At 36.9% G+C, this 72089-nt stretch overlaps 3 protein-coding genes across 4 annotated transcripts; 2 read left to right on the forward strand and 1 right to left on the reverse strand.

Annotated features, from left to right (window-relative positions):
* Window positions 1–1546: 1546 nt before the first annotated feature.
* Window positions 1547–32026, reverse strand: LOC113712682 (protein PIR-like). Of its 2 annotated transcripts, none has more exons than XM_072068332.1 (30): window positions 31551–32026; window positions 31365–31437; window positions 31112–31176; window positions 30919–30996; window positions 30395–30514; window positions 30240–30310; window positions 29194–29286; window positions 25624–25693; window positions 25228–25292; window positions 24303–24498; window positions 23995–24146; window positions 22913–23006; window positions 22432–22647; window positions 21236–21447; window positions 19868–20015; window positions 19287–19455; window positions 17124–17200; window positions 15990–16160; window positions 15377–15453; window positions 15191–15293; window positions 14048–14167; window positions 13814–13957; window positions 11020–11169; window positions 9606–9749; window positions 7839–7926; window positions 7175–7305; window positions 5802–6009; window positions 4438–4610; window positions 3822–4022; window positions 1547–1960 (listed from the first exon to the last, which is right to left on the reverse strand). In XM_072068332.1, exons 1-30 carry the CDS (start codon window positions 31602–31604, stop codon window positions 1766–1768), a joined length of 3858 nt encoding a protein of 1285 aa, XP_071924433.1. In that variant the 5' UTR covers window positions 31605–32026; the 3' UTR covers window positions 1547–1765. The 2 variants fall into 2 exon arrangements, with proteins under 2 accessions (XP_071924433.1, XP_071924434.1); XM_072068333.1 differs by lacking the exon at window positions 1547–1960 and adding an exon at window positions 2366–3099.
* Window positions 32027–41473: 9447 nt separating this feature from the next.
* Window positions 41474–42118, forward strand: LOC140015947 (uncharacterized). The gene has a single exon (XM_072068780.1). The coding sequence runs from the start codon at window positions 41474–41476 to the stop codon at window positions 42116–42118; it is 645 nt and encodes a 214-aa protein (XP_071924881.1).
* A 90-nt stretch (window positions 42119–42208) lies between these two features.
* On the forward strand, window positions 42209–57275 carry LOC140015948 (uncharacterized). Its single transcript, XM_072068781.1, has 5 exons — window positions 42209–42799; window positions 55319–55660; window positions 56108–56437; window positions 56485–56826; window positions 56910–57275. The coding sequence occupies exons 1-5, from the start codon at window positions 42209–42211 to the stop codon at window positions 57273–57275; spliced, it is 1971 nt and encodes a 656-aa protein (XP_071924882.1).
* The last annotated feature ends 14814 nt before the right edge of the window (window positions 57276–72089 follow it).

Raw genomic sequence — 72089 nt, forward strand, 5'->3', positions numbered from 1 at the left:
AAACATTGCCTACAAGAAGCTACCTGTTGCAATGGTGTCCTAATATCCATCAATTTGCAACTTGCCAAAATAATATCCATCTCTAGGCCCCCCAATCCATATCGATACAGTCACAATTGCCCAGACTACAACAACAAAAACAATGAACAATTTTTTCCTCGGTTTACTCCCAAGCTTCTCTTTCAACTTTCTAACTTGGATCTCCATATTTTCAGCTTTGTTTGCCATCTTCGAGCATCTTCTCGCAATGCTTCATTCTCCGATTCTAGCCTATATGCTTTCCTTAGAATACTAGGTATTACTTGCTTCGAACAAGCACACATTTCATCATCATTCAACTCCTAATAGCCACATCCATCAACCTAACCAAAATTATTTGTCCCATCAAATTGTAAAACACACCCTTTAATTTCCCAACTTTAATCTCCAAAAAAAAAAAATTACTTGATCACGAGCACATTCAAGGTATCTCCTTGTTGGGTTTCCATTAGTCCATTAAGCCATTAAAATGGTTTTTGTTTTGCATTGACAAATCAAAGTTGCTTCCTTGCGTCTTGACATCGTGGAGCTTCCTTGCAAAGCAGAGATTCCAAAATAGTTGCTAAATTCACCTAATATCTGGCCACAAAATCTCAAGAAAATGATGGGTTCAAGAAAGTTGGGACAAGCTACTGTGATTCGGTCATTTATAAAAATAAAAGTTAGCCAAAGAGGTGAACCGACAATTTTACCCCTCCAAAATCAAGCCTCCAAGTGGAGATAAAGGATTTCCATTTGTCTTAACGGTAAAATTGCATGGAATGCTACAAAACATGCACTTTGGTTAGTTCAGAGACAATTTTGGCTATCAAATTAGTTTAGTGACCTGAACAAGCACTAGTGTATAGTATAGTGACATTTTTGGCGATTTGCTTTTTTTTTTTTTTTTTTTTTTTTGTCAATTCACCTATTAAACTTCTTAAAGTGCACTCTTTTGACAATTCAGTTTGTTTTCACAATTATTTTAGACAAGAATTAGAAGGACATGTCATGCACACTTTATCCTTTAAGGATATTCTTATCATGACCAAAATAGCATGGTTTCATAAATTTAATGAGTCCATTACGTAGAAAATATGTATAGAAAATTTCAAATCACCCACCGTTTCCCTTTTTTTTTTTTGGGGCATCTATTCTGTTATGGAACTTTTAAAGAGTGTAATACTTTGACAACTTCGTAACAAGACTAAATGCCCCAAGAGGATGAGGTTTGCATGCCACATGCTTATGCTTCCATTTGAGGTTACTGTGGAAACTAGCGGAGTAACCACGATCGTACAGTTTCGGAAGTTTAATTGGCAAATTGACGCAAAAAAGTTTCGTGGGGCAATCAAAAAATTCTTGAATGTTATTGACTGCTGATGCACTCTACCTCCTCCAGAAAGGAAGAAGGAAAACTACACGGCCAAGGTTAAGCAATGCCTCTCCGTTTTAGAATTGAGAATACGTAGATGCATTTTTTCAGACTTTTACTTCCATATTTTTGTCTTTAAGAACAAAGAAAACAAGAAGAAAAAAGCCATAAAAAATATTATCTTAGAACATGATCCATACAAGGCAATACATGTTTTATATTTTCCACAACAACAATGCAATCCTAAACTAATTACTTAAACTGCACTCATCCTTGGGAACCTAGGGTGGAGTTTGATCTAGTTCAGTTCAGAAGGGTCATATACATTAACTTGAAACAAGAGGAAATAATGTGACACTTTACCAAAGCATGTTAGGAACTTCTTTGTGGTAACGTTTCAAAAGCAGAAACAGTGTTCTCGAATTTAATGCGATGTAATGGTGCCCCACTTTGCTTGATAGCACAAGCCTGTTTATCTTCCAGTGGGCAGCGAGCCTTCAACATTGAAAAGACATGGCTATTCAAACGCCTTGCCTTCTTCATAGCCTCCAATAGGCCCTCCAACGCCTAGTTAAGACAGAATTTTGGTGAGTAAAGAAGAAATAATTTTTAAAAAAAAGGAAGTACGTGAATGGCCATTTTCAATCTAGAAAGTGAAATTAAGAGTAGACTGTATAAAAGGCTTCTGTATTTGCGTCAGGACTGAAAGTTATCATCATTTAAAATGGCGAAACCACGATCCTCACTGTAGCAGAAACGTTAAGTGCAAGAAATTAGCTGGCTCATGCGAAAGTATTGGTTCCTTAAAAACAGACTAGGCATATTAACCCATATAAAGATTAGTTGTGAACAGGGAGTCGTCCAAAATGTGAACCATCAGGTAAAACACACACACACACACACACACAGACACACACACACACACACACACACACATATATATATAATAGACCATCTAAATTAACATCGAAGTTGTAACACAAATAAAATTAACTTTGCATACAAGTATACTCCAGCTGTTGTACAGGGGTCCTAAATAGTAATCCAAGTTCTTAGTACAGACAACATTTATGAGAATAAGAGCATTAAGCTAATTCCACAGAATGGTTGAATTTTTTTACATTACAGCTGCTTCTATATCAAATTATCCATGGCTATTAGTGGCATTCTGTTCTATGACAATGTTAGTACTAAAAGTTTTTACAGTAATACTACAAATGCTCAAATATAGGCACATGAAGTCGTTTTCGGTAGTTTCAGATATGAGGATTCTAGGAGGTAAACTTGGATCCCTAAGATCCTAAGCCTTTATGGTGCTGAATTGATTAAGTACGTTATCAAGATTACTTCACCAAAAGAAGTCTTGGCATCCAACTCTTGCTGTCAATGTGACTGCTGCAAGTGCATCATATATGTTTGAATTCAATACAATTATGTTAATTGAGTTGCATCTCAAATATATTCCTGGAATAATGTTGCTTTTACTTTCTTGCTTTCTTCATCCAAAATCTTGACATTGCCCTTTTGTGCATTAATTCTTATTAGCTCTACAAAAATCCAAGTCCATCTTCTAAACAATTTCCTTTTTGGTGGTGCATCTGCTTTTGCCTGATCAATTTAAGTAATGCTTCAATAACATTGAGGAAATATCCAACTCCCTAAGGAGTTTTATCCAATGCATCCATTGTTGCAACTGATTTCTCCTTCTGTCCAAACAATTGACAGTTAAAAGGGCAAGTATACAGATAAAGTTCAGGAACATACATTTCTTTATGTTGTACAGCACAGAGGTTTCCATATGACTAGCTGACATTTTGTAGGACTGAGAGAATACAAAACATACGAGGTACTTCTGACAAGAAAATCAATGAAATATAACACTGAGAAACAGTGGCTGGGCTTGACTTGATATCTTTTGAACTACTTTTAAGTAAATCAATTCCTATATGTACTCCTCAAGGATAAACGCAACATAACTGTTTTAGCACAAACTTTGTTCTTTAGGAGTCTTCAGCCAGGTTTGATCCTTCTGAACGTCTAAGCTGTTCATTCTTCCCTCTTTGTAGATACTTATTTGATGGAGAGGTGTCCTAGTGGTTTAGAGGCATTTCATAATTTTAACAAATAAGTTTACCAAATTCATCTCCCAAACCTCTTGCCAACACAACTGTATATTTCTAAGCAAAATTAGCCTACAACAAAACCGTTGCTTTAGAATCAGTGTGGGAAATGAATGTCCTATTCAAAGAAGCTCGTAAGCTTATCCATCTAATGCAGCATACATAGAAAAACCAATCAAACTATCACCAATTTATATAAAACACAACAGAATATAAGGCAGAGGGAAAAAAATCACCAACATACCTAAATAATTGATCATTAGATTTATCAAACTTTTGAAATAAAAAGAGGATTAAAAGATGTATACCTGGACAGAATGAGCATTCTTGTGGGTTGGGGTGACTGCTTCCACCTCTGCCACGTTGAGGACTTGGTGGGAAAAATCAAAAAGCTCAAAATGTAATTGTTGGCCGAGTAAGTAGATGATAGTACAGCCACCCCAAGCAACTGAATCACCCAACATTTCTTGATTGTTTGGCTGCATCTGAACAGAATCCTCCAAGTATTCCTGTATAGATGAAAATAATCAATGATCAAATAAATATCTTGTAAAGGATAGTATACAAGAAAACAAGCGTGATCAATTATTTTGCTCTCAGAAGCTAAGGTGGAAAAAGAACAAGCAAACAAGACACTAATACTTTGAAAAAAGAACATATCAACTACAACTTTAGAATATCAAAGTTTCTCCATGGCACTCATAGAAAAAGAAAGTAAGTGCTATCAGTATTGCAACTAAGTATTTGGTCTGGGTAATATCTATAGTTCTACATATTGTTTTATCAGTGTACAGATTCGTAGAAGTATCATCCATTACCACAGCCAGTAAGCCTAGTACAGCAATGTTGAACTAATCCAAGACAAATGGACTATATTCATTTCTTCAACTGAAATATCATAATGGCATTTACAATTACACTTACAATTTGGAGGCCACTGAATAAACGATAGAAGTCCTTCGAAGTTGTAATGTCGACAAACCCCGTCTTTGGAGCTGCACTCCATTTGCTACAGTATTTATCTAGAGCTGCGCTTGTGAAAGCAAGTGCATATTCCAGAACACTTCCAGTATTTATATTGGCCTTGTACAAAAGATCTGTAACAAATCTCTCCAATAGTTATTTCCGAAGTGAGGAAATCCAAACTCAAATGACTAAACAAAAACATTGATATGGCATATTAGAAGCAATCCATGACGAAGCACATCCTAACAACTATGATCTATTTATATATACTAGTTCTGCCCTTAGGCAGGAAGCAAGGAGGAAATGTTGCAGGAAGGGGAATACAGCTGTGAGTGTATAATTGTTAATTGCTGTTAGACAACCAGCAGATAACAGCTGCTACTTTAAAGAAAACCAACAGTAGAAAGACCACCTAATTTTCTCAGCCAGCATCTTCCATACTGGGTGCAACATTCTGTATGGGACCTTACTCAAAAACACGGGCCAACTACGAAATCATCTCTATCTAAGACTGATATAATCCAGCAAGAAACTAATTCCACCATTAAGTACTTTAAAAATCATCATTTACCAAGGACTCAAAGTAGGAAACGAATTCCATTACTAAGTACTTTAAACATCATCATTTGATTCATATACCTAGGACTTAAAGTAACTAACAAAGAAAAAATTATAAGAAACTTAAAGAATTTAATGGCATTTAGACAAATGAAAAACGCTGAAATGCATGATAGCAAGGTATTCATGGAAATGCTTTCTGTGATTAAGAAAATTAAACAACGAGCACCAAATAAAATAATCAAATATATTACTGAAAGAATATTAATGCAAAGTGATATGTCTTCAGTCACTTCTAATCATTAAATTTCCATTAAATGTAACCTACATACAGCCTACTTTTGGTCTCTTTGCCGCAATCTAGATCAAAAAGAACTTGTAATCCTCTGCCCCTTCATTGTATTTATACGACACAGTGACATCATGTCTCAATCTCTTAACCTTTTTCCTTGTGAATTCAAATAATGGCTGTCCCACAACCTAAAACAGGAACCACGGATGCTCCAAAAAAACTTATATGATGCTGTAATGTTAGTCTGACTTAACTTTGACCAAAATCATTTATTATGGTATTATGCTAATAAGCTACATTGGCAGGGTAAGAGGAGATGATAGATAAATATGCAAGTAGTTCTCCACAAACACAGTAAGTTTGTTTGCCTTGAAGCAGGAATTTGCTGCTTAGAACTTTGCAGGTCTGCTGACTTTAAGTATGTTATAAAGTGACATTACAAGATGAAGATTGGAGGATGGAAATCATGTACCAGCAGCTTCTGCTTGTCTGGATATGGTTTGAAATGATTTTGGATTTAAGCAGCCAGGGTCTGACAAAACAGCAGCACTTGTTGATTTAAAGAGAGTGACAATAGGGCTTTCTCCTGCTTCCTCAGACTGCAAGATCTGTCCATCAGTACCAGGTATCAAGCCCAGCCAAGGGGCTGTCTGCATGAAATTGATAGTATCCACTTCCCTCTGTTGAACATGACAAACTAGAGAAGTTAGATGTATTCAATGTTTGTTTGATACCTCAATTTGGATTTCACATGCTTGATCATCAAATGAAATAGTAGAAGAAGCATAATTTGTGATTTGATAAAGAATTTGAGTAAGATAAGAGTGAATGAAGTAGCTAAATAATCTTAATGTTTATCAAATTGTTAAGAAGCAAATAAGCAAAATTAGGTGCACAGTGCACATAGCTCTTCGAGCATAATTTCCAAATATGTCCAGTATTCACTTTTTTATGGAGACAGGCATATTCTAGTCTGAATTCAGCTGTCCTGAAAAGGTAAAGGAGTAAAACTTCTGGTGTGAGCTATCCTTTCAATATTGATGAAGCTACGTGCAAACAGGTACTATGTGGATCCACATGTATGGTAAGGAGAAACTAGTGCACTAGCAATGCTATTCTATACTAAAATAGGGGATGGCAGGTTTATAGAAGACTACATACCTCTGACAGCGTTAGTACCAATTTTCAATAAAATAATCTTATGGTTTCTAATAAGACAGATCATTTGAATAATCTCAGTAACTTCAGAGCAGATGATGCGTTCTCTACAAGAGCTTCTAGTGCTTGGAAGTATCACCTGATCATATATTACTATCCAAGGGCAAGGATTAAAACTGCTCCTACTAAAGGTTGCACAAAACAAAGTGCAGAAGGCCAACTCTATGTTGGATCTGCAGTTTTGCAGTTTATGGATAATGTTTTTTCTTCAGCAAGATATCCTAATGGTGCAAAACATTTGAAAAGTATGATGGCTGAGAGACCTGGCCAACTTGTATCTCAAGCCCTCTATGAACCACTGATATGGAGTTGGTGCCATTTAGTTATCCATGAAGTAAAAAAAAAAAAGAACAGAATGGAAGGTAATGGAAAGAAGAGTTTGATGAATTCTACTCCTTATGGTGGCATATAACATTTTCCAGAAAATATGGTGACGAAAACCTCAAATGAAACATCAGAAGTCACATTACCAGAGAGAGGTTTTACTTCTGTTCCTAAAAATTTCACCAGTTTTAAGTGAATGACTCAACAGCCCAAAATCTGAATCTAAGAATCCAATACCTATTCCAAAAAAATTTCTTCATCTTGATTCACTTCCCAACATTATTGTACAACTTAAGAACTCACCAGAACAATGTCAAGAAGCCCCATCCAGTACAACACACTTCCAACCTCCTTGATTCCGTGAAAAACCTCTGCTTTGATTTCTGTCTTTGACTGCCAGCAGTTAAGATGTTCTTTAATGATCCTCATACAACCTAAGCAATATGACAAGAAGTATGACATTATGGTCCGCCTTGATTGATAGTAATTAGAAACTCAAATGTAAATTTGTCTGAAAGACAAAAAGAGGCAGCACAATGTTGTTCTCCTTCATACCACACAATTAAAACATGAAGATCCAATACCAGTCTTCCGTGCAACAAATCATCTCTAAGAACTAGAAAAATTCAGCTCAAAGTGTGGTTATATTGAATACCACCTAAGACCATATCTTAAGGAAACGTACTCGTAACTCTTTCCAAATTGAAGCTATTAGGGTAAGCCTTGGGTAGACACAAGAAACACAACTTATGATCTGCATCATAACTGAAGAGCTTTGAAGAAGCATAATCTCATAGATTCACATTCATTTTCTGACACCTAGAATATAGTCTGAACTTCTATTTTCAGCATTTAACTGCCCAGTAAAAACACCAGAGATATATGCAAAAGTAATGCCAAAACTTTAAGAAGAACATTCCTGATAAAGCAATTGTACTGTAAAAGTAAATTATCACACACAATATACCAGTCACACCACCATCAAAAGAAAGGAGTCCGATAGACTTGGGTAAAGCTTCTTGCAAACCTGTAACCATTGGCTCAAGCGACGTTATCTGAAATAAGATGAGATAAGCTTTAAAAGATAACAACATGTATCATGAAATAGTTCCATGTGTTACTGAAGATCCAAAAGCGAAGCATAAATGGATACACATGTTTAGGCTAGGTTGTTCATTTGAAGACAACAATGATTACAACGTATGCAACATCAATAGAAGACATGAAAAGTTGGATTGTACAGGTCTCTTGCAACAAGAATTGCAAGCAGAGCTAGTTGCAAAATCAAAACAAAAAGATCAATGATAAACAAGGAAAATGCTACATGGAAATTGAAACTCAAATAACCAGAAAAGAAGATAGGCAAAAGCTTCAAAAATTAAACGTAATTTGCAATTGAATTATACAAAATCAGCTAATAAATCCCAAACCCTAGAAAACCTGGAGATTCTGTATCCCAAACTATAGATCCCTTAAACCTAAACCTAAAATGATTCCTATACATCACACGCAAAACTACCATAACAGATTTATAAGAATCGCAAAGATATATATGTAAAACCAAACTTATTATCCTCCCTTTCCCTCAGTGGAGGTCAAATTCTTACAACTGTGCTGAACTAGATCTACATCACAGACTTGGAGACTGCCTAAAATAGATCTATATGCTTTTGATGTTCTCAAGGCATGTTTAAATGCACCTACATTATCTAATGACACAGTCAGTTTTTTCCTTAGGAAATTATGACCTCCATAGGTGCGCAACAGTTTGCAACTATTTGGGTTCCAGCTTATATATTCTATCAATTTGATCAACCAAAATGGGGTACTTTAAAATCCGACTCCTAATAAGAAGCCGAGCATCTGCAAGTTTTCTGATGCGTGTGCTTCTCCAAATTCTGATTTTTTCAGAATAAAAAACTTGGAATGCTTTGCAAAAAGTAATTTACATACAAATAAACCATCTAGCAACCAACTTATAGCAAGCCTTCAGCACCATGTGGAAAAGGGAGGACTGCACAATTTTTTATGTGACAATACATCAGCAAGTATCCTAAGCTATATAAAGGCCATAAAAAAATAAAAAATGCTTCTGATTTCCATAAGCACTTGCTCAGGTTCCTAAGATGCATTTTATCGAGAAAGAAACAGAAAAACTGAAGACTGCTACACCAGATATCATTTTCTTCTCAAACATGTTCAAAGCAAATCCACATTTGCATGATCTAGCCATCACTAAAGCAAGCAACAAAAGGACAATACACTGAGCTGTCAGACAAGGGGGATAACACTACAACAGGAATTACAATGCACTCCAAACTTGGGAAACTTTGGCACAGGCACTTATAGCTGGAAAGAGAAGTGCAGCTTTTAGGTTCTTCTGACTGGCATTTTGTGGAAGATACTCTGATAATTAGTAGATGGCTATTCAGTTGAGTTATCAAACTTACCATCTAACCAAGTAGCCAGAGTATAAGAACATAGAAAATTACATGTATTTCCAAAGTAAGATGCACAGGTAATGATGCACTAAATAATAACCAGGAAGTCGGAAAAAAAAAAAGAAAAAAAAGGAAGTTGAATTAAAGAGTTCCTGGCATACGCAGGAATGCAAAAAGCAACAAAAACAAGATGAACATAAAGAAAGATATAAATGCATCAGCAATCTGAAAAGCGTTAAATTTATCAACCACAAAAAGAACTATAATTTAGCTATCTGTCAGGTAACATGTACCTTATTTGATAAATGATCTAATAGAGCTCGGATAAGCCAAGGCAGTGACCTAGAACCCAGCAGCCTAACAATGGAGTACATGTGAGGTATCCCAAAAAATCCACTATGTAATCGAGCAAAACTCTGGTATGCTGAATTCAGATCCTACAAAAAGGGAAAAAAACAAGGACAAGTTGATAAATGTTTTTGAGAAGGTTTGGTTATCAAGTACTACTACTCAAACAAAAACAAGCAGTTGAAGACCAACAGCAAGAAAATGAGGTATGAAGAACTAATGAACAAAGCTTCTAGAGAAAGACAGCAACTTGCATAATCGTTGAATCCTATACTTTGGACATCATCTTCAATTAACTCTTTTCAATGTTTTCCCAGTACTGAAAAAATGACAAGGCATCCTATCTTTGTAGTGTTTTACCAGATTTCAGCACCTTAGTAGCAAATATAGCAAGCAAATTTTGTGACACTGAATTCAAAACTGAAGTTTCCAGTTTGACTTCATGTAAGTTTTAGGAGGAAGTGTAAAAATGGTGACATTCAAACACACAGCCAAAACAATGTAGAAAAGAAGAGGGTAACATCTGACCCCTCAACATATTTCTTAAACCATTCAGAGAGACTCACACACTCCAATAAGCTATTTATGATTTAGAAGGTACCAAATCCCAATATTAGAAGTTTTAATCATTATTGTAATCAAAGAAGGAAACATGTCAGGCATTCAATTTTTGTAAAGTGGAGCATATACTTGATCTTTCTGTTTCAGATATCTCCAACTTGTAGACATGAGGAAATAGGATAGTCTACCAACTAAAATAGAAAAATTACAAGAACCAATCCTACTTGAGCAACCATTTCCTACCATCCGTTAATTAGACTTATGTTACCCTTCACAGTCCATTCCTCCATTGGGCAGTCAGTTAGGGTTATCAAATATTTTCTCCATGGCTCCAACTCACCCACATTAATTAATTTTTCATGTACTTACCCAGCCAAACTTGTTATGGTAATATGTCAACAATAGTAATATCGAATAATGAAGTAAAACGTCCAAAGCCTAACTTTTCCCATTTTAAGCCTCTAACCAAATGTTTGTGCAAATCACAATGCAGACCATTATTAGCGCCATTTAAGCTCGACTTAGGAGACAAAAGCACGAGTAGGTTTTTGATTTGTTGGTATTTTAGCAAAAGAGCTATTACTAAAATCATATGAGATTAAAAAAAGGACAGGTACTTGGAAGAGGACATAGCAAGGAAAGCAAGCCACACAGCCATTTGCAGGTGTTTGACTCAAAGCAATTTATTTACCATGTGTAACCCATTGAAATATTTTCATAAAACAGAATGTTGACCTTGCAATAAAGCTAAACTGGATGAATCAACTTTGAACTATTGATTTAGTGATATTTTCTTACCTGAGTACCACAGTAGAAATTAGGCTTTGCATAGGGGACCGATGGCTTCTGAACAGGAACAAGAGGAACTCTTGATGATCGAACAAAACGCTGAGTTGTGTTGCATAGGATGAAGTTTGGCAGGAAGTCATTTTGCATCTCTGTCCATATCTGGAAATATATCCAAACTGTCGTAAGCAACTAAATTTGTTGAGAGAGAGAGAGAGAGAAACGAAAGGTACAGGCATTCCTGAAATCAAGAAAAGTTGTAAAAGTCCAGCAACATTCATTCTCAGTGTATACTTTAGATTAAACTTTTTTTTTTTGGCTTTACCATTGTGCATGAACTAGAATTGCTCAATCTTCTACTATGTGTTTAATACTATTTGACTCCAAGAAACTCCAATTTCGATCAATTTCGACCACTAGACACCATTTCCAAATCAAATCTCTTAGAATTTTAAATGAGGATAACTGTACATATCCTAACATGAAAGAAAACATACAAGGCCTTAACTATATGTGACTACATAGGCCATTTTCTTCTTCCAAAGCAAACTTCATGCTATATTTTCTTTTAGTACAAATCATGCCCTTAATTGGAGCCTTCAGAGTTTAACACATTCAATAGTTACTCGTTGTGTATAACAACAAAGAACTTCTGAAAAGTGCAAGGCAATTCGTACACCACAGTCAGCTGATGACTGAAATCAGGTTCACAAACTATACATCATTTTCATCATATCATGCAACCATGGACATGTGCAATCGGCTAAAACTTACAGGGCTTACCATGATTAATATTTCTCACTATACATTTTATACTAACATATAGAAGTCAAGTCATCATGGTTATGTGTCCTTAATTAAAAGAAATCAGCAAATGAACCATGAATCCACCATCGCTCTATGCTATGTACTTTAACAATCTATGAAGAAACTAAAATAAAAAGGTTGAACTTAGTGCAACTTCTTCTGAACTGTATGCCCTTTTCACTTGAAATGTTTACTTTACTGTGCTTAATATAAAGTTGCTCCACTTCACATGTCAATAGCCACAACCTATGTGCTATACTGGGATCTGCACTTAAGCACACACTTTACACTTTTGACTGCTATTCACCAGAGATTTAGCATAAGAAACAAATACAAGAAAAAAGAAAAATAAAACATTACAGATGCCAAATTTTGCTCACTCAAATGACTAATAATTCGAAAAAAAAAAAAACCTCTCCTCAATGTATGCTCTTCATAGCTTCGTTTATTCAGCAACAAAGAGATTTTGGTCTTTTAACTTTCCAAAAAAAAAAAAAGAAGAATTGGCAAAATGCGAGGTAAACAGAATCTGAAGTGATGGAGGGGACTAAACCTTCAGAATAATGGTATCTGAAGTGAGAGAAAATTGAGGACCAGGAGGTGATAGAGTCGTGCAAAACCATAATTGCTTATTTAAATGGGCAAGTAATAGTTTAGTTTATCAACCAACATTCACTATTGTGTTGTCACTATAAAAGTACGTACTTATCGTCAAAATTGCCCTATTACTTCTAGTAGAGAGAACAAATTCAAATATTTTTTTTCAAATTGAATCAAAGTCTTGAAAACAACTGATCATCAAATTCAATCAAATGACTTTATCTATTGCTCATTGACTCCTATATGTACTGTTTCTCTCCTTTCCAGTTTAACCATCATGAATTTCAGTACAGATGCCAATGATCATCAAATTGCCTTGAACAAAATATTCATCATTATGAGTTTAGACCATCAATTTGTGGTGCTTCCGAAAATCAATTAACACATGAACTAGCTTCAATAAATAAGCGAAAGAAAAATGTTAGTCACCCATTTCCTGTGCATTAGACTGGTCATTAGTCTACAGTCCTTGACAATTTGAAGAAAAATATAGGGTAAATTACTTATTACCCCCTGTGATTTTACATAATGCCAGATAACCCCCCCCCCAGGGTTTTAATAGCCACATAACCCACCCTGGTTTTATGTAAAGTGGAAAATGAACGGAATGCACAATCAGTTACGGTGTTTATACCAAACGCACTTTAAAAGTGCCTGTGATAAAATCTTAATATCCATGTAACCCCCTTCTGGTTTGTATAAATATCCACTTTAGCCCTCACGGTTTTTGCATTTATCCACGTAATCCCCTATGCTTTTATTTTTAGCATTTAAGTAAGGGCACTATTAGTATTTCAACTAACAACGTTACATAGGTTATTTTCTGTCGAGTTTCCACTTTACATAAAACCATTGGGGAGGAAGTGGAAATTTTGAAATGTTAGGGGGTCATGTGACAATAGGTGAAACCACAGGGGGGTTATACGTAATTTACCCAAAAATATATGGTCTCCCATTTAAATTAAGGTTTTTTACTATTTTAAACATTTTCTCCTTAACATTTTAAAAGAGTTGTTACAGGTTGAAACTGTTAGCTGAACAAAGTCTAAATTTTTTTTTTTGGCATTGTCCATCTATAAGTAGCATAATACCTCAAATAGCCACCATTTCCCATCAACATTAGCTACAAGACACACATAAGAATTTCCCTACCAGAAGCAGACCACTAACATACACAAATATAACACCTCATGGAGCTGTGCAGACTTCTTCTTTTTGTATTTAAAAACAGGTGTATCGATCAGTCATCTGAAGCTCCTTGAGTTGAAGCATGACCTATTAGCATTTATCCAATCCTCTCTGAAGAACTGGCTGGAATCCCAGATCTGAGTGTTTGTCCATGAAAGGAAGGGGGAGGGGGGGGCAACAGAAATTTTGCAACAGAAATAATAATTCTAACCTGAGAAGCAAGCCGACTGGAGTAGGAAACGAGGGACACATTCTCTTGCATTTCATTGAGCATAAGATTAAATGAATCTATTGTAAGATCTTTCGACAGTAATTCATGAGCAAGTTGTAAGGCGCTGAGAAGTTTTTCCAATTCCTGAAACCACAGTAACAAATCTGCGAAGATGAGCACCAAGATACTCAAGAACCAATATACTGGAGAAAATGGTACTCAAGGATTACTCACAACAATAGCACATAAATCCTGAGACTCAAAGCGGTCAAATAAAAATTCAATGTTGTCTCTGAATACTTTGTTCATTCTTGCAGCAATCAAGCTTCTCAGGTCAATTGTCCGTCCAAGCAACTGTATTCAATCACCGAAGGGAAAAAAAATCATACAAGACAGAATAAATGCATATGAACAACTGAAACTAATTCCAATCATAGTCAGTCTACCTACATGTGTACCAGTAAAATATGAAGCAGTACAGTAATATTTATGATACACTTGTTAACGAGTCATGACAAATTAATATGATCAAGGGGAAATAATGATCAAAATTCCCTCTTGAAGATAAATGAGACAACACTCCAAACATACAGCCACGAGTCTTATGAGTTTAGACCTCATCCATCAGCTATGAAAGCAATACATAACCAGCTATAGATCCTTCAGCTATGAAAGCTATGCTTCAAGGCTCATGAAATATCACCAAGTTTAAATCTTTTTCCTCCAAGAAAAGCCACCCTGCAGTGGCAGGACATTTGCCTAAAGCTTATCATTATATATATCAATTCTTTTACATTTCAGTCATCATACCATCATTAATTGAATAACCTCTTTGCCACATAGTTTATTAAATTATTACTAAAAATAGCCAGCTTAAACTTTGTTTTCTTTAGAAACCTGTTGCTTCTACCATTAAAACATCCCATTTTTTTCTGCAGAATGCAGTCAAGCTTTTTCCTGGACAACTAGGTATGAATGTAGCAAAGCATTTTTGTCTGTATCATTATTGTCGATATTCAAGAAATTGTTTATAGAAGGTCAAATGTAATTATTCTATTTTCTCATTTTGGACAGCAGAAGTAGATATAAACCTAAATTTTCACAATTTATGCTGTATGACATTCCAAGGCAGAAAATACTGCAGAAAAAGATGTCCAGCATATGACAATCCTGTAGGATAAGATCCCAAATGAATATATGCTTTGATTGAACCATCATAATCTCCAACTTAACAAACATCATGAGAAAATTTGGAGGAATTGAAACCAAGACTCATTCAATCACCAGGCACGTTTAGTAACAAATCAAAACAAAGCCTAAGCCATGGGATAACAGAAAAAAGAATTCTTTATTGGTATGACATCAAGATTTTCGCACCTTCACTCTAGTCATTTTCAGAAGCGCAGTATATCTCATTGGTTGGAGTGAAAACTTTTCACCAATATCCAGTGCAAAGAGGAAAGAAGGATCAAGTAATTCACTGCAGAATTTGACAACAGATGAGAGTTGTTTCACATAAAATAATTTCTGGTAGGCAAAAAACTTAAATGCAGAACTACATACCTAGCTGCCCAGCTCTTATAGTAAGTAAAAATAGAGTCACACAACTTTGAAACAAATATATCAAAGCAATTGTCCACCTGATGGAAAGAAAAAGATAATTATGCATGGTTTTCTGTGGTGGGAAAGTATTTCAGGAAGAAATCCCTCGTAAAAGTTAAGAAGCTAAAGAAACCCACTATAAGAATAAAAAATAAAAAGAAAAATAAAAAAGAAAAGACAAACAGTATTTATACTTCTAGAATATTAAATCCCAGGTATGACAGTCACAAATATTCAACATTGAGTTAATATTCTTGGTACTCACTAGTCATGAATCAATCTACAACACTGGCATGAGAGGTTCTCCGTTACAAAAATTCAAAGAGATAAATATGGGAAAAACTACTATTCATTGGACGAGTTGTGATAGCTATTACCACATTATTGACCTACTCATAAAGTTAACAGCAAAATTTCCTAGTTTCATGTCCTGATTATCTAATTAAATATTATACGATCCAGATTCCTCTAGCAAACTCAACTGAAGTGTTTATCAACTATAAACGCTTCATCTATCAACAGCTTCTTTTGTTTTAAGTTTCTGATGAGCAATCAGCACTAGTAAGTAAAATACCTCCGCTTCAATTTCATCATAGAGGAAACGCTGCTTGAGGACAACCAAAGCTTGATGGGCAGCATCATTATAGATGTCAAATGGCATTAAGATACTCTCAAGAAGACCCATGGTTTGAGACTCCATAACATGATCCACAAGCATCCAAGGAAGAGAGCATTCGATTGGAAACTGCAAGCAAAATACAAGTCCTTTAAACACAAGGAAACTACAATTGGAGATAGAAGAACCTCAATTAAGATGCAGGAGAAACCCTAAAGGATACGGCAGTTCCTATACTGTAAAAATTGGATGCTGAAATTTTGACAAGTTCACTATTTCATTTTCAGATCTGGAAGTTAGGCCTTGTTTGATAATCCAATTCAGCACTTAACTTAATAGATTCAGATCTTAACATATTCATACCGTTTGATAACCAAAAACTGAACATCTGAATTAATTAAGTGGCACTAAATTTTCTAGGCAAAACTTGACATTAAATTCCTGAGATGCAGCAGTACTATGCATGCAAGTTGATATCCATACTAAGTTAGACACCAAATCATCAAAAATTAATCTGAGAAAAGATTAAGAGCGAAAAGTACTTATTTTCAAAAAAACAAAAAAAAAAAAGAAAAAAGAAAAATGAGTTACTGCTGCAGATCAATCTGCATTACGAAGAGAGGAGCTAGTAAAATATATCTTAGAAATGTATTTAAATGTACATCTACCTGAATAACACGAGCTCCCAAAATTAAGTGATAAACTATTCACCACTGAATGTGATATGCACTCAAATGTATTAGATTTAATACTTAACAATTCAATAACTTAATGGATTCAGACTTCAGATTTCAGATTTCAGACGTCAATTTTATCAAACGCACCCTTAGTCTTATAAGTCTCAATGTTAAGTGACATTAAATTCTTGAGATGCAGCAGTCCTATGCATGCAATTTGATATCCATACTAAGTTAGACACCAAATTATCAAAAGTTAATCTAAGAAAAGATGAAGTAAGAGTGAAAAGTACTTATTTTAAAAAAAAAACAAAAAAAAAAAAAGAAAAATGAGTTACTGCAGCAGATCAATCTGCATTACGAAGAGAGGAGCTAGTAAAATATATCTTAGAAATGTATTTAGATGTTCATCTACCTGAATAACACGAGAAGATTCCACATAAAATTCCCTAAACCATAAGAAACCAAGATCTGTGATTGTGGCAACTGTTGCTGCATTAAGGAAAAGCTCACAGTTATTTAACTCGAAATCTACTAAGAAAGATAATTGCTATCAGCATTTCAAGTACTTGACTACTTACTGATATTTATTAAGATGTACATATACAGAAAGGTTAGAAGAATAGGAATGGACAAGTTAGCCAATGAACAGTATCACTGAGATTTAAGTGCTTCTCCAGCAAAGATTGATCATCATGCTATAGCAACACTGCTGTTTTTAAACACAGAATTGGACAAGCAAATTCAAACTAAGCATAAATATGCCTAGATACACCAGAAAGAGCAAAAAGATTCTAAGAATCCACATATTTTGAGAATTGAAAAATGCCAGAGTTAATAGAACAAAACACAATTACTTTTTGCATTATATGCCTTCCATACAAGTGTGTCATGCACTGGCCTCCAAACCCATATCAAGAAGAATAATTTTGAAATTTACATCACCTTGTAAAACAGAAAAGTAGAAATCATAGACATATGTATATACAAGGGAAAATTTGTGGGGGGGGGGGGGGGGGGGGGGGCAAACTTCTATTCCTAATTAAAACAGAGGAAGAACCTGTCCAATTTACAGCAGGGCACGTATACTCACTTTTAATAGAATGTACACTTCTTTTGTGTACATTAGTATCACATTATGTTATAGAAATGCCCTTGCAGTAAGCACCTTTCTAATGCAGCCTGTGCAGAAATATTTCCTACAGATGGTTTACATTCAAATAGACCATACTTGACCCATTGCTGCAAAGAACGTGACACTAATGCATGAGGATCTTGGTTCATGGTATCTGAAAGGCTAGGCACAAAATGCTTTAAGATTCTAGTATGCAAGGATACTGATTTTGTATGTCAAACCATTTAGCTTCTAGCCAACGTGGAGATGAGTCTTTAGACGAAATGATCAATCAAAGATTACTTTTGTATCTCAGCCTGGAATAAGTTGCATAACTCCCAGTGTTTAAAACCTTCATAAAGAAATAGTTTCAACCATCTTTGTATCAACAAATTTCCTGTTGTCAGTTCGAATAATGTCAGATGAATCTCACAGCAAACTCAAAATTTATAGTCTTGACTACCTAGAGATGTAGACCTATGAGGTAATAAAATTTAGGCCCAACACTTACATCGTAAATTAGATGATAAAAATGACAAATTGGACAACATGGAGACAAGCAGTGGACCAGAAAAGACATCTAGCCTTGCACTTAAGGTCAATATTTGATGCTGAATAATGGACAAAAAAGCATGCGGCCCAAGTAGATAAGACAGGACAATGCTATCTCTGAGCCTAAACTGAGTGAAAGATTGTTGTAAAGAACATTATTGAAAGAAAAATGAAAAAAAGGGTGGACAAATAAAGAAATCAAAGAGAACTATCAGTTTCAATAGAGTAGAGAGGGAGCTCTACAAAGATAAATCAACACAAACTCTTTGGCTCTTCCAAAGAATATGGCCAGATATATTCATTCACTACAAAGTCAAATTTCTTCTCCTAGGTCCAGTATTTACCACAATAAATCTGGAAACTTCAGAAGATAAACTCCACTGTAAAAACAACCATGTGTGACTGGAACTTCGTAGAGAACACTTCTTTTCCAATTTTGGCAAATAAATAAGCTTCTAAGGATTTCACTGAGGTTATACAATTTAATAGCATGCACTGGTATACACGGACATTTACCAGATGTCTCATTATCCACAGCCTTCCGGTTAATCTTTTGCCAACACAAACATTTTTGTAAACATGATGATGTTTAACAGAGCCAGAGTAACATGATGTTGTTTAACAGAGCCAGAGTAAAGTAAGCTTGAAGATTAAGTGACCAGTAGTTAAATCCGTCAAGCCTGTACAAGTAGTGAAGAAGTATAGAGAGCTTTTACATTTTGTGCTTTTAAATTAATGTGGAGACAAGTATCATGAACTGATAACCTAGGATACCAAACCAAGTCGTAAACATGATGTTATAATTAAATCCATTGCAACTATGCAGTGCAGAATCTAATATGTGGTACCAACATAAAACATAGGGACAAAGGATTATGCATAATGAGCTTAGAAATGATCAATTTGCCAGACCTGTATAATCGATTACATGCAGGAAAAATCCAAGCTTGTAGAAGAACGTTTCTAGCTGTTTCAAGTCATTAACAGGAATTTCAGAACCAGTATTCCCAAATAGACCACCTGGTTTCCTCATATTTCCACCCGATACCACCTCATATATTAGAAACTGCAAGCAATGAACCTGAGGAGTAGGAGATAACACTAAGTTTCAATATTTTATCCCAGGAATGTTATCTAGGATATTTAGCACATAGTCAAACATGAATTTAGTCTAATGCCTTCATGACAGCAGCAAGAATTAAGCACATGCAGATTACGGAAGACAGTTGACGTTTAATTGGCAACTGATATTTTGTAAACATTGCATTAGTGAATTTGCAAAAAGGTAGGAGATCCTTTCAATAAAGTTGCCATGTCTCTCTTTGTATTATTTCTGAACTACCATAAAATTTTTTCAGAGCAACAAAAATGCAATGAGGTCACCATATTTTCAGCTGGTACCAAAAGCAGGTCAGGTTGTGGAGAAGGGGCATAGGTGAGACAAACAGTCACAAGAATAACATAGAACACAAGCAAATAAATTGGAGGTAAACCTGTGCAGCTGTTGGTGCTACAGGCCTTGGATAGAAGAAGTTCACTTTGCTTTCTTCACCTGCATGGGGAAATGATTGTAAATCTGACTCGGGTTTACTTGTATTTGCCATCCAGTCAGCTGAAAGCGTCCGCATGTCAGAGAGTATCCTGAAATTAGCCATATACGTAAAGTGTTAGAGGACAGCAAATATTTTTGGTCCCACTTAGATTCTGCTCTCACTCTGAGGTGCCTGAACTCAAAAAACATACAGACTAGGCTTGTAATAATCCCTTTAAGCACAAGAATAGACAAGGAAAATAAAATGGGTAAATATCGTTATAAGGATAATAGAAGTACCCGCATTCATAGCACCAAGAAATGTGGACCTAAGGAAACTTGAAAATTAAGAAAGACACGAACTGAAGCACAAAAAATCTCAGGAAGCTTCTATTTGCATCAGGACCAATGATGTTTATGGCCACAAGGGAACCTCAAAGTAGGTAGACTGTAACTTGTAAATGGAAAGACTGTGTAATTCAAGAGATGGTTCACAACTTGTCCAGAAAAATGACTGCCTGATTTACCAAAGCGCATATATTTCTACCTCGTGCACTTCTGCAAATACAGTCCCAGTTTAGGAATTGGAACACACACATAATAAACATCTTCTCACTTTTCTCCTCATGCAATGACCTTGACATCATATATCTGGATTGCAGAACAATATTAAAATTTTCTAGACTCAAAGTAGTGTTTTCTGTACCCTAATAAGGAATAAGAAACTTTTTTCCCTGACATAAGTTACTCCGTTAACTTTGTATCAGCAAATTACAGTTGGCTAGAGCAAACAAAGCATACTGTAAACTGCTTATTGTTTATCTCCTGATTCCAGGAAGAGATTATGGACATTTAGAAGGAAAAACCTTTTCCCGTGTGCAGATCAAATACATAATGGACTCCAACAATAGAGTACTAACTTCTTTCTGAAGCACCATTTCAAGAAAAACTAAAGCAGCTATGACAACAGTATCCATTCAGTAGAAATGACTAATATATGTTTGTGTCTGAACAGATTTATTTTGCAACTGAGAGATTTAGTGGACCCAACAAGAAAGTTATCATTTTGCATCATGTTGAAACTGTAAAATATTTTCTGTCACAGAAATTTCAGTTTCTAATCAAAGGTTTTTATCATTGCTCCAACATCCATGTTTCTCAACATTAAGCATGATTACAACATTGGTACTACAATCATTGTCTTACTCTAGGTACACGTGAAAATACAACTACTACAAGCTTTTGAGAAAATGTTTTGGACAGTTAAACACTCTAACTGACTGTCTTTTGTAAAATGCCAACGGAGAAAAACGAAGAAACAAGTTCCAACCTGGAAAGATCCTTTTTCTTCCGAAAGGTGGTGCGTAACATAGTAGCCAGCGTGTTTTGAACGAAGTCTTGGACCTCTGCATGGATAGTCTCCCATAATGCATCAGCCACCAATGTATCAACCTTCTGCAACATTGACCCAATGCTTTTGATGTAGCTCACAAGTTCAACTAAAGCTTTCCTTTCCTCAGCACTATAATTATATCGTACCACCTAGATGATATTAAAAATAGTAACATCATTCAACTCTTGACTGACAATCTGTGAACTTATGAAGCCAATAAATGATATAGTATCACAGAAATAAGCATTTCATGGCAGAAGGCTGAGCATAGACGGTACTAGCTGTGGCAAAGACAACCAGGAAAAGAACAACGCTAGCAGCAGCTTCACAGAAGCTTTTGGTCAACAAAAGCCGTAGAAGAAGGCAACCAGAGGACAGACCAAGCAAGCTGAAATGAAAAACTCAGGCACGTATATGATGCAGGGTAATGAGAAACACAATATACCAAAAGAGAAGAACCTTGAACTTGGGAAGAAACAGTTTTGGAACTTCCCAAGGATTTCAAACTGACTTTCATTAAATTGTTGCAAGTATACATAGCCCAAGAAAATTTCTTGTCTAATGCTTCACTAGGAAGGTTTAATATAGTGATTTGATGACAAAAATGTGCTATTAGACCTTAGGCTCCAGTTTGTTCTTGGGCAACAAAGTTTTACTTGGAGATCAAGTAGTTCTCGTACCCAAGGATATTTATCATATAAAGTTGCCATGTATCAAGTGTATGAGGCAGGTTACGGGATGAAGATTATTTTCCGGAAATGAACTATCCTCTGCAGAGATTGTGACGCCTAGGTTATTTTTTCTCTTTAGCTTCTACTTCTTCCTCCCCTCCTCTAAATTCTGCTCCTCTCTCTTTCTAAAGTCTTTTTAATATACATATTGATCATAATCTTCTAAATTTCACCATTCTAAAAAATTTTGGAATTCCAAATCAATGCACACCCCTTCTACTTGTATAACCCCTCATTCACACAAAACCGCAGTTACAGTAAGTATTATACATGGATGATGCTTTGTTCTGTCACTGAAACCTTTAAGATCCTGCTTTAGATGAACTACATTTTCTTCCACATGCCAAGAGACAGAATCAGCATTAGAAGAAATCCAAGAGGAGAAAGACAGACAGATCAAACCTTTTCATAGTCAGAAAATGATGTTGGTGTCCCATTAGACTCTGTCAGAACAGGATCCTTGCATGGACGAGAAAATTTCCATGCACATTGTTCCCAAATGCGTGAAGTCCATCTACTAACGAGTTGAAAACCTTCAACAACCATATCATAAACATTTCCTTTTACTTCCTTCACCCACTCAATATCTGCACTATCTATTGATCTCAGTAACACAAGCTGCACAGGTAAAAATTTATTAGTGGAATGTTTTATCAAACTGAGGAACATTATCTTGACAGAACACATATATACAATATCTAAAATCATATAATCGCTACACAATGCTGCATGTGAACAAACCAAATCTTCATTATTGAAGATTTATTTATCTTTGCACGGTATATGCATGTTTGCCAAAGCAAGCATCACTCATCAACATTCACTGATATGTTATATGTCTAAAAATAGATGCGCATAAGCTCAAAAACACAGGAATAATTACCTGATTCATAGATGAAGCAAAACGTATAGAGAAGTCATCATGCTCAGCACGTATGGCCCCAATGTGGTTGACGATGAGATAGTGTCGCTGATAAGTGAATTGGGTCAAGACATACAGCAAAGGAATAGTGGGTAATTATTTCTAAAAGAAATATGTTCATTCCAGCAGGTTGTCTTACTTTTACAACTTAAGGTTATTTCACTTCCAAAAAACACATGGGACATTGCACAGAAAAAGACACATGGAGGTATCCAGCAAGGCTAATGATATCAATGAAAGATTTTTTAGCAAAACAACACATGGTCATTCACAATATAACAAATATAGGAGTCTGAGAATCCACCGAAGTCAAACACATTATTACATCTCATGACTATTAACTCATACTCAGTTATAACCCCTTCTAGAAAAGCCCACGCACATTTGAAGATTAGAGGTTATGGTTAGTAGATGCGGCGAAAAACTTGGCATCTATTTCAAGTACTAATTGATCTTGATGCTTGAAAAAAAAATGATCCTTCATTGCTATTGAATTGAAATCTGGAACAAAATGCAGAGAGGCAGAGTGTGAGAAATATCTGGAAAAAATTATACTTCATTAGACAAGGTGGAGATTGACAGACAGACAGAAGGAGATGGAGACAGAGAAAGACAGAGATCAACACAACTCTTACGATTTATGAACTCCACTAGTTAAGGACACAGCAAACACCTTTTCAACTCTCATTCAACTTTGGTAGGCATGTTTGATTGCATATGTCTTGCTGTATATCCTTGTACATATCCACCTATCTCTTTTTACCAGATCAATTTGGAGAGAAACTGGAAACAAACAAAATACACATACATTTTTTAAAACAGTCAAAAGAAGAGGTGAACCATCATAAGTATATGAAATTTGAACTATGACTACAGATCAATAAATAAGAGCAGTAAGAACCAAAAATAACATGCTGCAGAATAAATAAACTCACACCTAAAGCCAGTTTGATATTAAACATCATAATCTAACTTCTCTATTCTTGCAACTACAATATCGAGAGAAGCGACATATTAAAATATTTAAACATTGAAAAGGATATTCTTGTGCCTCGCGTGGTGGCAGCTCATGAGTTGCTGGAAGAGTGAGAAGACGAGTTTGAGATGAAAATTTAGGGAAGTACACTGACAACTCTTTTAGAATTGCTGCCGGAGAAAGATGAAGGTCCGGAAATGCAGGGATAACCGGATCATTCTAAGCAAAAAGAGCAAACCAAGAAAGAAAAACCATAATGAAGTGAGTAAGTTCAATCAGATATGAACAAAATACAAGAAAATGTGATAAAATAAAGTGCAGGAGAATTACTTTCTTAAGAGCTGACTATGTTAGAAGATAGCTAAGCCAATATACCTTGAATATATTTATCAATCTGTTGATCTTCACCCTCTTATACAGTGACTCACTATCTTTCTCTGATGATGCAGCTAAGACAACAAGAACAGGAAGTACACGAAGAAGAATGTGCCGCTCAGGGAACAGAAGGGCAAAATCCAACTCCAGCGACTCAACAGCAAAAACTATGAGAACCTGCAGAATGTCTTCAACACTGCAGGAAGTTAAGGAACTCAAATCACCAAAATCATGTAGGAGAACTGATACAAGGATATAGTAACGAGTTTTTATTCCAGCTGTATATCAAATAACATATCTTAGTTTACAAAACATAATGAAGTTACACAAGAATGACAGTATCTGCACAATGGAATCAATTCCTTTCTAGATATAGTGTAATAAAAAATCACACTGATAGACAAGGTTGCACAGAGCTAGTGGAAACCAGACAACAACAAATAGAAAAATGGATCATTCCTTTCTTATAGTTTTCTTGTTATAATCATTTATTGGGAGCCAGTGCGCTCTGTGGTGCTAAACAATAACAAAGATGTCATAACCTGCAAAAAACACTGGTCCTTATGAACTGATTTTAACTGCTATAAGGATCATACTTAGGAGCAACACCATGAACTTCAAGTGGAAACCTTTTCAACTAGCGATATGACAAAAATATACCTTAGTTGAATTCCAGTGCATCTTATGTTGTATAACTACCAATGAATCTCTGATCAGGAAAACTTCATGACAACAGCAAATAAAATCAACTCACACACACAAAATGAAGAGCGTGGAAGCTTGTCTGCCTATTCAAGAATTATAAATAGTTTGTGCACGTATTCCTTTCCACATAGACTATAACAAAAAAGTTAATTTCATATTTCAACTATGCAGCTTGATGATAAAGTTCTTCCGAGAAAATGTGCTCCCAGACAAAGGATACTTGTTTACACGAAACATTTCAACATGCAAGTTGAGCAGTATTGCCCACCTCGTGCTCAAGAAGATCTGCACAGAAGTGAAACGATTGAGATCAAATCCAGAATGTGATCATCAACAAAATGATCTTGTATACCATCTCCTAATTATAAATGATGATCAAGAATGTAATTTTTGGATGAGTAAGTTTTTTATACACTGTCAGTGTACATTTTTTTACACTAGCAGATTTAGATCATTGCCACATAACATGAATTCAAATTTGAAATTCAAATCATGAACATGTGGCATTGCTACATTCATAACTGCTAGTGTAATAAAATCATTACACTATCAGTGCATAAAAAGTTAATCCTTTTTGGATCTGCTTCACAAGACTGAAAAAAAAAAATTTGCATACCTGTAAATCATCTAATTCTTCCCTCATAGTGTCAGTTTCTTGCCACTGTACACTCACTTGAGTAAATGTCCTGACATATTAAATATGATTCAAAAATGAATAAGCTATTAAGTTGAATCAGCAAGTGAAATTCATTTTCATCGAAAAGGTTTAATCCAAACACCATTAACAACCTAAAAAAAGTGGCCCATGACAAATTATATGTCCATTGAAAGAAATTGCAGAAATATATGCCATAGTTGCCTCTTCTTGAAATGTGACCACGAAATTTCATTTAGTTAATTATACAAATATATCATTTAAATTGAACCCAGTGCATACTTTTTATTTAATTTTTTTCTAGCAGGGGATGGGTGGGATTTAAGAAGCGGGAAGGGGGCAGGGGAATTAGAAGCAGTGCATACTTGTCACTACAGCAAAGCACAACCAAGTATTGCATTAATATTATTTTAATAAATCAAAAACAGCACCTCCAAGCTACAAATAAAGAAGCATAACTCTACTACTCATACTACATATACTGATGATGGATTAATACAACAACTCATAGAGATCTTTCATTACAGTACTTGAGATTACTTATGGAACTGAATCCCAACCTGCTCTATTTAGCCCAATCTCAATCATTCCAAAATCAATCATATCTCTTGATGTTATCTTCCTCTTCCCTAGTTTTCCAGCAATTTCTCATGTCTATTAATTTAATATCAGTATGTTATGGTCCTTTATATACAAATCCAGACCAATTTAAAACAACATTCTGTTTCCTTTGCATAATATCTCAAAAAGGTATACATCAGTACTACTTACCAATATACAAGTTTCACACCTTTTCTTTCCAGACTTTCCACAGACAATATCATTTGTCTAAAATTTTAGGAATTAAGTACCAAATGCTTGTGGTTGAGTGAATGTAAATTTAGCTCCCTATTGTTTGAAAGCTATATTTTGCTCCTTGTAGTTGAAATGTTAGTTTACATTATAAATAGCAGCTGAAGGTTACAAAAATTTTGACCAAAAGGATACATAAGCCATTTTCTCATTTAAAAATATTTTTTATTCTCTTTCCTTTTTCTTTTCTCTTTTTTCTCTTTCTTTCTTTTGCTTTATTGCTGTTCCGCCTTCACCTTCCCAACAGAATAGACCCAATGCCAACTCCATCCTTCATCCTGCCAGCGAACATTGCCTTCGTGTTCTCTACCCACCCTTTAAAATTCCAACACACTTCAAGGTTCAATTTTACTTTTTCAAGTAGAATTCTAATCTAATACCAGGCCTAATTAATAACCACCAAAGTTTCAGTAAATTCAGGTTCCACACCACATCTGCCACTATTTATAGACTATTCATTTCTTTTTTCTTATCATTGCTATTAATTCCATGAAATTTTTTGGAAATTTGAGTTGGAAAAGGGAGTGAGGACCCATGGCCTTTTTTGTTCGATTCGCTATGCTCCTGTCTTTTTCAATAAATTCAAGGATGAAATCGGGATCTATGCAAATCCATGCAAAAAAGGAATCCAAGATACAAAATCCATGAAATTTTGCCACCGGTCAGCTGTGGCCTTCAGCAGTGAATGCAGTGGCAAATTGTGATCCTGGTCACAGATATGGTGACCTTTTTGCCAAAACATATTATGGGGAAGAAGCTATCTTCTGAATTTTCATCCTTACCCTGAAATATTTCTGAAATTGTATTTTTGCCCTACACATTCATTTTAATTTCTACTTAACCTTGATTCAAAGGGCAATTTGGTAATTTCATCATTGTTTCAATGGGAAAGCTAACAGTTTCACTTTAGTTCAAAACCATAAGGACAAGTGTAGGTTTCCTAACCATAGGAAGGTAATGTTAACAACCACTTAACCACAGGGGGCTTTTTGGTATTTAACCCAAAGTTTAAATATTCTCTTTGATCCTTTAGCTTAGTTTTCTAACATCACACAAAGGTAAAAAACTCAGATACTTGGAAAAAATTTGTTTAGGAGATTTCATATTTTTGTACTGGGGATCCATCAATCAGAAGACAAAAGAAATATGATATTATGATCCAACCCAAAGAAGATTTTCAGCCCAAGAACCATCCTGTACCATTAGTTAAGATATAATGACCTTCCATTTCAGGTCAGAAGGACAATCACAGTAGTAGTTCACAAAAAAATAGTAATAACAATAACAATTGGAGCAGAATACTAGATAGCAATAGTGCTTTCTTATTCTCTCCTCTTTTCACCACCAACCACTGCAACAAATTGATTTAATACAGATTTTGTCCACGACAAAGAACGGCAAGTGTTAATAGAAGAACCAAGAGCAGTGCCTTAACCATATTAGCCACACTTAACATGGAAATTGTTTCCATGAATTGCAAAAAGGAAATTTGATATGAATGTCAACAGTTACATATCAAAAAATTTTCCCTCACTAAATCTAAACCATTTAGCATCTCACAAGTGAGAAACTCTGAACCCCACTCTAGTAGCTCACAAGTACCAAATGTGATTTTAATGCAATTAAGTTTTTACGTGCTTTTATTACGTTCCTATAGGGGTTAACAATCAGTCATAGGTACAGATCAGGAAGTCAAAACCCAAATGTAAATTTAAACCATCCTCAACAAGGCTTAAATCTTGCCAACTTCTGTTTAACCAAATTGACACTTCCAAATTCCTCATGGCCACTGTTGTGGTACTAAAGTGATTAGGGAAAAAACCCTGCTTAGAAGAAGTTTTCATTTTAATATTTTCTCAAAATTACCTTTTCTGCAGAAAAAATAAAAGTTAAAAAATAAACAACACCAAGCTGTTGCTCAAATCATATTAGTAACTATCAAAAAGCCAAACTTTTGAACAGAGCCCTAAGATTATGCCACTAATTAAAGTAGATATTCAATGATTTTATCATTTTCAGTGTGTCAAAATTTATCCTGCAAGCAAAGATAGAAGCTGGTAAACAGAATTAATTTTCTACTCAAGTCCTTCTGCTTGTCATGTGTGACCAAAAATTGATAGATTTTATACCCCCAAGAAATGTATAATGATTGTCTTTTTCTCATACTTAAGACTCCAGTACCTAACAGTGAAACTAGAAGTAAGCAAAGTGCTTAGAGGCTGAAAGTTGTATAACAATAGCCTTTGCCTCAAGTATTAACTCAGACTCTTAGCACTTAAAAAACCAGTCCCAGTTCTTTAAATGTATAAAGATGTTGTATGTACACCTACACGAAGAAATTTAGATTATAAAGTCACAAATTTTAAGTTAATTTAGATTTTTTCACTGAGAGCACTTCAAAAGTGTTGAAAACTAATAAGCACCCCATTATTTATGTAATTGGTGCATTATCATTTCAGATGCCCATGAGTGTCAGTCTATTTCAGACCGCAGAAGTATAGAACCTTGGCCTAGCATAGTAAGACTCAACAACTCTCCTTGACCTCATTCTACCAACCAAAGGAAATAAGAAACAGAATAGCCTCTCACAACAAGTCTTAGAAAGTTTAGAAAGTAGCACATAGAGCATACATCCAAAAATACAATGACATTTTTGCACATTAAGAATCTAATGCATACCTCTTATACCAAGAAAAATCATTGGGAATGCTTGCCTTTGCATTTTTAAGATGATCGATTTGGACCAAAACATCAAGTAATTTTAACATAGACCTGCAGCAAAACCAAGAAACCATAAAAAGATCCATAGGCATGAACTAGCACACTAAAATCACATTACATCATGTGAAATAAATTGAATCATTCAAACGATGTCATAACTAATCAGTTCATGAGATAAAGACAGAACTGAAGGATTTCAACTGCAAAATTGCAGGCAAGTATATCAAGGTCACGGAGACAGGACATGATCACGCATTTTGTCCGAATGGGATTTGAGAATTTAAGAAACAAAAAAGATAATATCAAAACAGGTTATCTGACTGCACAACACAAAGGATTTAAAGATGCCTAGTAATAGCTGACGATACAGATCAATTAATTAAAATTGTCATTTGGCAAACAGCTTCATCAGATACCAACTCTAAAGAGTGAGCAAGGAATTTAGCTAAATCTGCATTCTGTTTCATGAGCATAAAAGAAGAAATATTTGAGGTTCTTAAATCATACAGAACAGTCAACTTGTGTGAGAAATTGCAGCAATCATAACACATCAAAAGCTTAAAGCTGCATTCTAAAAAGAGATGAATAAAATGTATAATCCATCTTTGATTGGATATTTTATAACTTATACAAGCCATTATCTAGCCAGATGTCCTCAAATCCTAGTCAAATTTCAGATTTAGCATTTCCAAATTTGGACAGCTACATGGATAATCATTGTACCATGAGAAATTAGTATTTTCCCAAACACTATCATGAGAAAGAGATGAAATCTCACCAGTTATTTCAACATAAACCAATAGAAGATGCAGAACCAGTCAAATAAGAATACAATGGATCAAAATGTAAACTTGTATGAGGTTCAACATACATTTATGCAGGGATCAGAACCACAACCATTAGACTTGCATTTGCTATTGTATATAACCTATTTGATCCATTTCAGTTTGTTGAGAAACTTAAACTAACAGAACGTAAAGGACAAAAAAGCCATATAAACGCACCAAAGATGGGTTATGGTAGGGCCATTGATACGCCTCTCAGGCCTAGAAAATCGTTGCATATCGGCAGCTAGCTGCATTGATTAGCTTTTAACTTTAGGTAATATTTTTATCATATCCTAAAACCACAAAGGCCAAACTGTACAATACAATCATGCCTTAGAGGAAGCTGACGCTTGCCACCGTTGAATTTCACGTAGACGGCTCATTTCCAAATCAAGAACTTGATAAGTTTCTAAATACAATTCAGCCTGGCTTTGCTTCATAGAATCTGGAAGCTGATACAAACAAATCCACATATCAAGTACAAGAGATAGATGGTCAGAGCAGAATAGATTTGTTTTATCAACTAAGAAAATTAAGACTATGACTTAAAGATGTGAAAATTTGAAAACTTTATCTGACTGAATATCAAGAAAGAACATGCAAAGAATCCCAGAATTGCGTTATAAGTCCATTCAAGTACTATTACACACCCTTCAACTTTCAACACGAACCTACATACTTAGCATGCTTGCTTTTCCTTTCTCATTAAATTTAAAAAGAGATGTCTATTTTCTATACATTCTTGCATTTTACTTCCTAAAATAGCAATTGCAGAACAATGTCCTTGGCAAACACAGAATCGACAAATAAAACAAAGGCATACTGAAATGCTACAAAATCAGAAACTAAAATCCACCTGAGGAAGTGCTTTAACGCAACTCCGGTAAGTATAAAGCACTGATCCCATTTCCTTTCCTTCTTGTATTAACACATTCTGCCATAATTCCAACGTTCACCAAAAAGCCACCAGAAAATCAACGAAAATTTGTGAAAATGGCGCACCTGGCTGCCTAATCAATATCCTATAATAACACAGGTAAATATTGTACCAGCTGATTAATAGCTTTTGAGTCTTCTGACAAAGAGAGACGATAAGCGGCAACATCACTATATTCTGCAAAATTAAATAAAAAGCAATAATGATTTAAGAAAATTGAAAATCCAAATTGCAACAAAAATTTCATAATGCAATATCAAAAAATTAATAAAAAAAAATTAAATTTCCATAGTACTCTAAATTCAACTCAAAAATAAAACCTTGAACAGCAAAAAGTTCCAAAAAACGAAAAAAAAATTGCTTACCAACTGGACTAGTAGTTGCAGCTCTTTCAGTAGAAACCCAAAACCCTGGGCCTTGAACTTCCGGTTGATCATCCTATAAACCACATAATTTTCCCCAAAAAAATGTAAAATTTATTAATCAAAGCAATGCAATGAAAATATCTTTATTGAAGCTATTAAAAGTAGTTAAATTAATAAGTAAATTACCTCTAATGAGAATGTGGAGAGAGCAGCAATAGCTTCTTCGACGGGAACGGCCATTGATGACAGAAAAAATGCACTAATTCAATTAATCATCCGTCGAAACAAACCATTAATGGAGATTTTTTTTCCCTTTTTTCTTCTTATTTTTGGGGGAAATTCACAAATTTTGTGTCTGAAGAAGACTATGAAGTAAGAGAGTAAGACTGAAAAAAATTTTGGGTTGAAATGGAAAGCAAATTTGGATCTGGAAAGAGAAAAAAAAAAAAAAAAAAAGGACGTACAAGTAGGTAAGCACAATGTACAACTCGTTTTCTGGTACTTGCTGGGCAAAAACGTAAATTAGTAAAGAGGTATTTTTATTTTCTATTAGTGGGTATCCACTTATATCATCATTTCTTGTATAATGGAAGGGGAAAAATAAAGGAAAAAGCCAAAGAGTAATGATTTCAAAATTGGAAGCTTTGCTTTTACTCCTGGTTGACTTGAATGTTAATCCTCCTCTTCTTTAATTCGTAACAGATTTATGGTATTAAAAAAAAAAGATTTATGGTATTAAAATTATTTCAATAATTTCCCCTAAGGTTTTTATAGTTGAACTTGGTGCCCTGAGATTTTGAAAATATTACAGATATTTGCTAATTGAGACGCTTTTATAAAATGTCAACCAAATCAGAAAATGTGAGACTCTGTAGAAACTAATTTTGGAAGAGAAAAAGATAATTTGGCCCCACAAATGAGGTGTTGATTTCCCTCTGTATTAATTGATTATAAATATCAAAAAGTGAGGACCCGCAAAACTCACTTATTTTATGTTATTTTATTTTATTTTTTTACATGCATTTTCTTTACTTTACTTGATTATATTAATTTTCTAGAGATTTTTATAAGGAGTATAGTGTTTAAATAATTTTTCTAGAATAAATTAGCTCATATTAAGTTTGAAGTGCAGTATGGACGTGGGACCCGCTAATGCGTTAAGTGCGATAAAATTTTGCTGACTGGGTGAAGTTGTGCACAAAGGATTATTATTTTATAAGGTGTTAAGAGATAGTTAGAGATTACCTAAATAAAATTACCATGGGAAGACAAGGGAAGGAGAGAAAACTCTAGAAAAGGCCAAGTGTCATGAAACCTATGGAAGATGGATTTTGACCAAAGTTGTCTTAATTTTCCTAAAACCAATTTTGACCTAATTTCTTCCCATTTTTCCTTTGTCTTGGCTGAACCATAGAGAGCAAATAAGGAGAGAAACACTTCAATTTCTTGCTTCAATCTTGAGTTCCAACCATCAAAATTGCAAACTACTCCATAAAATGTTGCTTACTAAGGAGGATTAGAGGTGTTGGTGGAGTGATTTTTAAGAGGGAAGTACTAAGCTACCATCTTTCTAGTGTTTCTAAGGTAACTTGTCAAAGAAATCCCTCTTTGCTTCCAATAATTGCATATTTGTAGCTTAGGGTTGTTAAATATGTAGTTTTATGCAATATTCCATGAGTTGAGGTGATGACATGGAAATTTTCAGTTTTATCGTAAATTTTCTGCTCTTATTTGATGTTTGAGCATTGGTCATGGATTGATAGTTTTGTTATGTATAATAGTGAGTTTTATATGTTAGTTTTGCTTGCCTACGAAAAATTCCAGTTTGTGAGTCGAAATTTCAGTTTAGGGTTTCATTTGCTAGCTTGAGTAGGTGATGGTTATATGTTTGATTTGGTGAGTTGTTGGCTTGATATGTATATGCTTGAGTTGAGGCTGTTTTGTAGTAAGAATGAAGTCTTGAATTGGCTAGAAAAACTTAGTAAAAACAAAGGAGATGCTGCTGAAAATTTGTCCACGGGAAATCTTAGGCAGTCTTGGGAAATCTGCTATTTCTTGTTGTAGAATGGTCGGAATTAAGTTCCGTTTGTTGCATTTGAAACTAGAGTCAAAGTACTATCAACTGTGAAAATTTCAGGATTTTCTCAATTCTCATGATATCTATGATTTTTCAAAGTTGACTGAAATTCCATACCTATTCTGTCTTTTACTGGATGAAGCAGCAACTTGAGGCTCGAATTTGACTAACTTGTGGACCGAATATGAAAAATGTGTCTTCTGGAAAATTTTAACCCTTTGTGTCTATTTTCCGACAGTATAAAGTTTATCAATTTTGGATTTAAAAATCTTGAGATATGATTTTTCAAATAGTGTTGCGCAAAATTGAAAAATTCTATTTTCTTAGTACAGTTCTTTCTTTCATTTCCCACTTTAAGTTTGGAGCTGGTAAATCATTGTATGTATGGTTTTCGGTAGAAGTGAAGGATTTTGGGGTCACTCGTGTCTTTAGGACCAACTGTTATCTTTTCACTTCAAAACTGCATTTTTACTTTGCATTAGTGGTTCATTTGGATAGGCCCATGACTCGTAACCGAATCTCACTTGTAAATTCCGTTCACTAGGTTTTGGGAGTCGATCAATTATTTTTCCTTGATTGTTCTAGGATGTGTCGGTGATCAAGGGCAAACTTCGGGAGGAAACTTTTGAAATTGTTTTTGCTTGATCTGGTGAGTGTATCCCTCGCATGAGTTGTTGCTTAACTGGTTTACTTGTACTTGCAATCTGTGACTTGAATGACGGTGACCTTGTTTATTTTGAATGAGACGAGGGTGTACTTTATCATACTCGCTCTCTCGCCTGTTTGTCTGGTTCCTGTATTCCTGTATATATCTGAATCTGTTACTTGTGCATGATCTGATGTCGTTTGAAGGCTTATATCCAATGACCTTTCTATTAAATCTGAGCTCAACTCCATTGGTAGTTAATTGAATCGAGCCAGCAAGGGGCTTGGTCGAGGAAAATTAATAAACCATGGGGGCCTGTTTCTTCAGAATCTTTGAGTATTGAAGACTCTGGATTTCTGGTGTACTTGAGTATTACCACCTCTGTTCCTGTTGAGGCGTTTGGGTCCAATAAGGGGTATGTTTGGTGAATGAAATTTGGTATAAAGTAGTGCTCTACTGGACTGGTTACTTCCTTGAAAGTTGATGGAATGTCAACTACTATTCGATCAAACTCTAGTGATGCAAAAGAGGAAATTGGCACTTGAGAGCCATCTGTATCCTTTTACTTCCTGTTTATCTGTGGTGTTCATTCCTCTATATTTAATTGAATACAATTGTACTTTTGTGATTCCTGGCTACTTTTACTTGTGATACCTCATTGAGCGTAAACTCACCCCCGTTACCTTTTGTTTTCCTTACAGGGAACAATATTTTGAAACCGTGATTTTTGAAGAAAATAGTAGAGCTAGTTATAGCTACTTTTTTGTTAAGTTCCTTTGTAATAGTAAACCCTAACTGTATTTTAATCAAGTATAAACATTTTGGAATTTGTAAAGACTCCAATGTCTATATTTATGCAAGCGTATGGTTACGTATATTAATTGAAATGCATGTTTCTCTGGCTATGAGTACTTTTCCTGTATCCATTGGAAAGAATTGAAATTCTATTGCGCGTTCGGTAGGGTTTACGTGTGTTTCAACTCAGTAGTTCTGGCGAGAGTTAGGTAGACAGTTCGCTAACCCTTGGGGTACGCCCTAGGGGAAAGTGAGGATGTCACAGGTGGTATCAAAGTTGTTTCGCGTGGTCTCTACGCAGAGTGAGTTTGGGCCGCGTGATGTTATGGTCCTGATTTCGTAAATGAGTGTAAAGAACTAAGTGCTCTTTTGAGCCCTGAGTTATGAATCATGAAATGTTATAGGTTACTTTATCATGGTACTTTGAGATAATAGATATTTATGTCAGGAAGGAACCTCAAATGTAAATGATTTACTCTTGGGACTGGCCAGTTTGAATTGTGAATTATCTTATTTTGGATTCTTGTACCCGAATACTAAATAGATGAGAGTTTAGATTAGAAATGATCGGGGCGAACTAGAAATTTGATTCTACGGAACTTTGTGTGATGTATTAGGGTGTCATTAAGTATAATTATCCCTGTCTAAGATAAAAACTGTGTTCTTCTTGTAGGTTATGGACAGAGCTAATGGAAATGGTAGAAGTGAGCTATCTCGGAGGCGTTTCCGAGTCATTGACTATGAGGAGAACCGAGAGGACCGATTTGACGCTGGAATATTGTTAGTCGAACTAGGCGTTATACTCGTTGTCAGAACTACTCCTATATCGACCATGTGGTTGTGGCGGTATTTGGTGAGAGGAAAAGGCTTAGACGTGCCCGTGATAGGGATCATACTGAGATGATGAGATTGAGGGGCATCATGAAGATGCAAGCGAACCGGGTTTGCGAGCTCCAGGGAGACATCTCGACGGAGCAAGAGAGGACGAATGCTCTTCAAGAGCAGTTACAGGTAGTTACTGACCACCTTACGAGGGTGGTCCGGGAGGTTAGAGATAGGTCCGGAGGCATTATTGATGAATTTGAAACGTTAATCCAGGGAGTGATTGGCACTAATACACAAGTGGAGGTTTCGGGCGACGGAGCTCCTAGGGGGGAGACGCACCTAGTTCTACCCATGGGGAAAAGTCCGTTAGCTCGGTTGGAAACTAGATTAGAGCTCGTGTGAGCCATATTTTGATTCCGTGTGATGGGGTAGTTAGGGAAAACTCTCAGTTAGCTGTTTTTATACTTTTGACCTAATTTGTACATAGTACTTTTGACGACCCCATTACTTTTATGTGATTATTTTGTTTGTAACTGACTGACTGCTATTGTGTGACTTGTTTGATACAGTTGTGTTATATGTATAGTTGTCTTTTATTTGTATATACTTCTTGTCACTTGTTCCTGTATATATTTATCTTTAATATCATATTTGTGCTTTGACCCTAGATTGATTAAACCAATGGAGGATACCCGTAATGGACGAGGCCGTGGACACGAAATTAGACTACTCTTGAATGAAGGGGGTAATTGGGAACCAACGCATGAACCAAATCCTAAGCCTAGGATTAATCCTAATGCTTAGGTAGCTGCTGCTATTCAGCGTATGACCAAACTGTTAGGCCATGCAGTGGAACACCGGGCCAAAATCCTGTTAACCAACCTGAAAATCCTGGTAATCATGTAGAGGGTGAGGATAGAGCCTTGAACGATTCCAAAAGTTTTCTCTACCAAAATTTCTTGAAGGACCAGACCCAGATGTAGCCGAGAAGTGATTGGAGAAGATGATCGATATTTTTGCTGCGTTGCACTATATTGAGGAGAGACAAGTAACCTTTGTTGTCTTCCAATTGGAGGGAGCAACTCATTCTTGGTGGAATGTGATAAGACTGAATTTGGAAAGAGAACAAATACCGAGAATGTGGGTAAACTTCATGAGGGAGTTCAATGCAAAGTATTTTCCTCCTCTAATTCAAGAAAATGAGGAAGATAAGTTCATTAGACTTCACCAGAGAACTCAGATTGTAGCCGAATATGAGAGCCAATTTACTTGGTTGTCTAAGTTTGCTCCCGAATAAATTGTGACCGAGCAAAGGGGAATAAGGTGGTTCGTTCAGGGGTTGAATGTAGAAATTCAAAAAGATCTAACGGTGGCCACTCAACACCTTTAGTGATGCAATGGAGAAACCCCAATGAGTTGAAAGTGCGAGATTACAAGTTAGAAACTTCCAAACGAAAAAGAGGCTATTCTTGAAAGTAGCTTAGAGCAAGAGAATAAGAGTATACCTCATAAATTTGGAAGGAGAATTGATAGAGTAAGAATTCCGGGGATATCAAGAAGTGCCTCACAGGGAGGCTCGGTCTCTGCTTCCCGTGGTCCGTACAGGTATTGTGGGAAGTCGAATCACACAGAGGATATCTGCTGAAAGAAAGCGAAGAAATGCCTACGTTGTGGGAGTGCAGATCATCAGATCGCTAATTGCCCAGTCCTACCTCGAGAAGGGAGTGGAAACCGATAGTCAACCAAGACCAACCCTGAACAGTCGAAGGGGGAAGGGATTGGATCGAAGGTGCAGATTTGGATGTATTTTCTAGGGCAACATTAGGTCCCCGACTCCCCTGAAGTCGTAGAAGGTACGATCCCCATATTCTACCGTTTAACTAAGATTCGGATAGATCCTAAAGAAAATTTGGAGGACGAAATTTTTTTAAGGGAGAGAGAGTGTGAGGACCACAAAACTCCGTTATTTTATATTATTTTATTTTATTTTTTCACATACATTTTTCTTTGCTTTACTTGATTATATTAATTTTTCAGAGATTTTTATAAATGAGTATAGTTTTTAAATCATTTTTTTAGAATAAGTTAACTCATGTTAAATTTGAAGTGCAGTATGGACGTGGGATCCACTAGTGCATTAAATGCGATAAAATTTTGCCGACTAGGTGAAGTTTTGCACAAAGAAATATTATTTTATAAGGTGTTAGAAGATAATTAGAGGTTAGTTAGATAAAATTACCATTGAAAGGCAAGGGAAGGAGAGAAAACTCTAGAAAAGGCCAAGTGTCATGAAGCCTATGGAAGATGGACTTTGACCAAAGTTGTTTTAACTTTTTTAAAATCAATTTTGACCTAATTTCTTCCCATTTTTCCTTTGTCTTGGTCGAACCATAGAGAGCAAAATAAGGAGAGAAAACTTCATCTTACACTTCAATTTATTGCTTTAATCTTGAGTTCCAACTATCAAAATTGCAAACTACTCCATAAATGTTGCTTAATAAGGAGGATTAGAGGTGTTGACGGAGTGATTTTTGAGAGGGAAGTACTAAACTACCATCTTTCTAGTGTTTCTAAGGTAACTTGCCAAAGAAATCCCTCTTTGCTTCCAATAATTGCATATTTGTGGCTTAGGGTTGTTAAATGTGTAGTTTTATGCAATATTCCATGAGTTGAGGTGGTGACATGGGAAATTTCAGTTTTATGGTGAATTTTTTGCTCTTATTTGACGTTTGAGCATTGGTCATGGATTGATAGTTTTGTTATGTATAATATTGAGTTTTTATATGCTAGTTTTGCTTGCCTACGAAAAATTCCAACTTGTAAGCCGAAATTTCAGTTTAAGGTTTCATTTGCTAGCTTGAGTAGGTGATGGTTATATGCTTGATTTGGTGAGTTGTTGGCTTGATATGTATATGCTTAAGTTGAAGTTGTTTTGTGGTAAGAATGAATCCTTGAATTAGTTGGAAAAACTTAGTAAAAACAAAGGAGGTACTGCTGAAAATTTATCCGCAGGAAACCTTAGGCAGTCTTGGAAAATCTGCTATTTCTTGTTGTAGAATGGTCAAAATTAAGTTCCGTTTGTTGCATTTGATACTAGAATTATCAACCATGAAAATTTCAGCCTTTTTCTCAATTCCCATGAATATTTGTGATTTTTAAAAATTGACCGAAATTGCATATCTGTTCTGTCTTTTACTGGATGAAGCAGCAACTTGAGACTCGAATTTGACTAACTTGTGGACTGAATCTAACAAATGTGTCTTCTGGGAAATTATAACCCTTTGTGTCTATTTTTTAACGGTATAAAGTTTATCAATTTTGGACTTAAGGATCTTGAGATATGATTTTTCAAATAGTGTTGCGCAAAACTAAAAAATTCTATTTTCTTAGTACAGTTTTTTCTTTCATTTCCTACTTTAAGTTTGGAGTTGGTAAATCATTGTAGGTATGATTTTGGATAGAAGTGAAGGGTTTTGGGGTCGCTCGTGTCTTTAGAACCAACTGTTACCTTTTCACCCTGAAGCCGCATTTTTGCTTTGCATTAGTGGTTCATTTAGATAGGTCCATGACTCGTAACCGAGTCTCACTTGTGAATTCCGTTCACTAGGCTTTGGGAGTCGAGTCTCAATTGTTTTTCCTTGATTGTTCTAGGACGTGCCGGTGATCAAAGGCGTACTTCAGGAAGAAACTTTTGAAGTTGTTTTTGCTTGATCTGGTGAGTGTACCCCTCGCATGACTTGTTGCTTAACTGGTTTACTTGTACTTGCAATCTGTGACTTGAATAACGGTGACCTTGTTTATTTTGAATGAGACGAGGATGTACTTTATCACACTCGCTCTCTCGCCTGTTTGTCTGGTTCCTGTATTCCTGTATACATCTGAATCTGTTACTTGTGCATGATCTGATGTCATTTAAAGGCTTATATCCAACGACTTTTCTATTAAATTTGAGCTCAACCCATTTGATACGAGTCGAATCTCCAAGGACCACTCGAGAAGAAATCGAATCGATTAGGCAGCGGAAAGATCTATCTTGATCAGGTTATGGGTACAAAAGACGGATTCTAAACCAATCAAAGGCAACTCGAGATTGTTTAGAACGGTAGAATGGCGCCACAATTCAACATGGTCTTGAATTGATAAGCCAAAACTTGAACAAAGGAGATTCGACTCACTTTGTATCAAGGGACGTTCCTCAAGGAACAAGAGAAAACTCTCAATTTTTATTCATAATTGTCTTCTTGAATAGTTAAATAAAGTTGGCTATTTATAGCCTTACAAGACTCAAAACCCTAATCTAAATTGGAAACAATACAAGTTTCCTTATTTGATTTGACTTCTAAACTTGACACAATTTCCTAAACAAATTTGGAAGCAATTAACTGCTTTCCTAAAACTCTAATTCAACTAGAATAGGAACTAACTAATTCAAATTGACTTAACTATGGTCAACATGACCTTAGCCTTTATTCCCTAATTCAAGCAACTTACTTAACTCTCAATTTGGAAATCAATCAAGATATCAATCAAGATTTGGAAATCAATCAAGATACCAATCAAGATGTGGAAGCCAATTAAAATTTGGAAAATTTGGATCTTCAATGATTCTCGAGCCCGATTGCACCATCAACCATCATTGGAATGTGAGGACTTGTAAAATGAAAGGAATCCATGCAAATCTTCATGTTCTCATCAGCGTTAGCCCAGGTGGTTGGAGAAGGGATGATGGCGAGTGGTGCTGCTAAAGTGGTGGGGCAGATGGTAGAGGAGGCTATTCAAACGGCAGCAGAGAGGGAGATTGATCGCCTGGCGGAGCTGGTTTGCGAGGCGGAGGAGGAAGTGGGTTTGGAAGGTTCTTTGGGTGGCAGGCTGGCTGGCCATGAGGGCATTCAAGAACTGGAGAGGGCACCGCTGCTGGCTGAAAATGAGTCGGCCCCAGTGGGCATGGCTGAGCGATCATGAGAGGGTTACACTGCTGGTGTCCATGAGGCTGGTGAGCCGTGTGGGACTGCTAGGGATTCCCAACACCTAGTGGGGGGAATATTGCGTCCTAGGAGCTGCTCCTCGCGCATGGTGTTGTTGGGGAAGAGCCGAACAATGGTGGGACAGGTGCAGAAGCGGGGACAGCGTCTTTAGTGGATAGTGATGAGAGTGATGACGGGAGATTGATAGAGCTACCGCAGGTGACAGGTGATTTGTCACCAAGGCTTGTGGTTAGATGAGATCCGGGCCCATATAATCCTCTCTTGGAATTAAACGTGGATACTCTCGTGAAGGAGGGAAGGAGTGGTAGGAGGGCAAAGGGAAAGGTTCGCCGAGTTCACTTCCAATCGGACAGGCAATTGCGGTCTTCATCTTCCGTCAATAGCTCTATCCAGGTATTACGTAATGATTAATGCTCTTATGCGGAATATTAAGGGGGTATCTAAAGCCCCCAATTTGAGACGTTTGAAGCATATGATTCGTATGCATGGTATCCAGTTTGTTACCATTTCTGAACCTAAATTAAGTGCCTCTAGAGTTGAGTATATTCGCTTGAAATTGTCATTTGACTTTGCTCTCTTGAATGTGTCAACGAACTTGTGGATTTTCTATAATGCTCCTTTTACTTGTTTGGTTGTCGGTTCTTCCAACCAGCATATTTCCTTAGTTATTCATCACCCATGGCTATCGTGCCCCTTGGCTTTCTCTTTTGTGAATGCGCTATGTTCGGCAGAAGGGCGTAGGGTCTTATGAGAGAAGCTCTTGTCTGATAAGCCTTCGTCAATGCCTTGGTGTATTGGGGGTGACTTTAACGCTATAGTGGGTGCACATGAGAAGCGAGGGGGGAAACCTTTCTCTATGTCAGAAGGGATGGAGTTCTTGGCCTTCATGGAGAAGGCTGAGGTGTTTGATGCAGGGTTCTCGGGGTCGAGTTTCACATGGTGTAACAATCGGAAGGACAGGGCAAAAATTTGGAAACGCCTGGATAGGTTGCTCATTAATGGTGCGTGTGCGGATGTGGCCTCGGCGATTTCAGTTGTCCATCTAGCGCGACACCCATCGGACCATGCTCCGATGAAAATCTCTTTTGCTTTGAGGTTTGATAGCAGACCTCAGCCCTTCAGATTTTTGAATGTATGGACATCCCGGGCAAGTCTCCTGGAGGTCATTCGGGCAACATGGGGCACAGCAGTACAAGGCTCCCCGCTTAGAGTTTTGTGCTCAAAATTGGTAGCTTCCCGGAGGGCTATTCAACAGTGGAATAAAAATCATTTTGGCAGTATTGGGACCGCTGTTAAGGAGGCGGAAGTTGGGTTGGAAAGGGTGGAGGGAGGCGTGCCAAATGATGCCTCTGAGGAGGCGTCGGAGGAGCTTCACAAGGCGCAAGCAGAATTGAACCGAGCATTGGCGATTGAAGAGCAATTTTGAAGGCAAAAGTCACAGGTAAAATGGCTTAGTAGTGGGGATAGGAATACACGGTATTTTCACGCAGTGGTCAAGCAAAGGAGAGTGCAAGGCATGATCCATCGGGTAAAGACCTCTGAGGGGACGTGGGTGGACAAAGATGATGACATAGCACAAGAGGCTATCAAATACTTCTCTGACCTCTTCACAGGTTCTTTGGATACAGGTCTGGATGAGTTGGGGCATCTAGTTTCGCCAATGGTCATGGATGATGAGAGTAATAGGTTGGCGGAAGTGCCTGACATGGAAGAAGTTTGCCAACTGGTGTTTGACATGGACGGGGAGAGTGCTGCAGGCCCATATGGATTTACAGGAAAATTCTTCACTTTTGCATGGGATATCATTGCGCAAGATGTGCATAGGGCTGTGGTGAGTTTCTTTTGTGGGAGTGATTTGCCGAGATTCATTACTTCCACTTCAATTGTGTTGTTGCATAAAGTAGCGAACCCCCAGGACTTCTCGAAGTTCAGACCGATTAGCCTCTACAACCTTTTCAACAAACTTTTGTCCAGGATTTTGGTAGGTAGGTTGGCCTCGGTGGTGCCGAGAATTATTTCTCCTCAGCAGACGGGATTCGTCAAGGGCCTGTCTATAACGGACAACTATTTGTTGGCTCAGGAATTGATGGTAGACATAGGCAAGAAGGTACGAGGAAGGAATGTAGCTTTAAAACTGGACATGACTAAGGCGTATGATCGGATGTCTTGGAGGCATATAATTTCCATGTTGCGTGCCTTTGGGTTTGGTGAGCGTTTGATTGACCTGGTGTAGAGGCTTATCTCGAATGTCTGGTTCTCTGTTATCATCAATGGTAAATCCCACGGTTATTTCAAATCTAGTCGGGGCTTACGTCAGGGGGATCCGTTGTCCCCAGTGTGACGCCCCACATCTCCCTAAGGCGGACCAAAGGGTATCCGCGGACGCCTGCCCAGCTCACGCCAGGACTCAAACAATTCCATTCAATTTCAAACCGAACTAAACACTTCGATGAGAGCAACATGAATACAATAATGCGGAAGCGTTCAAACTTAACAAGTCATTTAATGTATCACCAGTACATCGGTAGTCATGAAACGACTTAAATTCAAAGTACACATCAGGCCCCAAACTTTTCAAGTTTACAATTTCCAAAAGTACAACCCAAACCAGGGCCTAGTCAAAATGTATAACAGGAGTCTTAGCAAAATTTCAACGGATAGTTTCTCCATATTTCTCCAAGAGTCGGTCCTGTTAAGGAAAACAAAACTATAGGGTGAGCTAACGCTCGTGAGGCCAAGAACACACATGCAAGCACTTAGTCAAATAACAATCCCAAATTTAATAAATAAAGCCATGTCTTTTCAATAATCAATCAATCAAACATGAAAGGTAATCAGAAACAATTCAAGGATATAGTAGCTCTCAGGAGCTAAGTTCCACTTGATCTGCCGTTGTCATTCGTATACCTTCCCGCATTGACCCTCCTGTCAACCGGGTCGGTATTTCCATTTCCGTAGATCACCACTTACTTCCCTCCGTCCACCGTACACCCCAAGGGCCCACAATGGCCAATATTGGGCGATACTCAACGAGTATGCCAAGCAAGACCTCTTATTAGGTCGAGCTTATTTGTATCTCATGGCTCGTCCAAATCCCCGACCAAGCCCATTGCTGGCTCGAGTCTAAGGACGGCCTATGAGTTTGGGCGTCCCCCATTCATTTGAAAGTCGAGGAGGTTCACTCCAACGACATAAGCATTCATGACATAACATTGCATTTCATTCATTCATTCAATACATTTCATTCATTCATTCAATACATTTCATTCATTCATTTGAAATTAGAACGAGTGCGATAAAGTACGCACCCGCCCTTATTTTTAAAACTTTCAACAAATCCCACAAATAAGCAAGTATCAAAATTCACACACTTGACACTCACCGAGCAATTCAATAAGAATTATTTTCCGGAAGTTCAAGTGTCCACGGTGAGATCCTCTTGAAGGTCTCCTTGCGCGCCTGGCAATTTAATAGTGGATAATCACACAATTAACCCACTTATCAAGAAAGATTGTACACTAGTACAATTTAAGGATTATTTTGCAAAAAGGAACCTCAATTACACGTAAATCGAGGTTCAACTTGCCTTTTATTAGGTACAATATTATTTGAGTTTTATCTTGAAAATCGTAAGCAAAACGTTTAAGAATATCAAAAGAATAAAGAGTTCTTGAAAAACTCTATTTCTTTGAAGTTGGAAAATTTTTCAGTTTTACGATAAATCTTTGAAAAATCATAACTCGCTCGGCATAAGTCGAGAATTGGAAAACTTTATACCGTTGGAAACCTCTTAGAGAGTACTATAAGTTCCTAGAAGACACTTTTCCATGAATCAAAGTGAAAAGTGGTCAAAATTGATCTTGAAGATGCTGGGTTGGTTCACAAGGCAGAATGAAGTTGGATTTTGGCCAACTTTGAAAATTCGGCACGATTCGCACGTTGCAAACCGGCCTCTGAAATTTTCAGCTCAATTAGTGTTGCAAGTGAAGTGTAGGACAAAACAAGCAGATCAAAAATCGGAGTTTCGAGCACCGAGATACGGTAGCCCGAAGTTGAGCAAATTCAAGACTGGATGAGAATTTTCCAGATTTGAGCCTCTAACTTTAGTAATTCAATTGGGTATCGAAACGAACTTGAATCGGCACCAAAATTGGCAGTGTTTCAATACTATATGGAAGGTATCTCTCTATCGAATTTCGGGGAAAAATACTTTCGGCAAGGTCGTTAATTAGCCAACCAAAGTTCAAGAAAAATCCTAAGGCAAACTGCCTTTGACTTTCATTTTCCAAATTTCCAATCGTTTAACCAAGAAAGTTATCCAACCATGGTTCATTTGTGAAATAAGGGTCTAAGATATACCCATGATACCTTTGGTAAGTGTTTAATATCAAAAACATCAACTAACAAGTTCACTCCAAGATTTTGTTCCAAACCAGTCCAAAGATTAGGGTTTTCCAAAACAGAGCAGTCCCCTTGTTTCAGTCACAACTCAGTCATTATAACTCGAAATCGAGCATGGCTTACGCCGTTGGAACATACATTCATAGAGTTAAAATATCACAGAAGAAATCGTTTCCAAATTTGGCTCCCATCTGGTTCAAATTCGGGCATCAAGTTGCTGCCTGAACACTTCATTCCAGAAGAACAGAGTAACAGGACAGCGAACTTAAAACATTTGGTTCGGCTTGCTCACAAAGAATCAGAACGTACATTATATACCAAATTAAAGCTAGGAATGTCTAGTTTCAAACGCCACCGACGGCACATGATTTCGATATCCGAGGACAGAGTTATAGCCAAAATACTACTGCTGGTCAGAGCATACGCGAATCAGTTTTCCAGATTTGCTGGTTTCTAAAAAAAATTCATTTGCCCATTCAAACCTCATTATTTTTCAATGAAATTTTTCACACATCTAATACATCCTACAAACATCCAATTCAAGCCATTAAACCATTAAAAATTGGCCTGGAAATGGCTGAACATGGCAGGGGCAAAATCGGAAAGTTTAGCTTCTTACACCCAAAGAAGTTCCTACTAATTACCCACCACTAATGCATCATTATAACCACTAAACCAACAATATAATCACCATCAATCATCAAATCAGCAACAACAACCCAAGTGTGGGAATTCCAAGAGCCCACAATCACATTTTTACACCATAATCAAGTAACTAAGTGCATGCATGAGCTTAATCTTGTCATATAATCTCCAAAAGATAAGAATCTAAGGGTTGATCATTACCTACTCCTTTGGTTTGCAAGGTCAGAATTTTCGGCCCTCTTGAAGCTCCAAAGAAACCGTGAAAGCTCCCTTCCTCCTTAGCTAGATGTAGTCTCCAAGTGGTTCGCTAAGAGATCTCCAAGTTTGGTGTGATTTGGGTGGATTTTAGTGCATGGATTGAAGATGAAAAAATGAAGAACAATGGAGAGTTCTTCTCCTTTCTTGTTGCTCGGCCAAGTGAGGTGAGGAGAGAGAGAGTGCTGATGCAATTGGCTTCCAAAGGAAGATTCTTTGTGTGGTGCAAAATGCACCTCAAAGTCAACTTGAAATAGTGCAATTTAGGGTGCGTTTGGACTCGATTTTCTCGCGCGTTTGGTTCACTAGTGCACTAAACCTCCAAGGCATATATATTCATGTAAATATTATTCACTCTTAATTGTCCCGAAATAAGGGTCTAAAGTCTCCCAAATAAATTCGCGCGTGTGAAAACGCGTACCGTCAATTTTACCGCTATAACGCGAAACTTTCGAAAAATTCTTATAACGATTGCACTAATAACTATCACTTGAATATTTATTCATAAGATTACCTATTTTAGGATCATAGTACAAGCCCCCAATATTCCAAGCTTATTGGGCTACTACGCGGATAAAATCTCCAAGTACTATTCACTATTTTTACTAAACGCGCTCTAGGAAATTAATTTTCGAAACGAATCATTTTAAAAATATAACGAAGATATACTACCACTTATTTAGGTCTAACAGGACTAGAAAATATTCCTTGGAATTAAAATCCAATTAAATAATTTATTAAGCCATAAATTAGGCATAAAATAATAGTTTTTGCGAGTCCTCACATCCTCTCCCCCTTAAGAAAATTTCGTCCTCGAAATTTACCTTGGTCGATGAACAAGTCTGGATACTTCTCCCTGATTGTCTCTTCAACTTCCCATGTTGCTTCCTCTACTCCATGGTTCTTCCATAAAACTTTCACTAGTGGTATCTGCTTGTTCCTCAATTCCTTCACCTTTCGATCCAAAAGTTTTACCGGTCTCTCCTCATAGGTCAGGGTTTCATCAATCTCAATATTCTCCGGTTGTAAAACATAAGAGGGGTCTGGATGATACTTCTTAAGCATGGACACATGAAACACGTTATGAATACGAGATAAACTCGGTGGTAATTCCAGCTTATAGGCTACATTCCCAACTCGCTGAATAATCTTATAAGGCCCTACAAACCTTGGTTGTAGTTTCTTCCCTTTTCCGGACATCAAACTTGCTTTTAAAGGCGTAATCTTGAGAAATACCATATCTCCAATAGTGAACTCCAAATCCTTCCTCCGATTGTCGGCATAACTTTTTTGTCTACTCTGAGCGGTTTGAATTCTTTGCCGTACCAATTTCACCTTTTCATTAGCCTCCTCAATCCAAGATACAGTAGTCGTGTCTAAGATTTTCCGTTCACCTACTTCATATTTTTCCACCAATATAGACTCTTCAAGTGTTGGTACATTTTATTCCCTCCTGGATGTACTGTAAACTTTGATCGGTGTGCCTCTTCCAAAATTTCTTTTCTAAGCCCTTCATCCTTTGGCATAACCACCCGATTTCGAAATCTTAATATTCCATCTGATCCCAAAGTGAAATCGGTCTGGTCTCCCATCTTGACTTTCTCCACCAACTTTTGCATTTCAGGGTCCTTTTCCTGAGATTCCTTAATATGTCCCAATAAAGTGGAGGTTATCACAATATTCCCCAAAATCACTTTCCTTGGTTCTAATCGAGGATTCCAATAGCTAACTTCCTCCAACAATCGAAATTCCTTAACCATCAATCCAGCCATTTGTACCTGACGGCTCAAAGCATCGGCCACTACATTGGCCTTCCCAGGATGGTACTTAATAATGCAGTCATAATCTTCCAGAAATTCCATCCATCTACGTTGCCTCAAATTCAACTCCTTCTGAGAAAATAAATACTTAAGGTTTTTTTGATCTGTAAAAACCTCAAATGTCACTCCGTATAAATAGTGTCTCCATTTCTTCAAAGCAAAGACCACAGCCGCTAACTCCAAATCATGGGTCGGATAGTTTCCTTCATGCGGCTTCAATTTTCTAGAGGCATAAGCTATCACTTTATCATTTTGCATCAAAACACATCCCAAACCTTCCTTAGATGCATCTGTGTAAACCACAAAACTATCATGTCCATTTGGTAGAGCTAGAACAGGCGCTCTAGTCAACCGTCTTTTCAACTCCTGAAAACTTCCTTCACACTTAGAACTCCAAATAAATTTTCCATTTTTCTTGGTCAACTCAGTCATAGGTCCAGCGATTTTCGAAAAATCCTGGATGAATCTCCGGTAATACCCTGCTAATCCTAAAAAAAACTCCGAACTTCCGTTGGGTTTTCCGGTCGTTTCCATTTCGAAACAGCTTCCACTTTAGCTGGATCCACTTTAATCCCATCCTTAGAAATTATGTGTCCTAAGAAAGTCACCTCCTTTAGCCAAAATTCACACTTGCTAAACTCAGCATATAATTGATGTTCCCTCAAGATTTGTAAAACAATTCTCAAATGTTTCTCATGATCTTTCACATTCTTAAAATACACCAAAATGTCATCAATGAAAATCACCACAAATTGATCTAAGTAAGGCTTAAAAACCCTATGCATTAAATCCATGAAAGCGGCAGGTGCATTGGTTAACCCAAAAGGCATTACTGCAAACTCGAAGTGCCCATACCTCTAGTTAAAAGCAGTCTTAGGTATGTTTTTCTCCAAAATCCTCAATTGATAGTAACCTTGCCTTAGATCCAACTTTGAAAACACTACCGCCCCTTGCAGTTGGTCAAACAGTTCATCAATGTGGGGCAGTGGGTATTTATTCTTAACCGTAACATCATTTAAACCTCGATAATCTATACATAACCTCAAACTCCCATCTTTCTTCTTTACAAACAAAACTGGGGCTCCCCACGGAGAATCACTCTCTCGTATAAAACCCCGTTCCAACAAATCCTGTAATTGTAACTTCAACTCCTTCAACTCAGCCGGAGCCATCCTGTATGGTGTCCTTGATATAGGTGATGTTCCCGGAACTAAATCAATTTTAAAAGCTATTTCCCGTTCCGGAGGTAGAGACTCCAATTCTTCAGGAAAAATATCAGAAAATTCTTTTACTACCGGTGTGTCCTCCAGATTCACCTTATCGTTAGGGGTATTAATAAGAAAAGCCAAATACCCTTGAGCTCCTTTACTTAACAACTTTCTAGCCCGAATTCCCGAAATAAGTGCAGACGAGGCTAACTTACCCCTTACATCCAGCAAAGCATGGCTTATTTAATAATCACTTATCAGGTTCAAGTACTACATATCACACCAATCCAACCTATCAAATAGTCATGGTCCAATAGGGAATTAATCGCGTAATCAGATAAAACAGGCAAAAGGCTTGAAGTCGGACGTAAAGTCCCAGACATTTGGAAGAAATTCAGGATATAGCGAAGCTTCAAATCAAAAGTTCATCCCTGGTGGTGCTGGACAACACAACAAGCAATGCCCCACCAGAGAGGTTCAGTTCAACCGCTACAGAAGAGTAGTAGCCGGTCTACAACCACACCAGTACGAATAAGTTCAAGAGTAGGGTCAAAGCAGAGCCAAATACTTCAGGTTCATGGTGTATGAGTACGAATAAGAACACACTGGCCTAACCTCTGTCCAGCAATTCACATTCTTAAACAGTCACAAAATTCAGGTCCACATTCCATATATTCAGTCAAATTAGGTCCATTGAGGATACGCAAGAGCACACTAGCCTAAACAGGTTCAAGTCTCAAGTAAGCTCAGTCTAATCGGTTTCAGGCAGTTCGAGTTCTCTTACCAACCTACTGCAATACTTTCGGAGTTCAAACTTCTTAAGATTGAAATATTGGCACAGAACCAATCATAACATATGTTGCGCACAAGAAAATCTCACCAAGTTTCCGGTTAGGTTAATCCATTATACACTAGTAGATCGGATCTTTGGGTTTATGTTCGATTCATATTCAGTACTAGGGATCTATTAAATTATATGAAACTGTCTATCAATTTGTCTCACAAGTACAGGGTTGTCTAAGCCCTCGGTCACGGTCCCCTTTTCTCATTCCTGCTACCCTACTTAAGAAAAGTCTATAAGCACAGGAAAAGGCATAACTAAGCATAAAGAGCGTAACGCGTATACAAGTTGCAAAAACATTTAAAATCAGGTCATGATTCATTACATGTATCAAAAGTTATAGCACGGTTAGAAGTTACAAAACAAGACCAAGATGTCCAATATTGCACAAAGGCAATTAAGCGCCACAAAAATATAGAAGTACATACAAGCAGGATACAAAAGGCCTCACAGCGTGCACTACCCCTTTCTAAGTCCATAGTTAAACCAAAGGGGTCCAGACATCACTAATTTCAATCAGATCACACGCCTTTACGAAATTAGATCCAATAAAGCCATAACGCAAGCTAAAACCAAGATTATCCATTCGGAGTTCAAAATCTTTAATAACCAGCCACTAGTCGGAACACCATCATCTCCAAAAATAACCAGTCTTAGGGTTTTGTAATTAAAGTTTCAAGCTCCAAGTTCAAACCCAAGAATAAGTACAACTTACTACCTTACGTGTCAAATGGAAACCAAATCAATTCACACTAACTTGTACTCTTGAATGCAGTTGCTCTCTATATCTCAAAGTTGCCTCAGTCCGTACATTTAAAATTGGCTCACTCTTCTTGAAAGTCAAGAATTTTGAAACATAAGAAGAGTATTTCAAGTAATCAAAAATCTTGTCAAGTTCAGGATTCACATTATTAAACATAAGCTTGCCATTCTTTCGAAAACTCAGGATATATATATATATATTTCTTCATGTAAAGCATGGACAAATTCAAGTGTGAGATTACACCAATATACAATCAAGGGGGAAAACTTAGTTTAGAAAATGTTAATCTTGTATTAACCCATCATATACAAAGTTCAACAACTCATTAGTTATTCACAAATTTTCAAATTTGAAATTCAAGTAAAACTCACCTTTTTACCAAAATCGGAAAATTACACATATTTAAAGCATATATATCTTATTTCCACTCATCGCTTACAAATAAAACTAGTACATCCTAGTTTTTCTTTAAATTTTCAAAGCAGAATTTCTTTAGAAGATATGTGGGCGGAAAATGCATTTTATTCCTTTGTACTTTTATCTTGGTTCAAAATCATCACACAAGGAGTTTGACTATCAAATCTCGGTCTCTTATCCTCCATAGCCAGTACTAATAATTATCTCAATTCTTTCCACACTTACAAATATAATGATAATTCAAATTCATCCAATCTTTCACTTCAAATCTCTCTTCACATATCTTCCTTCAATATAACATCACCTAATTCCTCAGTTTCTTCTGCAAGTCCCAAATAAGAACTCCCGAATAATCAATTTCTTTAACCCCTAAGATACAATAGATCCTTGTTCACATAATATCCAAATTAATCCCACAGTCAGGCATCCTAAACTTTAAGCCTAGGATACGCTACAGAGATCTGAAGCCTAAACTCTGATACCAACTGTGACGCCCCACATCTCCCTAAGGCGGACCAAAGGGTATCCGCGGACGCCTGCCCAGCTCATGCCAGGACTCAAACAATTCCATTCAATTTCAAACCGAACTAAACACTTCGATGAGAGCAACATGAATACAATAATGCGGAAGCGTTCAAACTTAACAAGTCATTTAATGTATCACCAGTACATCGGTAGTCATGAAACGACTTAAATTCAAAGTACACATCAGGCCCCAAACTTTTCAAGTTTACAATTTCCAAAAGTACAACCCAAACCAGGGCCTAGTCAAAATGTATAACAGGAGTCTTAGCAAAATTTCAACGGATAGTTTCTCCATATTTCTCCAAGAGTCGGTCCTGTTAAGGAAAACAAAACTATAGGGTGAGCTAACGCTCGTGAGGCCAAGAACACACATGCAAGCACTTAGTCAAATAACAATCCCAAATTTAATAAATAAAGCCATGTCTTTTCAATAATCAATCAATCAAACATGAAAGGTAATCAGAAACAATTCAAGGATATAGTAGCTCTCAGGAGCTAAGTTCCACTTGATCTGCCGTTGTCATTCGTATACCTTCCCGCATTGACCCTCCTGTCAACCGGGTCGGTATTTCCATTTCCGTAGATCACCACTTACTTCCCTCCGTCCACCGTACACCCCAAGGGCCCACAATGGCCAATATTGGGCGATACTCAACGAGTATGCCAAGCAAGACCTCTTATTAGGTCGAGCTTATTTGTATCTCATGGCTCGTCCAAATCCCCGACCAAGCCCATTGCTGGCTCGAGTCTAAGGACGGCCTATGAGTTTGGGCGTCCCCCATTCATTTGAAAGTCGAGGAGGTTCACTCCAACGACATAAGCATTCATGACATAATATTGCATTTCATTCATTCATTCAATACATTTCATTCATTCATTCAATACATTTCATTCATTCATTTGAAATTAGAACGAGTGCGATAAAGTACGCACCCGCCCTTATTTTTAAAACTTTCAACAAATCCCACAAATAAGCAAGTATCAAAATTCACACACTTGACACTCACCGAGCAATTCAATAAGAATTATTTTCCGGAAGTTCAAGTGTCCACGGTGAGATCCTCTTGAAGGTCTCCTTGCGCGCCTGGCAATTTAATAGTGGATAATCACACAATTAACCCACTTATCAAGAAAGATTGTACACTAGTACAATCTAAGGATTATTTTGCAAAAAGAAACCTCAATTACACGTAAATCGAGGTTCAACTTGCCTTTTATTAGGTACAATATTATTTGAGTTTTATCTTGAAAATCGTAAGCAAAACGTTTAAGAATATCAAAAGAATAAAGAGTTCTTGAAAAACTCTATTTCTTTGAAGTTGGAAAATTTTTCAGTTTTACGATAAATCTTTGAAAAATCATAACTCGCTCGGCATAAGTCGAGAATTGGAAAACTTTATACCGTTGGAAACCTCTTAGAGAGTACTATAAGTTCCTAGAAGACACTTTTCCATGAATCAAAGTGAAAAGTGGTCAAAATTGATCTTGAAGATGCTGGGTTGGTTCACAAGGCAGAATGAAGTTGGATTTTGGCCAACTTTGAAAATTCGGCACGATTCGCACGTTGCAAACCGGCCTCTGAAATTTTCAGCTCAATTAGTGTTGCAAGTGAAGTGTAGGACAAAACAAGCAGATCAAAAATCGGAGTTTCGAGCACCGAGATACGGTAGCCCGAAGTTGAGCAAATTCAAGACTGGATGAGAATTTTCCAGATTTGAGCCTCTAACTTTAGTAATTCAATTGGGTATCGAAACGAACTTGAATCGGCACCAAAATTGGCAGTGTTTCAATACTATATGGAAGGTATCTCTCTATCGAATTTTGGGGAAAAATACCTTCGGCAAGGTCGTTAATTAGCCAACCAAAGTTCAAGAAAAATCCTAAGGCAAACTGCCTTTGACTTTCATTTTCCAAATTTCCAATCGTTTAACCAAGAAAGTTATCCAACCATGGTTCATTTGTGAAATAAGGGTCTAAGATATACCCATGATACCTTTGGTAAGTGTTTAATATCAAAAACATCAACTAACAAGTTCACTCCAAGATTTTGTTCCAAACCAGTCCAAAGATTAGGGTTTTCCAAAACAGAGCAGTCCCCTTGTTTCAGTCACAACTCAGTCATTATAGCTCGAAATCGAGCATGGCTTACGCCGTTGGAACATACATTCATAGAGTTAAAATATCACAGAAGAAATCGTTTCCAAATTTGGCTCCCATCTGGTTCAAATTCGGGCATCAAGTTGCTGCCTGAACACTTCATTCCAGAAGAACAGAGTAACAGGACAGCGAACTTAAAACATTTGGTTCGGCTTGCTCACAAAGAATCAGAACGTACATTATATACCAAATTAAAGCTAGGAATGTCTAGTTTCAAACGCCACCGACGGCACATGATTTCGATATCCGAGGACAGAGTTATAGCCAAAATACTACTGCTGGTCAGAGCATACGCGAATCAGTTTTCCAGATTTGCTGGTTTCTAAAAAAAATTCATTTGCCCATTCAAACCTCATTATTTTTCAATGAAATTTTTCACACATCTAATACATCCTACAAACATCCAATTCAAGCCATTAAACCATTAAAAATTGGCCTGGAAATGGCTGAACATGGCAGGGGCAAAATCGGAAAGTTTAGCTTCTTACACCCAAAGAAGTTCCTACTAATTACCCACCACTAATGCATCATTATAACCACTAAACCAACAATATAATCACCATCAATCATCAAATCAGCAACAACAACCCAAGTGTGGGAATTCCAAGAGCCCACAATCACATTTTTACACCATAATCAAGTAACTAAGTGCATGCATGAGCTTAATCTTGTCATATAATCTCCAAAAGATAAGAATCTAAGGGTTGATCATTACCTACTCCTTTGGTTTGCAAGGTCAGAATTTTCGGCCCTCTTGAAGCTCCAAAGAAACCGTGAAAGCTCCCTTCCTCCTTAGCTAGATGTAGTCTCCAAGTGGTTCGCTAAGAGATCTCCAAGTTTGGTGTGATTTGGGTGGATTTTAGTGCATGGATTGAAGATGAAAAAATGAAGAACAATGGAGAGTTCTTCTCCTTTCTTGTTGCTCGGCCAAGTGAGGTGAGGAGAGAGAGAGTGCTGATGCAATTGGCTTCCAAAGGAAGATTCTTTGTGTGGTGCAAAATGCACCTCAAAGTCAACTTGAAATAGTGCAATTTAGGGTGCGTTTGGACTCGATTTTCTCGCGCGTTTGGTTCACTAGTGCACTAAACCTCCAAGGCATATATATTCATGTAAATATTATTCACTCTTAATTGTCCCGAAATAAGGGTCTAAAGTCTCCCAAATAAATTCGCGCGTGTGAAAACGCGTACCGTCAATTATACCGCTATAACGCGAAACTTTCGAAAAATTCTTATAACGATTGCACTAATAACTATCACTTGAATATTTATTCATAAGATTACCTATTTTAGGACCATAGTACAAGCCCCCAATATTCCAAGCTTATTGGGCTACTACGCGGATAAAATCTCCAAGTACTATTCACTATTTTTACTAAACGCGCTCTAGGAAATTAATTTTCGAAACGAATCATTTTAAAAATATAACGAAGATATACTACCACTTATTTAGGTCTAACAGGACTAGAAAATATTCCTTGGAATTAAAATCCAATTAAATAATTTATTAAGCCATAAATTAGGCATAAAATAATAGTTTTTGCGAGTCCTCACACCCAGTACTGTTCATTATTGGTTCTGAGCTGTTGTCGCAGGGCCTAAATGCTCTACCTTTGCGGCGGGGGTTTGTGGGGTTTAGAGTCCCCACAGGGTGCCCTGTCGTGACGTACCTCGCTTTTGCAGATGATGTGCTCATATTTACTAACGAGTCGGCATCTGCTTTAAAGCGAACTATGCAAGTGCTTGAGGCGTACCAGCAATCATTGGGCCAACTAGTTAATGTTCAAAAGAGTGGTTATTTGGTTTATAAGGGTCTCTCCTCAGCGCGACAACGGGTAATTGAGCGGATCACACAATTTGCAAGGCAGGAGTTCTCAATTCGTTATCTTGGCTTCCCTTTGTATACGGGTAGATGCAAAGCAGCGTATTTCGAAGAGGTATGCCAAGCGGTTTTAGCTCGGATCATATCGTGGAAATCCCGTTTGTTATCTCAGGGAAGGAGAATAGTTCTGATAAAGCATGTGCTTTTATCCATTCCAATGCATTTGTTATCTGCTGCGGTCTACCCTGCCTCGATTTTTAAGAAAATTGAGCAGGCCTGTGCGAATTTTTTATAGGGAGCTTCAGGAGACGGGTTGAAGTTTCACTGGATTAGATAGTCACAATTATGCCTCCCGGTTGAGGAGGAGGGTGCGGATTTCAGCAAGCTCTGGGAGGTGTACGCGGCTTTCTCTTGTAAACTATGGTGAAATTTTCGGGCTGGCTCGTCACTATGGGCAGAATTTTTACGGGCGAAGTATTACAGGGATATGCATCCTTGCCAGGTGGAATTTAGGCAATTCGACTCTCCGACGTGGTGACGCATGTTAAATATCAGCTGGTAGGTAGAATTAGCCATGGTCTGGTTGGTGAACAGTGGGTCCTGTGATTTCTGGTATGACAACTGGCTTGGCAGTGGAGGTTTGTGTCTAAAGACTCAGGTGTACTCAGCTCTCACCTTCTGGGATTTCATCACAAAAGGGGAATGGAATGGCCAGTTGTTCGGACAATATCTCGCACTAGAGCTCACTCGTCAGATACTGCAACACCCGGTCCCGAAGGGAGTCGGCCGCGATGAGGTGGTTTGGTCCTTGACAGCTTTAGGAAGGTTCACATTGGCGTCGGCATTTCAGGATGTTCGTCAGGCTCGTAGCGTTTCTGTGCTTCACTCGCAAGTATGGCATCCTCGGATACCGCTAAAATTTCTTTCTTCATGCTGCAGTTGCTCGTGGGGAAACTGTCTCTAGTTGATGCCTTGTGGAGGGTGGGAGTTCAAGTGGTTTCCAAGTGTGTGTGCTACCATGAGGGGGTGACGGAAGTGCTGGAGCATGTTTTCTCGGAAGGTCAGGTGGCGGTGGGAGTATGGGAATACTTTGGAATCATCTGTGGGGTTGCTCGAAGAGGGTTTTCGCTTCGGGCTTGGTTAACGGCTTGGTGGATGTCGACTCCTCGGTCGGATGAACGACGGCTCCTTTTCACAATTCTTCCCAGCTTCATATGCTGGCACATTTGGAAGGCATGGAATAAAGCATACTATGAAGGGGTTCGAATGTACGTGGCAAGAGTGTGTCATGAAGTCTTCATGGACGTGAAGGGGGTGGTGGAGGCTCAGTTTAATCAACGTCTGGGTTTCACACGTGGTCTCAGTTATACGAGTGGTCTCGGGTTAAACCACCTCGGTATTCGGTCCAGTTAGTGGGGTGGAAGGTGAAGGTGGCGGGAACGCTAACTTTGAATACTGATGGGTGTTCCAAGGGCAACTCAGGAGTGAGTGGTGGTGGGGGAGTACTGCGGGATGCAGTAGGGGTTCCTTACTTTGCCTTCTCGGCGTCCTTCAGGGACGGTTCGAGCCTACGTGCTGAGGCTTTGGCACCGGCGACGGGGCTTCGATTGTGCCTGCAGAAGGGGTTTACCAACATCAACATACAGGTCAATTCTCTTCTCCTAGTTGGGATTCTGCAGCGCCGCCTTCCCTGCCCGTGGGTGATACGAAGAGAGGTGGATGAGATTTAGGGCATGGTGATGGATGTGACGCGGGTGTCACATTGTTACAGAGAGGCAAACAAGGTGGCAGACTGTCTGGCAAACGTGGGCGTTTCGACTCATCAACCGGGTGTTTGCATCTATGAGTAATTCAGTTCCTTCCCACCCCTGGTGCGGAGGGAAATTCGACTTGATAAATCAAGTGTTCCTTCCATCCGAAGAAGGAGAGTAGGCTAGCATTGAGGGGAGGGTGAGATGGGAGTCAGGGTTGGTTGTGTATCTTTCATGACTTGCTTTCAATAAATAAAATAACATATAAAAAAAAAACTAATTTTCAAGTTTTATTAGACATTAAAGATTCCATTTCATCATTAATTGCTTCTCGCCAAAAATCAGAATCAGAAGATGATAAAACTTCGGAAATAGTTATAGGATCCTCCTCTATATTATAAGTTTGAAAATCAAGACTAAAATCTTTTTGTATTTTTTTCCTTTTACTAGCTCTCAATTGTTCTTTCTCTCTAAAAAACAAAAAAAAAATGAGGCTCTTTCTAGCGAGTCAACTAGAAGTTAGACTTAGGATAACTATACATGTTCATTTGTTAATTAAATCAATTAAGTGGTAGGAGTGTATTGATTCAGATGTGTAGTTTTTTATCATATTATTTGGTAGTTAAAGGAAAATTGTTTCTATAAGAAATATTCATCAAGATAGAGATCTTTAGAAAATTAGCTTGATTTCTTTTAAACAAATTTCTTATTTTGTATGGAAGTAATAAGTTTCCTTATTGTTTTAGTTTCTTGAAATAGTAGTCAAGAAATTTTCGTTTTGTATAAATTTAGAAATTAGGAGTTATTTCCTATTCTGTATAATATTAGAAATTAGTAGTTATTTTCTGTTATTACTTGGGTATTGGTCAAGTAATGTAACTTATAATTAGGTAAGGGTTAGTATACTATAAAGTGGCACACAAAGGGTATATAACCTTATACATAGGATGAAATAGAGTTCTTGGAAGGTGAGAAAAATTATAGAAGGGTTGGAATTAGATTCAATTTGTATTCTTATATGGGGTTTTTTTCTAATAAAGAATAGGTGTTAAATCTTGTGTGTTATTTATTTTTATATTTATGGCTAGTTTATTATTAAATTATTGTATATTTGATATCTCAATAGTAGCCTGTTTGACATCTGGATCTCAACATGATATTACGCGTTTGCATTTTGTCTATTTCTCTCTTTTAGTATATCATGTATGTCAACTTCTCACTTGTAATATTAATTTGGTGGAAGCTATCATGTTACCTATACTCTTTTTAATGTGGTCCCTTCTCATTTTTTAAGTTTCAATTGCTATAAATCTCTCATGATTGGATTCGAAATGACTTCTTAAAAGTTGCAGCCTTTTGGAGTCCATTATCTTGGCTAGTGCATCTATGGTGATGACTATTATCATGACTCAGGTAGCTATACATCTCTTGTGCAAAGTGAGATTGTGAGTGTTTTTTTATTCTGAGATTATGGTAATGTTCATATATTCACTATCTATTATTTCATTTTGAAAGCCACTTAAATTGAAAGATCAATATGAGTAGACTAGTAATTAAAATATATTGGTTGGAAGAAATGTATGCAAGAAAGCTTAATTAGGAAGAGATCTAATAGAATTATGTGTAATGTCCAACTTGTAGTTGCATTTTCAAAGATATAAAATTTTATTGATGCAACCTTGTATAATGACTATAACTAAAATAAAAGCAAATTTAATTGTTGCTTTCTTCATGGCTAAATGCTATATACTTGATGACTATTGGAAAATAGTTGAATGTTTTCTATACCAATTTTAAGTTATATTTATAGCAATGGATCTAATTCATTCACCTTGTTAACAAATTTTTCTTGAAAAAAAAGCACACTCTGATTGCCATTATTATTCTCTACCTCCGTTCTTCCTTCTCAACTCTCCCTCCTCAGTCATGGAATACTACTTTCCACTTTCTTTCTTAAACTGTTCTTCTTCCATTCTTTTCCTCTCACATTCCTTTCTTCACTTCTTTTTCCTCTTCCAACTTTCTTCCACTACTCTTTATCTCAGTATCCTTCTCACCTTCACATTGGGTCTTTAACACTACCATCTCTTACTTTCTCGACTCTATCTTCTAGTAGTGCCTTTTCTTCACCTCTTACCTCTAATACCAACTATAAACGCTTCCACCTCTTTCTAGGGTATCAGTGGGGCGCTTGCCCAATTTTCGTCAGGACTCACACACTCATTCTAAGTTGATAGAGATCTACAAGACAACCATAGATTTAGAATTAAATGAATACTTCGAATTTACAAGTCAAATTCTTCTAAGACTACCATTTACAATTACAATCCAAAAAATCAAATATAACAAAGTTTACACTTCAAATGTCTCCAATATCATACAAAAGATTTACTAGTTTCAGCCAAAAATCGCTAGTCTAGAGTTCTCAACTTTCACTTTCGAAACCTATTAAGGAAAAACAACTTAGGGTGAGCTAACGCTCAATGAGGACAAAAAAATCATGCAAGTAAGCAAGTAGCACGAACTAAATCGAATAGCACACTTAAAAGCAACTTAACATGAATTTCATATAAGTGAACAAGTAGGAAGTATAACACAAGTAAAAAGGATACAGGATCTCTCATGAGTTATTCCCATATCTCGGCCGGTTCAAGCCATTTTTGGTTGACTCTCCATCAACTCAAGTAGCAATATGTCTGTAGAACTCCACTTACTTTCTCTATCTACCATATTACCCTCTCGGATTCAAAACCAAACAAGCACGAGGTGACAATACTATTCGAATATGCTAAGTAAGATCTCAAAAGATCAAACTATATTATTTTTCATGGTTTACCAAACTTCTCGATCAAACCCCAGCCGATTCGAGTTACGAGGTTAGCCAATGGGTTGGGACGTCCCCACATGTACAATTGGTCGATGAGACAACGCTCCGATCGACTTAGAATCAATCATAGGACTGAATCGGGATGAGAGGCACCTTCCATCCGAATAGGGTGTGGTACATGCTGCCGCTCAATACTCACGAGTTAAAAGCTGTTCATCTCAGTCCGTATCTTTTGATGATGACAAAACAAATGGATAACACTAATATTCTCCAAAATAGATATTTTCAGATTTGGAACAAAACTGGTTAACAAATGTTAAAGCATGCACAAAAATTTTGCATCGGCCGTCCGACAACCTTTGAGCAACTTCGGACGCATAAGAAACTCACTCTCAGACGTCCGAAGAAAATGAACCCAGCTCTCTAAACTCACTGATTTCGTTCGAACGAACAATACCTGAATACCGGACGTCCGACAAACGGTACGACACTTTGAACGCAAAGTATTGAAGCACCGGACATCCTAAGCATTTCAAGAAAAATTTCTTGAACTCACTCCCTGCGATTGGATGCAAAAAACCTGCCTACTGGACGTCCGACACCACCAACGGTTAGTTGACTTTTCAACTGCCTTCTATACGTTGACAACATTTATTGGAGTACTTTTGATCTTTTATAAATAGAAAAAGTCAACCACTTCAGAATCACTTTTGCACATTGAGACTACATCAGATCTTGAGTGATTCAAGTGTGAAAATACTCCAAAAAGAATATTTGTACTTTTAGTTGTGTAATTTTCAATAAGCTTTTCAAATGTGTGTCAATTTCTTTAATAGTGTAACTTTGTGAGAGTTATCCAAGTGATTATAAAACTTCCTTACTTGATCAAGTGAAACTTGAGGCAAGAAGGAAGTGATCCTTTTTTTGTACACAAGAGATTGGTTGTAAGTTGATCAACTTGAAGAAACTTGCTATATAAAGTGTGCTATTCCATCTCTTTGCTTACTATTTTGCAATATAAACTACTTATTTCTTCTACTCACAATCACTTCTACTTTATCATAAATTGTTCCTTTGTGAGATCCTTTAGAAAAGGAGGGCAAGTTCGAGAAAAAATGACTCACATCTTGGTTAGTTTTTAAACCACCTAATTCACCCCTCTTAGATTATTTTCGATCCTTACAATTGGTATCAGAACTTGGTCTCCTAGAGATTAAACTCAATCGGGTTTGGAGTAAAAATGACAATCAACAATGTCATGTTTTTTGAGGGACAATCAGTCACTAGATCTCCAATGTTCAATGGATCAAATTATGTGAGTTGGAAGGAAAGGATGATTATTTTTCTACAGTCTATTGATATTGAGCTGTGGTTTATTGTCAATGGAGGTCCATATGATGCTTCCATTACTGATGAAGATACAAACAGGCCGAAACCAAAAATAAAATGTGAGCTGACTGCTGAAAATAGAACTCGTCTCACTCTAAATGTCAAGGCGATGAATGTTCTATATAGTGCTTTAGATTTAAATGAATTTATTAGAATCAAGGGTTACAAATCTGTAAAAGAGATTTGGAATAAATTTAGAGAAATTCATGAAAAAAGTGAGAATGTGAGAAAACAGAAGAAGTTCATTCTGGTCACTAAATATAAATCTTTTAAGATGAAATCTCATGAAAATATTGACAAGATGTATTGTAGATTCAATGACCTTATTAAAGATTTAGAAGTGCTTGAGAAGGATTACTCTCTAGATGAGAAAAATAGAAAAATTTTGAATGCCTTATCAAAGGATTGGGAGAGTAAAGTGACTGCCATTGAGAAAACCAAAAATCTAAATACATTATCTATCGAATGTCTTATTAATTCACTGACTTCTTATGAGTTAAAAATCAAGTTCAAGGTATAGGAAGAAGAAGACATAAAGATGAGAAAGAGTATTGCTTTGAAGGTCTCACAAGATGAAGATGCTGCAGCCTCCCTGGATGGAGATGATATGGAAGGTGATGACAGTGGTATTGTACTCATCACACGAGACTTCAAAAGAATACTCAACAAGAAAAGATTCAAAAAAGGTGGACCTAGCAATTCCTTTCTAAATCAGTTCAACAACTTAAGAAACAAAGGAATGTCAAAGTTTAACAAAAAGCAAACTGATAAGTGCTTTGAATGCGGCCAACTTGGACACTATGCAAATGAGTCTCCAATGAAGAAAAAGAAAGAGAGCAAGGTTGAACGAAAACCAAAGTTCAACAATTTTCAGATCACCTGGAATGACTGCAATTCAGAAGGTGAAGTCGAAGAAGAAGAGGAATCTGCCCAAGTAATTTTCATGGCCATTGATGATGAAGAGATAACTACATGTAACTCTCAAACTGATAGTGATAGTGTATTCGATGATTATGATAATTCATTTTTGGAAAAAATACACAACAGTTTGAAAGAATCCTATGTTAGGAACAAGGAACTAAAACAGAAAATTAACTTTCTGATACAAGACAATCCAAGCCTTTTTCGACAAAACAAATGTCTGAGAAATGAAAATGAGAGCCTGAAAAGGATTGAAAATGATTTGCATGCTGAACTTGATAGAAAAACAAACCTCTGTAACATACTCAGAAATGAACAAAGCAACTTAAAAAGAAGAATGGATGATCTTAGTCATATGCTTCAACTTAAGAAACAAAATTGGTTTCAAAGAAATGACGCAAAACCTCATTTTGGCACTCATCAGATAAGACTGAATCAAAATGCAAATAAATTTGCTATCCATAGGAAAAGGCAAGTCAGATTTATTAAACCCGTTCATGTGAATAACTCTTTAACTGAATGTAGCTTCTATTGTCAATTTGGCCACATAAAAAGTAATTGTTATGTAAGAAAAAATATGAGAAATGGCATGAGATGCATGTGAATGGTCAGACATAATGTTAACTCTCAAGAATCCCAAAAATAAAGGGTACCAAAAATTATCTTGTGGATCTCTGCATAGGTGAACCTGGTGAACACTATTGAGGAATCGAAGTGGTTCATAGATTATGGATGCTCAAGATATATGACTGGTGATACATCACAGTTCATCAAAATCAAATCAAAAGCAAGCGAAAAAAGTAACTTTTGGAGATGACAACAAAGCCAAAACTGTCGGTATTGGTGATGTTGGTAAGAATGGTCAAACCTTTGTTGACAATGTTCTTTTAGTTGAAAATTTGAGTTACAACTTGCTAAGTGTTAGTCAATTGTGTGATAGGAATTTGTTTGTGTTATTTAAAAAGTATGAATGTCTTATTCTTGACTCAAAGTTCAACACTGTTTTCAAAGGAAAAAGAGTAAATGACATCTATATAGTTATTCTTGAAAAAGTTGATTCCTCTAGCCTTAGTTGTCTCAAAACAGCAAATGAGAACCCCTGGCTATGGCATAGAAGGCTCTGTCATTTCAATATGGATTTACTAAAAGAAATTTTCAAAAAGAAACTTGTTAGAGGACTTCCAAAAATCAAATTTGAAAAAGACCGAATCTGTGATGCTTGCCAATTTGAAAAACAAGTTAAGGTATCTTTTAAACCCAAAAAATATGTTTCCACTTCAAAACCTCTAGAACTTTTACATCTTGATTTATTTGGTCCTATTCAAACCACAATCCTAGGCGGCAAAAGATTTTGTCTTGTTGTGGTTGATGATTAACCTAGATACACTTGGGTGATGTTGAGCACACAAAGATGATGTTTTCAAAAACTTTATTTCACTATTTGCAAAAGTTCAGAATCTGATTGGTTTGAAAATCATCAAAATAAGGAGTGACAATGGCTCAAAATTTCATTTTTATGAATTTTCAGAATTTTGTGATAACAATGGTATTACATATGAATTTTCTATTGCAAGAGTTCCCCAACAAAATGAGGTTGTTGAAAGAAAAAATAGAACACTCCAAGAGGCTGCTAGAACAATACTTAGTGAATGTAATTTACCAAAATATTTTTGGGATGAAGTTGTAAACACAGCTTGCTATACCATGAACAGAGTTCTTTTAAGACCAATTTTGAACAAAACTTCCTATGAGTTGATGTTTGATAAAAAACCTGTTGTTGGATATTTTAAAGTCTTTGGTTGTAGATGTTTCATTCTAAATATCAAGGACTACCTTGAAAAGTTTGATAAAAAATCTGATGAGGGAATCTTCTTGAGATATTGTGAGAATAAAAGAGGTTTTAGAGTCTATCATCGTAGGACTCTGGTTATAGAGAAAGCTATAAACATTATTTTTGATGAATCTAATGGTGACATCTTCATGAGGTGTGGTGATGATGATAATGCAGGTGTTCAAGAAGAACTAAAAAGGCTAACAATCAGTGACCAAGGCACTGCTTTACCAAAAAATAATTCAAAGGAAGATGAAACTTAAGACAGTCCAACCAGAGAAAACAACGACAGAGACTCTACCATTCCTGATGATCTTCCAAGAGCCTGAAATTTATCCAAAATCATCGTAAGAAACTCATCATTGGTGATCCATTCGAAAAGGTTAGAACACGTTCCTCCTCCAGACAACTAATAGATAATTTTGCATTGGTCTCACATTTTGAGCCCAAAAATATTGTTGATGTATTGAAAGATGAGAACTGAATTTTAGTTATGGAAGAGAAGTTAAATTAATTTGAAAGAAATAAGATTTGGACATTAGTTGCTAGACTATAAGATTATCCCATCATTGGCACCAAGTAGGTTTTTAAAAATAAAATGAATGACGAAGGTGAGGTATTAAGAAATAAGACCAGACTGGTAGTTAAGGGATATACTCAAGAAGAAAGAATAGATTTTGATGAATCATTTGCACCCGTAGCTAGGTTAGAATCAATTAGAATGTTTTTTGCTTTCGCATGCTTCAAGAACTTTAAATTATTTCAAATGGATGTTAAAAGTGTTTTCTTAAATGAATTTATTGATCAAGTAGTTTATGTTGATCAATCTCTTGGTTTTGAAAATGAATTTTATCCAAATCATGTTTTTAAACTTTTAAAAGTCTTGTATGGATTGAAACAAGTTCCAAGAATATGGTATGAACGTTTGAGTGGTTTCTTGATTGAAAATGGTTTTAAAAGAGATATTATGGATACTACCCTTTTCACTAAACAAAATTCATGAGATCTTTTAATTGTGTAAATATATATGGACGATATCATGTTTGGTGCTATTAATAAGAGCTTGTGCAAGGATTTTTCCAATATCATGGCAAAAAGAGTTTGAAATGAGCATGATGGAAGAATTAAATTTCTTCCTTGGACTCCAAGGAGTTCAAACCCGAGATGAAACATTCATCAATCAAACCAAATACACCAAAGAGCTGCTAAAAAGATTTGGAATGAAGGATTTAAAGCAAGTTGGTACACCTATGTGCACATCTACCAAGGTTGATAAGGATGAAGAAGGTACAAAAGTTGATGAAAAGAACAAAACTACCAATCATATCTTTATATTTCTTTTCATCAACTTTTGTACCTTCTTCATCCTTATCAACTTTAGTAGATGTGCATATAGGTGTACCAACTTGCTTTAAATCCTTCATTCCAAATCTGATATTATGTTTGCTGTGTGCTTGTGTGCTCGCTTTCAATCTTGTCCAAAGGAATCATATTTGAATGCAGTAAAAAGGATTCTTAGATATCTTAAAGGAATCTTGAATTTTGGCCTTTGGTATCCTAAGTGTCATGAACTTCCTCTATGTGGATTCTCTGATGCTAACTTTGGTGGCTGTAGGGTAGATAGAAAAAGTACAACAGGTATATGTAACTTTCTTGGAAATTGCTGAGTGTCTTGGTTTAGCAAAAAACAGAATGCTATTTCATTGTCTACAACTGAGGCTGAATATGTTGCTGCTGGTGTTTGTTGTGCTCAACTATTATAGATGAAAAACACATTGAATGATTTTGGTTTGGTGTATGATTGTGTGCCTATGTACTGTGATAACACTAGTGCCATCAATTTAACAAAAAAATCTCATTCAGCATTCTAAGACTAAGCACATAGATATAAAGCATCATTTCATTCGTGATCTTGTCCACAAGGATACAATTTGTGTTTAATATGTTCGTTTTGAAAATCAAATTGCTGATATCCTCACAAAATTCCTTCCACTGGATCAATTTGTGTATCTGAGAACAAAACTGGGCGTTTAAGAAAAAAGTTTTTAAGCTTTTTTTCTTGGTCTTTCTCTATCGGACATCCAATGAGTTAGAACGGACGTCCGACAGTGTTCTTCATTCATTTTCCAGAAAAATTTTGGTTCGAACGACTGTGTCGAACGCTTCACTTCGTTCGGCCGTCCGACACTCAAAAATTGAGTCTTATAAAGTAATTCTCAACGTCATTCAGTTCATTCTTACCATTCATCTCAGACGCAACTCTTCACATTCTCTCTCAGTTCAAAATTCAAATTCATCTCTCTTTGGAACAAGTTCCAACAAATTACTCTGACCGACACCTTCTCACATCTATTGTGTATTTATTGCAGTTCATATCTTTCCCCAACTGCCAACCACACTATGAATCCCAATTTCTACTCAAAACCCTAAATCACTAAAACTCACTCTCTGTGGACAATTTGTGCATCCATTGTAGTTCATACTGAACTCTTTCACCGTTTGATACTCATCTGCACTACATCACACAACACAAATACCACTGTATTTCAATCATGGTGAGGATCAGAGGGGGATCCGTGAGTGCCGGACGCTCTTTCAAACTGCTTGATGAAGAAAATAAAGATGTTCAAGTTATTGAACCCTCCATCACATCACCCAAGAAGAAAACTGGAAATCGTAGTGGAAAAATGAAACAGTCTGCAAGAAAAAAATAGAATGTGCAGACCAGAATGCCATCTACTGAACCATCTATTGAGCAGATGGAGGAACAGCAATCTGAGGAGCTTCCAGTGAGTGACAACGAAGAGGAACCAGCACAGCCCACCAATGTAGATGTACCTGTCACCAAATCACCCAAGAAGGGTAAAAGAACTGCAAAAAGGAAGAGCACTACTCAGCCCAAGGAAAAGCAAACGGTTGATCCTTCTGGGGATGAGCAAAATGCAGAAAAAACTGCTGAGGATTAGCAAAATGAGGAACCATCTATCAAGAAATCACCAAGGACAAGGTCTGGTGTCCAAGTGCTGCACAATCTGCTCAGCGCAGTGGAAAAAGAAAGCGTCTTGAGCAGCCTGAGATTCAAACTGCTACTGAACCCACTCCTCTACCCAATTTCATCGACGATGAAGCCAGAGACAAGTTCGAATGGATTTCGCAGAAGGGTTTCATCACCCACAGGACCATTATCCCCTACGAATTTCGTAAGTTTGATTTTGAACCCGTTCTCAACCTATTTGAATTTAAAAAATAGACCCATCTGTTAACCATTCCAAACACATACTATCCTGACATGCTCCATCAGTTTTTTACTAATTTTAGGAAAGGCAGATCACATACTGATCTCATTTATCGTGTAAACTCTGTTAACATTAAACTGAATCCTGACATTGTTAACTCTGTTTTGGAAATTAAAATTGAAAGTGGTTTTAAAGGCAAAATTGCAAACTTCTTTTCATACGAGAAATTTTCCTCTCCATATCATTACTTTCATGTTGCAAAATTAATGATCTACTTTCAATCTCATTTTAATACTCCTGCTGAGGTTAGATTGGAGGATCTGAGCCCTCTGAATCTGATTATTTTCATCATAATTTCAAACTTGTTGGTGCCCACTGATGGCCACCGAACTGATGCAAATAAAATGGAATTTTACTTGTTCTACTATTTTTTGAAAAAAATTCAAATTGATTTTGACTTTGTCATGTGTAAGTTTCTGCTCAAGATAAGTTTTGACAGCCGTAGGAAACAGTTCTATGAAAAATTTCTGACTCCTATTTTCAATCATTTTGAAATTCTTTTTTCTGGCAAATCCCCAAAAGAGAGTGCATCAATTGTGTTTTCAAAGGCTTACTTTGAGAGGAAAAATATGAAATTTTTTGAGGGTCACTGGTGCTACAAAGAAACTGTCTCTGAGTCTAGGAGAAAATATCTTCATGAAACCCCTGTCACACCTAGGACTCCTCGTGACCAGTCAATGTATGTGACACCCTTCACCATTCATCCCAAAAAATTAGCCTCTAAATTTCCTTCATCCAACCCTGAGGTCATCACTCTGCTTGAAGACCTCAAACAACATATCTTGTTTCTTGCATATGGCTTGATGATGACCATGACTTCTGATCAACAAGCTACCTTTGTTGCCAAAAGGAATCTGCTTGTACCTCCCATTCCTCCTGAAAATGAAAATGCACACCGAAAGGAGTCTAGAATTGAGCCAACCACTGAGGCCACCCCAGAGTACCGTGCATCCAGTTCTCAACCACAAGACAAAAGAAAATCTCCGACAATTGAAGAAGAAACTGAAAGAAGAGGATGAGAACACTGAGGAAAAAGACCCTGCTCAGTTTCGTTTGACTAGAAGAAGGCCTAGATCCTCCAAGATCACATTTTAGGCACCCTAGGCACATGCACCTCATGGTAGTTCATGCTTAGTTCTTGGCATCCTTTGCGTCTCAAAATTTATGTGTTTTATATTAAGACTTCTACTTTCTCTTTCACTACTAGTCTGTAAAAATATTTGGATATTTTTGTGTGCTTTGAACTTGTTACTTGTTATTCCTATATTTTTTGATGATTGTCTGACACTATTTGTTAGACAATATTCTGGATTTGAATTTGTTGAAAAATATTCTGGATGAATGTCTGTTGGTTAGTAATGAATTTGGCATTCCTATGATTTGTTGACTCATGATTTGTTGCATGAATGTTGAGCATGGTTGATTTAATATGGCCATGGTTGATTTAATGATGACAAAAAGGGGGAGAAATGGATTGAATATGAACTCTCTATGTGAGGGGGAGTCAACCTCTTCTGAACTAAAAGGAGATGCAAAGAAGGAGATGCATTATGTAAGGGGAGTACGCGTAAAGGGGAGCTATACTTAAAATTTCTTTTGCTCCATCCATTGTTTTGTCATCATCAAAAAGGGGGAGATTGTTCATCTTAGTCCGTATCTTTTGATGATAACAAAATAAATGGATAACACTAATATTCCCCAAAATAGATATTTTCAGATTAGGAGCAAAACTGGCTAACAAATGTTGAAGCATGCACAAAAATTCTGCATCGGCCGTTCGACAACCTTCGAGCAACTTCGGACGCATAAGGAACTCACTCTCGGACGTCCGAAAAAAATGAACCCAACTCTCTAAACTCACTAACTTCGTTCGGACGAACAATACCTGAGTACCGGACGTCCGACAAACGGTGCGACACTTCGGACGCAAAGTATTGAAGCACCAGATGCCTTAAGTATTTCAAGAAAAACTTCTTGAACTCACTACCTGTGATCGGACGCGGAAAACCTGCCTACCGAACGTCCGACACCACCAACGGTTAGTTGACTTTTCAGCTGCCTTCTATCCGTTGACAGCATTTATTGGAGTACTTTTTGGTCTCTTATAAATAGAAAAAGTCAACCACTTCAGAATCACTTTTGCACATTGAGACTATATCAGATCTTGAGTGATTCAAGTGTAAGAATACTCCAAAAAGAATATTTGTACTTTTAGTTGTGTAATTTTCAATAAACTTTTCAAGTGTGTGTCAATTTCTTTAATAGTGTAGCTTTGTGAGAGTTATCCAAGTGATTATAAAACTTCCTTACTTGATCAAGTAAAACTTGAGGCAAGAAGGAAGTGATCCTTTTTTTGTACACAAGAGATTGGTTGTAAGTTGACCAGCTTGAAGAAACTTGCTATATAAATTGATATCCAAACTCAAATCGAGTTTGAAACTTGGTTTGCTATTTCATCTCTTTACTTACTGTCTTGCAATATAAACTGTTTATTTTTTCTACTCACAATCACTTCTGTTTTATCATAAATTGTTCCTTTGTGAGATCCTTTAGAAAAAGAGGGCAAGTTCGAGAAAAAGTTACTCACATCTTGACTAGTTTTTAAACCACCTAATTCATCCCCCTCTTAGATTGTCTTCAATCCTTACAAAATCATGTTCGAGTACAAGTGCAACTCACACAAATTCATATAATAAGTAGCAAGTATTCAAGAGGGAGAGCGATAAAATACACCCTCGCTCGGTAAGTTCACAATCACAAGAATCACATAGCACTTGTACAGGTATCATTTCAATCATAGCAACATTAAGCATGCACTTGACACTCACCAAAAGTCAAGAGCAAAAACGAGAGCAAAAGCAAGAGGTCAAACGAGCTTCTCGATGCCCACGTGATCACCTGAGACATGCACAATCACGGTTACCTAAGTATTCGACCAAGGCTAATAAGAAATAAAATTCTCTTGCTACCCACACTCAGGAGCCTCAAACTCAAGTCATATTAAAAGAGAAACTATCTCACTTAATCACAAAAATAATACTCAAGAAGGACTCAAAAGTTCCATATTCGAATCAAGTCGTGGCAAGAAATTTTGATTTCAAAATAGAAGTACCACGCTTAATTTTTGACACGAAAATCAAGGAAAGAAAAAATTATTTTCATATTTTAAAATTTCTAATCCTATACCCAAGTTTTAGAATACAAATGAGTGTTCACGTTTTCTAAACTTATGAAGTCAAAATCCATTAAAAGCGTCACTTATTTCATAGTAAATATTGGAGTTAAAAGCTCCAAGTTTCAAATATAAAGTTAGTGAAATTTCTTAAGCATTACTCTAGTTAAAAAGCTCAATTTATAGTTCATTTTCATGGAAACCGAGGGCATAAGATTAGGAGGGGAAAATCTTATTTCGGAGCCAAGGGAAACAAACTAGTTTCGCTTGAAGCTTGGCCAACTTCCAAACAGTCAAGCTTTCCGATCCAAGTCAAGAGAAATCTCATGTGATCGGTGAAATCCATTTTCCAAGTATGAAATGAAGTGCAAATGATCAAGAAGGTTAGGCTTGAAATCTAGAGAATGTTTCCAACCCACTTTGGAGCTTTTGCCACTTTATAAGGAAAATTTTAGTTTTTGCAACGTTATTTGAAAAATCATAACTTGAGTTCTATAAGTTTAAAAATTGTAAATCTTATACCGTTAGTGATGCGAGACGCGGAAGCAACTTCGGATCTAGAGGAACACGATGAAGATTGGATGGAGTTGAACCCGAACTTGGACCACTCAAGAACAGATTTAACGGTAGAGGACGCCACAATCGAGTATGTGTGCTTGATTGATAAGTCAAGAACAGCCTAGGATCAACTCTAGGATGTTCAACTTAGCTTTCACAAGCTAAGGGAATTTGCCACAAGAAATGGACGAAATTCTGGAAATTTTATTCAATACTCTCAAAAACTGAATGTAACATGCGGCTTGAGGCTATTAATAGCCGTGACTAAGACCTAATAAACTGGAAAGATAACAAGGAAAGTTCGGCCAGGCCCTTGGGCCTCCACTTGACCGAAAGCTAGCCCAACTAACTATAGATCTTAAGCGTCGGGGGCGTTGCCACCGAACCCCCACCGGGGGCTTCGCTGCGCCCCCGGGCCCCCAAGCCAGGGGCGCGTCGCCCCCTTGGACCCCCGACTCGCTGACCGGGCAGCGAGATCCCCGTACGGCTCAGCGAGGGTACTTAACTGCAGCTTGGCCCGCTATTTGGAGCTGGAACACTTGCATCTTCAATTGTAAGCAGCATTTTAGTAGTCGTGCAAGGATATTCCAACTCAATTCCTTCAATGGCCGGTTTCTCTTGGATTTGGATGGCACGTACCAAGGCTTGGAGGGACTCCTTGAATCTCTTAGCTCGTGCTCGTGTCACTGGGCCTAGGGGCACCTTCACAGGGTCTACTTGTACACTTTGGGTCTCGTGCTCAATCGCATCAGTTAGAAAATAGACTCAATGTACTAAAACTATCTGGAAGACACTTCTA

The sequence above is a fragment of the Coffea arabica genome, chromosome 10c (assembly GCF_036785885.1).
Source record: "Coffea arabica cultivar ET-39 chromosome 10c, Coffea Arabica ET-39 HiFi, whole genome shotgun sequence".
Lineage (NCBI taxonomy): Eukaryota > Viridiplantae > Streptophyta > Magnoliopsida > Gentianales > Rubiaceae > Coffea > Coffea arabica.

Bases quoted from the DNA above. Each gene is read 5' to 3' on its own strand.
- LOC113712682 (XM_072068332.1), bottom strand. From the start codon at position 31,604: ATGGCCGTTCCCGTCGAAGAAGCTATTGCTGCTCTCTCCACATTCTCA. The intron at 20,016-21,235 runs GTTGGAACTTGT...GGCTAATTTCAG, and splicing joins AAGAAAAAGGATCTTTCCAG to GATACTCTCTGACATGCGGA. The intron at 1,961-3,821 runs GTATACATCTTT...TGTCTTAACTAG, and splicing joins AGAATGCTCATTCTGTCCAG to GCGTTGGAGGGCCTATTGGA.
- LOC140015947 (XM_072068780.1), top strand. From the start codon at position 41,474: ATGCCTTGGTGTATTGGGGGTGACTTTAACGCTATAGTGGGTGCACAT.
- LOC140015948 (XM_072068781.1), top strand. From the start codon at position 42,209: ATGATCCATCGGGTAAAGACCTCTGAGGGGACGTGGGTGGACAAAGAT. The intron at 55,661-56,107 runs GTATGCCAAGCG...ATCAGCTGGTAG, and splicing joins AAGCAGCGTATTTCGAAGAG to GTAGAATTAGCCATGGTCTG. The intron at 56,438-56,484 runs GTATGGCATCCT...TTCATGCTGCAG, and splicing joins TTTCTGTGCTTCACTCGCAA to TTGCTCGTGGGGAAACTGTC.